At 41.5% G+C, this 70,706-nt stretch overlaps 5 protein-coding genes and 1 pseudogene across 9 annotated transcripts; 3 read left to right on the top strand and 3 right to left on the bottom strand.

The window, feature by feature from the left end:
• Positions 1-13,287: 13,287 nt before the first annotated feature.
• On the bottom strand, positions 13,288-15,573 carry LOC103722914 (RNA-binding protein involved in heterochromatin assembly dri1-like). Its single transcript, XM_008813645.5, has 4 exons — positions 15,472-15,573; positions 15,038-15,365; positions 13,986-14,056; positions 13,288-13,819 (listed from the first exon to the last, which is right to left on the bottom strand). Exons 2-4 carry the CDS (start codon positions 15,349-15,351, stop codon positions 13,806-13,808), a joined length of 399 nt encoding a protein of 132 aa, XP_008811867.1. The 5' UTR covers positions 15,352-15,365; positions 15,472-15,573; the 3' UTR covers positions 13,288-13,805.
• A 4,994-nt stretch (positions 15,574-20,567) lies between these two features.
• Positions 20,568-29,226, bottom strand: LOC103722902 (uncharacterized). Its single transcript, XM_008813626.5, has 10 exons — positions 28,962-29,226; positions 25,985-26,110; positions 25,804-25,891; positions 24,546-24,631; positions 24,263-24,460; positions 22,639-22,835; positions 21,264-21,422; positions 21,087-21,167; positions 20,952-21,006; positions 20,568-20,872 (listed from the first exon to the last, which is right to left on the bottom strand). Exons 1-10 carry the CDS (start codon positions 29,070-29,072, stop codon positions 20,666-20,668), a joined length of 1,308 nt encoding a protein of 435 aa, XP_008811848.1. The 5' UTR covers positions 29,073-29,226; the 3' UTR covers positions 20,568-20,665.
• Positions 29,227-35,232: 6,006 nt separating this feature from the next.
• On the top strand, positions 35,233-47,572 carry LOC120109084 (uncharacterized). Of its 4 annotated transcripts, XM_088712148.1 has the most exons (9): positions 35,235-36,734; positions 36,894-37,599; positions 37,679-37,780; positions 37,936-38,088; positions 39,432-39,595; positions 46,089-46,236; positions 46,455-46,577; positions 46,676-46,763; positions 47,155-47,572. In XM_088712148.1, the coding sequence occupies exons 1-9, from the start codon at positions 35,446-35,448 to the stop codon at positions 47,319-47,321; spliced, it is 2,940 nt and encodes a 979-aa protein (XP_088568274.1). In that variant the 5' UTR covers positions 35,235-35,445; the 3' UTR covers positions 47,322-47,572. The 4 variants fall into 4 exon arrangements, 3 of the variants coding, with proteins under 3 accessions (XP_088568286.1, XP_088568274.1, XP_038978747.1); XM_039122819.3 differs by having other exon boundaries at positions 35,236-37,599; XR_015973875.2 differs by lacking the exons at positions 46,455-46,577; positions 46,676-46,763; positions 47,155-47,572 and having other exon boundaries at positions 35,233-37,599; positions 39,432-42,637; positions 46,089-46,221.
• Positions 47,573-51,696: 4,124 nt separating this feature from the next.
• Positions 51,697-55,613, bottom strand: LOC149768861 (uncharacterized). The gene is made up of 2 exons (XM_089928734.1): positions 55,584-55,613; positions 51,697-53,950 (listed from the first exon to the last, which is right to left on the bottom strand). The coding sequence occupies exons 1-2, from the start codon at positions 55,611-55,613 to the stop codon at positions 51,893-51,895; spliced, it is 2,088 nt and encodes a 695-aa protein (XP_089784860.1). The 3' UTR covers positions 51,697-51,892.
• A 428-nt stretch (positions 55,614-56,041) lies between these two features.
• Positions 56,042-60,351, top strand: LOC103722912 (SNF1-related protein kinase catalytic subunit alpha KIN10-like; annotated as a pseudogene).
• Positions 60,352-61,919: 1,568 nt separating this feature from the next.
• Positions 61,920-64,880, top strand: LOC103698893 (uncharacterized). Of its 2 annotated transcripts, none has more exons than XM_008780942.4 (2): positions 61,920-62,091; positions 63,381-64,880. In XM_008780942.4, the coding sequence occupies exon 2, from the start codon at positions 63,511-63,513 to the stop codon at positions 64,522-64,524; it is 1,014 nt and encodes a 337-aa protein (XP_008779164.3). In that variant the 5' UTR covers positions 61,920-62,091; positions 63,381-63,510; the 3' UTR covers positions 64,525-64,880. The 2 variants fall into 2 exon arrangements, with proteins under 2 accessions (XP_008779164.3, XP_038978745.2); XM_039122817.2 differs by having other exon boundaries at positions 61,932-62,091; positions 63,451-64,880.
• Positions 64,881-70,706: the final 5,826 nt, after the last annotated feature.

Raw genomic sequence — 70,706 nt, 5'->3', positions numbered from 1 at the left:
AAGTCTTCCACCTCCACACATACCACCAGACATTTCCCTAGTCCTGAGCCAGACTCAGATTATCCTGACTTTCCCTCCACTTCTGCTTCTACCACCTCAGCCGGACCCTCCTCCTCAGCTCCTCAGCCCATGGAGGTCTGGATCGCTCCTGAGCAGCTCCGGGAGTTGCGCCAGGAGATAGTTAGAGACCTGCGGGATGATCTACTTCGGGAGCTCCGGGGTTCAGTGCCTGCTCCCTCTCCTGCACCATCTTCAGCGTTGGTCCCTTCCTTGACAGCCGTGACTGAGATGACGGCCCATGTGCGGGAAGAGATCAACAATGTACGGTTCCTGGTCCAAGCCCAGTTCCATAGCATGAGCAAAGTCTCGAGCACCACTCGGAAGATGCGCGATAACGTCCGACAGGATATGGGCACCACTACCCAGGGGGCCGAGCGCTTGGCGAATGTGCTCATCGACAAGCTGGACACACTTCAGAAGTCGGTGACCGAGCTCGATACGACACATAGCAGGGCCACCTCGGCCATTATCCGACAGCTCGAGCACGTCACCAATGCAGTCACACTACTTGCAGAGCGCATGCCCCGGGGACCCGCATCCTCCTCGAGGAAGCCTTAGATCATTTTGTGTTATTTTGACATGTACTTTTTTGCTTTACTTATTGTATTCTAAAATGCATTTACATACACATCAATACAATGAGTAGACATATTCTCTTCAATTGTGTGCAATTTGATCTCTAAGTGATTGTTTGTTCTGCTTACCTCCTTTTTGATATGATGACAAAAAGGGGGAGAAATATTTAGTAGATATGTAAATGGAATCAACATAAAAGAACTCAAAATGAGAATCAAAAATTAAAACATAATTTGTTCTTAGTGGATTTGGTACCTCGAGGCTCATTATCTCTCTGTTGGGGCTCCTAATGGAGTAATCTCCAGAATCTATTTAAGGGATATTCGGAGATTAGCTGAATCCTACTCAAGAACAAATTGACAGATTTTCCCTCTAAAAACCAAAAATTTCAGTTCAAAAACTTCAATGCATTAAAAGAAAATTCAGAGAATCAAAACAAAGTTGAATGCATATGTTGAGGGGGAGAATCTGAATTTTTAAGAAAGCTAAATCATTAAATATATATAAGCCAAACAATTGATTGCATGATATGAAGGCTTATATAATTCCAAATGAAAGGGGGAGCTTTAATTCCAAAATTTATTGTTTCACACCTTTCAAGCTTGGATAAATTAAATAACCAGACACTTGAATTCATTTATGGATTTTATTTCCTTGTTTATTGAGCAATTCACTTTATATATACTCAATGTTTTGTCATCATCAAAAAGGGGGAGATTGTGGAGTGATTGATCATAACCCTATTTGATTTTGATGAGCTCAAAGCATCTGAGTATATCTCTTGTTTACTAATGAATTCAATTGAGTGTTTCAGTGAAAATCTTGTCTAAAGTGTTTCTAGACTTGGTTCATAATATTTTGGATAAGTTAAGAAGTCAGTTTGAACCAAAGTCTGAGACTCGAGTCGACTCTGGAGTATTACGAGTCGACTCCAAGCGTATCAGAATCACTGGCACGGGCTCGAGTCGACTCCGGATCATTACGAGTCGACTCCGACTGAGAACAGACAGACGAGCAGAAAGCATCAACTCAAAACCTGTCAGCGAGTCGACTCCTGAAGTGCGCGAGTCGACTCCGATGTTTACCGAGTCGACTCCGGAGTAGTATGAGTCGACTCCAAGGAGTTACAGACAGAAAAGTCAGAGAGCGAATTTCGACCCTGAGATTCGAGTCGACTCCTGTGGAACGCGAGTCGACTCCGATGGTTGGTAGGTCGACTCCAAAGAAAGCGAGAGTCGACTCTCAGTGGTTCATAAGGCAAAAGTCAGAGAGCAGTTTTCGGACTCTGAGATTCGAGTCGACTCCTGCAATGCGCGAGTCGACTCCGAGACAGCGCGACCCCAAAAAGACAGAAGACCGAATTATTGTCTCTGAGAGCCGAGTCGACTCCCAGACAGCTCGAGTCGACCCCAAGGCAGCGCTACACCAAAAAGGCAGAAGGCCATGTTTCGGAAACTGAGAGCCGAGTCGACTCCAGAATAGTCCGAATCGACTCCAAGACTGGACGAGCCAAAAGACAGAAGATCGGGAGTTCGGGCTCTGAGCGCCGAGTCGACTCGAGTGGGCCAGGTTGAAAATTGGCTCCGTGGACTTCATGGGATGAGCCGACTCCGAAAATGCCAGGTCAGCTCCAGAAGTTGGCGAGTCGACTCCGGGTCAAGTCGAGTCGACTCCCAGTCGAAGAGGCCACTTTAATTCAAATCCGGAACAGTTGCCGAGTCGACTCCAGAAAAGCATGAGTCGACTCCCGCTACAGTCGAGTCGACTCCTGATCGCGCGAGTCGACTCCGACCCCCAACGGACATATTGTCAGGTTGTGCAGAGTGTGCAGAACGGGCAGAAAAAGGTGTCTAACGGCTAGTTTCCGTGGGGGATGGCTTAAATAGCCACAGAGGACTGTAGCAAGGTAGGGAAGCACCATTCCATTCAGAGAAATCAAGCATTCATTCTCTGCATACTTGTCTTCAACGAAAAGAAGGAAGAGCGCCATTAACTCCATCCAACTTCCTCTTCCCAGCATTTTAAAGAAGCCTCCTCCTGCATTCAAGTCGACCAGACATTCCAGAGGAGACTCAAAGTTCAAGAAGCCCTACTCTACTCCAACTCAAAAGTGTTTGAGGGCTCTTAACTCCTCTCTAGTTTATATTGTAGCAAATCTGCTTTTTAAGAAGCTCAGTTTTTCTGTTTGTTTCTTATTCTTTCCATATTGTCTTTGCTTGGTTCAATCGGGGGATTGAATCAAGGGTGTAGAGGTTGGTTGGTGAGCCGAGTGTAAAACCAACGTGTAAGGGTTCGATTGTGATCCCGGAAAAACAATCGGGGTGGTTCTAGTCGGTGAGCCAGGGAAAACCGACCGAGTTCGTTGTGAGCTCGTAAAACAACCAGTTTGGTTGTGAGCTTGTAAAACAACCGGCTGTAATCCGAGGGGTTATAGTGAATTCCCAAGTGAGACTTGGGGAGTGGACGTAGGAGCAAGGGTTAGCTCCGAACCACTATAAAAACCTTGTGTTTGTGATTGTGTGTCTCTTTCTTTTACTCTCATTTCATTCACAGCACATAGCAATTAATTAATCATCTTGGTAAAGCATTAATTAGTCATCCACAACATTTTAATTGCAAAATTATTTTAAAACCCAATTCACCCCCCCCCCCCCTCTTGGGTTGTCTATCTGGGCAACACCATGTAATCGAGCAATGTCCCGTATGTAGACCTCTGCCACCCGTCGAGCAGAAAATGGATGTGCGAGCGCCGAAAAGTGGGCATACTTGCTGAGGCGATCCACAACGACCATGATCACTGAGTACCCTCGAACTAATGGCAGCCCCTCAATGAAGTCCATCGACACATCCTCCCAAACCTGATCAGGAATCGATAAAGGCTGAAGTAGACCCGCAGGTCGCAGTGAATCCGCCTTCGCCCTTTGGCACACATCGCATTGCTGTACATAAGCTCTGACCGCTGCCTTCATGCCTACCCACGTACAGCTCTGGCTCAGCCTCTTGTAAGTCCTGAAAAATCCCTCGTGTCCAGCAAAAGGAGTATCATGGAAGTGCTGGATCAATACCTGCCGCATGGCTGAATCGGTGGGCACGCGGATCAACCCATGGTCCAGAATCAACCCATCTCGGTCCTCCATCTCGGGATGATTGCTCGGATCTGCTGCCAGCTCCCTCTGAATCTGTACTAGGTCCGGATCCCGGCATGTGGCGGTCCTCAAGTCTGAAATAAAAGGAAAAACCGGCGTAGTCAAAGCCGCCAACTCGCCAGACTCGGGATGGCGCGATAGTGCATCCGCCACTCGATTTTCTGCGCCCTTTTTGTACACCATCTCATAGTCGTAGCCGAGAAGCTTCGACACCCACCTCTGCTGGGCTGGAGTATGTATGCGCTGCTCAAGAAAAAATGGAAGGCTCTGCTGATCAGTCCGAACGATGAATCGGCGGCCAATAAGGTACGGCCTCCACTTTGTGACTGCATGGATGACCGCCATCATCTCCCTCTCATATGTGGACAGCGAGCGGGTCCTGGGGGACAACGCCTTGCTCATGAAAGCAATTGGCCATCCCTCCTGCATCAAAACAGCACCAATGCCGGCACCGGAAGCATCGCACTCGACTACAAACGGTTTGGCGAAATCGGGTAGCGCCAAAACTGGGGCCGTCGTCATGGCTTCCTTGAGCTTCTCGAATGCTTCCGTCGCTGCCTCGGTCCATCTAAACTCGCCCTTTCGCAGCAACAGGGTCAGTGGCGCGGTGATCTTTCCACAAACCGGCGGTAATAACCGGTTAGGCCCAAAAATCCTCGCAGCTCCTTTTGGTTCTTGGGTAGCGGCCACTCGGTCATGCAATGTATCTTTGCTTGGTCCGGCTCCACACCTGCAGCAGAGATGACATGGCCTAGGTACTCGACCTTCGGCTCGGCCCATAGGCACTTGGATCGCTTAACCTTCAATTGATTTCTGCGCAGAATTTTCAGCACTTCCTCTAAGTGCTCTAGGTGCTCCTGCCATGAACGACTGTAAACCAGTATGTCATCGAAGAATACAAGGACATACCGTCGTAGTAATGGTCTGAATATGTCATTCATGAGCCCCTGGAATGTCGCTGGTGCATTGGTGAGGCCGAACGGCATCACCCGGAACTCATAATGGCCATCGTGTGTCCGAAACGCCGTCTTGTGCACATCTTCGGGCCTGACACGGATCTGGTGGTATCCGGCACGAAGATCAAGTTTGCTGAAGTATTCCGCACCAGCAAGCTCATGCAACAGCTCCTCGATGACTGGAATCGGATACCGGTCCTTAACGGTGATCGCGTTAAGTGCCCGGTAGTCAACGCAGAATCGCCACGTCCCGTCCTTCTTATGTACCAGCAGCACCGGCGATGAATATGAGCTTCTACTGGGCTGAATGATGCCGCTCTCCAACATCTCTCGTACCATCTTTGAGATCTCCTCCTTCTGAACGTGCGGGTAGCGGTAAGGCCTCACATTCGCCGGTTCTGCTCCCGGTACAATTTCTATGTGATGATCGTGCTCCCTCTCGGGTGGAAGACCATGAGGCTCCTCAAATAAATCTGCGAACCCCTGTAAGAGAGCAGCCAAATCAGTAGGTATACCTGCCTCCGTCGTGGTCTCCATCGACAGAGGTAAGAGCTGCATCAAGTAGCTATGCGCGTCGGGTCTGGGCAAGCCGACTAGGGGCTGAAGTGCAACCCTTGGGCTAGGCCGAATGCCATCCAATCTAACTCGCCGTCCGCTCCGTCTGAAAGTCACCCACATCTCGGCGAAGTCGAATGTAACCGGGCCAAGACTCTGCAGCCACTACGTACCAAGGACCAAATCAGCTCCTCGTAATGCCAACGGATAGAGATCGAGCTTGAATTGGCTGCCCTGGATCATCAAAGTGATGCCTCGGCATATGCCCTCCGCCCTCAATGTGGCTCCGTCACCCAATGCCACGTCGAAGCCCAATGTCGGCTCTGCTATGAGACCGATCTGTTTGACGAGCCTCTCATCCAAAAAATTGTGGGTGCTGCCCGTATCTATGAGGATACGCACCACACGTCTTTTGATCATGCCGTCCACGCGTAGCGTTTTCGGTGTCGCCGATCCAGAGTAGGCATGCAATGAAATCTGAGGTGGCACGTCCTCTTCCTTGGCCTCTAAATCTTGGGGCTCATCCTCAGCAACCTCATCACCATCTTCAGCCACGGCCTCGTCCTCCAATCCGTCGATCAACATCACCGCTCCGACGGGCCGCGCACACCGGTGTCCCGGTGTAAATTTCTCGTCGCAGCGAAAACATAGGCCTTTTGCTCGACGTTCCTCCACTTGTGCTGGTGTCAAGGTCCTCCCGGGTGGACGCTCAACCCTCTTGACGTCACCTGACAAGCGAAGAGGGGTCCTCGGCCCTGTGTTGGCTGCTGCAACCATCGGCGCTCTCGGCTGGCCGATGGAGCCCCCTGCGGTTTGGCCGGCCCGGGGGTTGGTCCAGCTGCCCCGTGCCGCTGATCGAGTGGTCTTGATCTTCTCTTCCACCATTAGGGCCAAGGCAAAGGCATCCTCCAGAGATTGTGGCCGCAAAGTCCTCACCTCGGCTTGAATGTCGACACGAAGTCCTCCGAGGTATACGCTTTTCAGCGCGGAGTCGCTCCACCCCACCACTCGGTTGCTGATCCTCTCAAACTCCTCTTGAAAGGCTCTAACAGTAGTCTTTTGGGTGACCCTTGATACCATAGACTGGAAGTCATCGTACTCGGTAGGGCCGAAACGCCGACAAATTGCTGCAGAAAAATCCTCCCAACCGTTGAAAGGTCGAGCTCGGTCGGCGGTTTGAAACCATCGCAGGGCGGTCTCTTCTAGGTGAAAAGATGAGATCAATACCTTTTGGTCCTCCGCTGTGCCATGGTAGTGAAAGAACCGCTCAGCTCGATACACCCAATCGAGAGGATCGCCGTCTTTAAACTTGGGAAATTTCAGCCTAAGAGTCAGTCCGCGATTTCCTCCCTCTCGATCTCCATTACGGTCCCGATCTCGTTCATATCCTCGGCGTGGGTACTCTCCCACACACTGGTTCCTCATCTGAAAATTCTGGATGGGATCATCCTCCATATCCGACCCGTCGTCGATGCCAATCGGGCTCATCCCCCGAGCCCTAGCGCGTGCGCCAATCGGTATGAGCTCGGGTCGAGGTCTAGGTCGATCTTCTCCTTGGTCCAGCCGCATCTCCTCTGGTGGGTTGGGAAGGAGAGGCTCACGAGGAGGGGGTCCCCTCCGTCCTAGTCGTCCACGGGTAGGGGCCGGAGATTCCACTCGGGTCGGACGCGGAGCTCCCCCCGGTGGAGTTTCTTGCCGCTGATTTAGCAATAGTTGCAACATCATCTCGATATGGCGTTGCGTGGTATCCATCTTCTCCATCAATTGTTGTTGGCTCTGCTGCATAATTGTTTGATTTCCATGCAAGAACTCCAAGAGACGGTCGGTGGAATCAAGATCGGGTCTCAGGTCCGCCGAGGCCGCGGGTGATCACGAGCCTTCTTGATGTGGGTCGATGCCCTTTGAAGATGCCGCTTCTTGCTGCTTCGAGGTTGTAGAGTGGGTGTTCACCATCTTCCAAGGCCAAGGATTGAACTGCTCTGATACCAAATTGATGCGATCCGATAGAATTTGATCCGTATCTCAAGATTCTTGACTCTTCTTGATTTCTGAAACGGTGGTTCCGACCTGATTGCAGACATAATTTCCAAAGATCCGTCCGTCAGATCGATCTCAATTTTGGATATATTGTAGATTTCCGCGTTAGCAGTAGGTTGTGGGTCTAGAGATGATATCGGGATCTTGAGATATCAGCCTCCGACTGATGACTGCGTAGGGAAGGACGGGCTGAAAATCCGACGGGATGGAGTTGTTTGTAGAGGCTGGAAGGGATCAAGGAGGAGAGAAAGAAGAGGGAGAAGGTGGCTGGCCTCTCGGGACAGAGGTGGTGCAGCCGGATGAAGGAGGGGGCGGCGGCCTAGGGAGAGGGGGAAGGCGTCGCAAGAAGAGAAGAGAGAAGGGAAGAGAGCTAGGGCAAAAGCCTTTCAATTAATTTTTACATACTGAAATAGGTGCTCACCACATCTATTTATAGGTGGCTACCTGACCTCTTAACTTGACTTGATCTAATTGAATTCAAGAAACAACTAAACCCAAAGCGACTCTAATAAAGGCCAAGTCGGCTAACCCGAGCAAGGCTATGCTGAAATAAAATTAGCATCAAGGACTCAAAAGCAAAAATAACCAAATGATTAAGTCCGAGGCGGTCTAGTGGATCCAACCGCATCACTCGGGCACTTAGGGGTCGGCTCGTTCTTAGGGTTCCAGAAACTCAACTTTCTGGTTTTCTTCCTGGAGTTGACTCGGATTTTCGTGGAGTCGACTTGGCTATCTTGAGAGGTGACTCGAGATCTTCGGGAGACGTCTCGTTCTCAGAGACCGCAAAAACTGGTTCTCTGTCTTTTGAGCAGTTCTGCATCGGAGTCGACTCGGGCCTTGCTGGAGTCGACTCGGTTGACTTGGGGGTCGACTCGAAAATACTTGGAGTCGACTCGTTCACAGGATCTCCGAAACTGAGTCTCTGCCTTTCAGACAGCTTTCCTCTGGGAGTCAACTTGGACAAACTTGGAGTCGTCTCGCCAAGTGTCGGAGTCGACTCGCAACCTTCTGGAGTCGACTCGATAACAGGGTCTAAAATCCATCATTCTGTCTTTCTGTCTGTTATCCTTTGGAGTCAACTCGGAACCATTTGGAGTCGACTCGTCAAGCATCGGAGTCGACTCGAAGCCTTTTGGAGTCGACTCGCTAACAGGGTCTAAAATTCATCATTCTATCTTTCTGTTTTTACCAGTCGGAGTCAACTCGGAGAGTCCCGGAGTCGACTCGAGCTTTTGCCAGAAACTCGAAGTGTGTAGGAGTCGACTCGCAAGGTTCAGGAGTCGACTCGTGATGCAGACTTTAGTTCAAATAGAGTTCAATACTTAACCAAACTATTTTGAACCAAAGCTCAAGACACTTAGATAGAAATTTTTAAAGATTTACATGAAACACTAGATTGAATTCATTAGAATAACATACGACATACTCCAATGCTTTGAGCTCATCAAAATCAATTAGGAAATACTCAATTACTCCACAGAGCAGCTGTACATGCCCCCCATTGGCTAAGTCCCCATTCATTGTTCCTGTGCCAAACAATGGCCAAATTTTAAAAGTTCTAGCTCGGACTGAAGTAATGGGCCGGTCTACCGTCTGGATACCAGGGCGATTCAAAGTCTCTAAAGTGGGTCAACTTGGATTCGAGCAACAAGAAAAGCAAATCTTACACTAGGATCCTTGAGCCCATCTAGAGGGAGAAAAAAAAAGAGGAGAGGAGTTCAGTCAAGAGTCTGGGTTTGGTCTGTTAATGGCATGAGCCATCTAGGATCATCAATATATCTAGTCCACCAGTCAAATAGAGGAAGGGTTTTTCTCTCTTTTCTTTAAATTAATTACAAATAGGGAAAAAATGGGAAGAAATATAGAAGAAATAAGAAGAAGAAGAACGAAGAGGAGGAAGAGAGGGAAGAAGAGAAGGAAGAGGCCAGGGAAGAAGGTCCGGCGGCGATCGGGCCTGGGGGGTCGACGGCTGGACCGTAGGTGGCAGTCGGCGACAACTGTGGCGGCCGACGAAAAAGGGAAAACTGAGATCGTTCTCGGTTTGGTCTGAAACAGGAGAAGGAAAACCTCTCTGTTAGCTTCGATCGGAGGAATAGGGGAAGGGACTTACCGATGCGTCGATAGAGGTGGAGGATTTCGACTGCGGACTGCTCAACTAGTGGCGACTAGTGGTGACTGGTGGTGGCGGCGCTCGAAATAGGGAGGAGGTTCGGAATAGAGCACTCGGACAAAATAGAGGGAGAAAGGGAGCTTCAAGCAGCGGTGCTCGGTCAAGGTGGCACATCGGCCACCTGAGAAGAAGAAGAAGAAAATGGGAGGAGAGGGATCGGTGGCTCCTTCCGACAATAGGTTGAGGAAGAGGATCGGAGAAGGAGCTCGGGATCGACAGCTCGATCTCAAGTGGATTCGAAGGGAAACGAAAAGGGATCTGATCCCCGACCTTATTCGACCAGTCTCCGGATTGCGATGAACTCCCTAGCTCATTATGATCGGAGAGAAAGAAGACTCCAGTTAGAGTCTTCTTCCTGGTTTCCTCACGTGCAACGCACGTGAGGCCAGGTAGGGGGCTGGGTCGGTCAAGTGGACCGAGCCCAGACTAGGGTCGCGTGAGGCCAGGTAGGGGGCTGGGTCGGTCAAGTGGACCGAGCCCAGACTAGGGTCTTACAACGAGTTTCTTGGCTACGATCCTTTGCTCCTAGGCAGCGTGCATGAGTGAGGGATCTATACAAGATGAAATTTCAATACTTTCCCATTGAACTATAGGGTACATATAGGAGGAAGTAATGTTAACAGAACAACAAACTGGGAGTGATTCATGGACTGATCACACCCTTAGAGATATACACGAATCGCTCAGCCCATGCAGGAATATCGGAAGAGTAGTTGAAGAGAAGTGTTATTCGATGATCCTGATACGCCCCCGCAAGACATGTGTACCATCAGCTACACTGATCTTGGAACTGAGCAGGTGAAACCGCCGGCGAGGAAGAGCCTTGGTGAGCAGGTCCGCGAGCTAATCAAATGTGTTAATATAGAAGATGAAATCTCAATACTTTCCAATTGAATTATAGGTACATATAGGAGGAAGTAATGTTAATAGAACAACAAACTGATCACACCCTTAAGGCTCGTTTGATTCACGGAAAAAGAAGGGAGGAAAGTGTGGTCAACAGAAAAGTAATGAAATGCCTCCTGTTTAGTTGGAGTTTTCAAAAGAGAGAAATGGAAAAGTTGTATTTTTATGGAAATATGATTCCCACATTTCATAGAAAAATCTTTTCCATGAGCCAGGAATCACTCCATTTTTAATTTTTACCAAAAATTACCTTCAACATTAAAGAGGCATTAAAGACCTAATTTTTATTAAGGGTATAATAGAAATTATCCATAATATTTCTAGAAAAGTGGATGGTCAACCAAACATAAGCACTCTAGAAATCTATCACTTTCTCATAGTCAACTAAACATGCCAAAAGTACTTTTTTAGGCATCTTCTTCCTAAGAATCTGTTTTCTAGAAATCATATTCTTAGGAGGAAAAATGCTTTTCATGAACCAAACGAGTTCTTAGAGATATACATGAATCGCTCAGCCCATGCAGGAATATCGAAAGAGTAGTTGAAGAGAAGTGTTATTCGATGTTCCTGATAGGGTCATCGCTCGTCATCCTTGAGGAGATCGTAGGAGTTCATGGTGGCCATCTCCGTTGTGACATCTGGGAGAGGCATTCGGAGGGGCTGGAGGAAAGGAGGCGGCGGCGTGAAGGAGAAAGGGTTTGGTGAGGCCATCTCTTGATTCAAGAGGCCTTTTGGGAAAGGAGAAAGCTAAGGTTCGAGGGGGTTAGACTCCTTAGATGGTTAGGCTCCTGATCCTTTGCGAGCATGCCACCGCGGCTGAGGCTGGGAGGGAGGCTGAGAAAGAACTCGCAGTCGTCGGGGTTTCCTGGTGCTAGGGGTGGGAGCCATGCGAGAAATTGAACCATGCCACATTCATCCCCGCCGTCCATCATCGCTGCAGCTAATGGCTGTTCGCCAAAGTGAGATGACATAGAAGAAGAGCGGGTCCACCGCTAGTGCCACCGCCCGGGCCAGCAGCAGCCCGCAGCTCCACCGCTGCACGCCGCCGCTCCGCTGGTCCAACACGGCTCAGAACATCCATGCTGGCCACCATCCGGCCCACCTCTCACCGGCACCTGCTGCGAAGGCCCGAGCGGTGTCCCGCCACCTCTCCGTCCACGTTTTCCAGGCTGGGTGGGCCTGTCGAGGAGGACGTACGGCATGGTGGCAGAGGAGGGATAGACCGATGGAGGCACGGAGGTGCTTGCCACCGCCGGTGAGAGCATTGGAGAGGCGGGTGGAGGTGATGCGGGAGAGGTGGAGGTCAGAAAGGAGGGAGGTGACGACGTCGGGATGGCAAAGGGCTCCAGAAGGAGCGGGAGGGAGGCATCGTACCGATAAGAGGTAATTATAGGAGAAGAGGGAGCCATCGGTTCTGGGGGAAAGGATCCTGGTTAAGCGTCGAATGACAGATAATGAGCAGTGATTGGTCTGGTCTACGGCTAAGCTGGTAGATCGAATCTTGGATATATATAATTTCTCGTTGCAACGACGCTTACAGTAAAAGGTATATCAATAAATTTTAAAAAACTTATAACTTATTAAGGTGTACAACTATAGATTCTGGGACGTCTTGAGGATCCTAAGACAAAAACTTGCATGGAAGCTTTTGCATCGTAATGATCCGCCTGCTATATTTCTTTTTAGCATGGGGCCGGTGGAGTGGCGCAGATCAGGCAACCATATAAGTTTCATATATGGCGCCTGTCTTAGAAATGGACACGAATTGGATGATCTATACACAGCATTTCCTTGCTGGGGACCCAATGACCGATATCTAACTACCTACGATCGTATGGGTTCTCAGAGAGTATCTTCGTCGTTTCTGGATGCACTCCGAATTAAAAATTCCTTTACGTCCTCCCAGTCTGTGCGGCTTTTCATGAAGTTGCATGAGAAGCACGCTTCTAGCGGCATTTTTTAAGGTCATGCACGCATGCCATCACATGATCAAATAAAGCCAGCATTGTTTGGCCCTTGGTGATCAGCAGCCTCCTTGGAGTAGCCATCCGTGGTGGGAAACCATTCATGCCAAGAGGCCATCTTTCCAGCGGCACAAAATTAATATATATTCTCATTTCAAGTAGATTATTATACGCGGAAGCGATACGGTATGCTTCAGATATGTCGAAGCATGGTACCAGGTACTGTGCAATGCACACACCGTATAATGACTGTGGAATCTCCATCGATCCATACGGACTCTGCGAATGGCACCATGACACAAGTCCGAGGCAAACCCGATCGATGCATCGAAGCTTTAGATATAACCTATGGCCCTTGTTCGATGTGCATTGCCCGCTGCGTGTGCGTATTGGTGATAGCTAATATCGATCGTACCTAGACATGCAAATCCTGATGGTGCACCGGATTGATGGGGAGCAGCTGGTCCAGGAAACTAAAGCATGGACATGGGTCATGGTTCGTCGCACAAAGTGGTTCGTGGACGTAAGGAATAAGATGCCCTGCGAATGGCCATCCTCCCGCAGGTTCTTATCGCTAATTTCACATCAAAATGTTCTTATCGTTAGCTCAAATCATGCGAATAGTCATTGTTTATTAGTTATGGCTAGCTGCGCACTGGGATGCATTTGCATCAAAATCTTGGGCTTCGATCCGGGGATGCCAGTGAAAAGAGAGGCAGATTAGGGTGGCCTGGCTCTGGACTTGTCTCAGCACACTCTTTTTGAAGCATCGCCGCTTTCAGCACGGGTGATATGAATTGTTCTTGTCGGGTTTTGATGCTCAGCTAGAGGAGTCACCATTCCCTTTTGCAATTTCAACTTTAGATATAAAGAGAGTCACAAATGCCCATTGAATCTTATCTCTCGTATCTCTACATATTTTATTTTTTTGGGATAGGGCTTTGGTGATGTGATCTAAGCTCTACCAGTCATTTCTGGGTGCAAAAAGCACTTGGTCATTGTATTCCCAAGAACGCAGAGTTACTCCGATGGATGTGAGAGCATATGCCATCGAAGAAATAGGCTCATTCGACCACATGAAAGCAAGCAGAAGCTACATAAATCATGACCATGCCCATGTTCTCGTGATAGAAAAGGAAGATTCGATAAGCTCTTGCGAGGTTCAATTAATACTGTCTTAAAGAAAGCTAGAAGGCCTTCTGATGCATTGCTGCTAGAACAGGGTTGAGAGGCAGATATAACATGAGAAGGTAACAAAATGCCGACAAAAAGACACTTCCAAAATATGAGTTTCTGTCCGGGCTGCCATTGAAGAAGCCTAGCAGGACGATGAGATGGGCAAACTGGGGCAAGTTAGTGAAAACTTGGAGAAATATAAGTCCAAGACTTTATTTGACTGACTTCACCTCTTACATTTTTTTTTTCCTTTCCCTGATCAGCATCCTGCGCCTGAAACAGAAAGCCATATAATTAACATGATAAATAAACATAACATACCCATTAATCTAGAAAGATACATGTTACTATTTGAATAAAACAGAATTAAGATTTGTTTACAAGGCAAAAGCAGGACAAGAAATCGGAGATTGTGAATTTATTAAAGTAATGTACTTACCATAATCCCTTGGTGCATTGCACCAATAGCATTCCATCCTGCTTGCATAATTGTGCTTATTGCATCCGGGTCTGTTGATACATGGAATAGGAGTCACTATCAGTATTGATACAATAAAGCAAAGTGTGCTGCAGTGGTTACATGTCATGCGACCACGTGCGATCACATTGCGCGTTGTGCAGCTCTTGAATTATATCCTCCTACTCTAGGTAGTACAGATACATACATATGCATGCATGTATAGGTTATGTGTATGTTCTGTTTTGATTAATGGGTCATGGAGCACGAGCTAGCCATCCCTATACCCCTAAATTCCCCCAAGGGAGTTTAATTCCACATCTCTAGTATATTTACCATCGCTTCTCATGTATAGCCCCTATATAAAAGACCTTACCACTAGGATAGCTGGAAAATTCCATTTTATATATTAGAGAAAATATAAGAAAAATTTATATATATATATATATATACATACACACACATATATCCATAAATGCATCGAGTCGGCTTAAATTGGTTTTGTAAATATTCAAACCAGAATAGAATCAAATATTTTCAGTCCTAACTGGCACCAAAATAATTTTTTTAAAAGAAATATATAAACCAAACCAAAAAAACCGCTTCGAATCATGTTTATGAACTAGCCGATTTTTTACACGCCCTAACTTAATGTGGTCCCGGTGGCCTTTTAGGTTTGTTAACAGGTTTTCTCTCACCAGAGTTGCTCTTGGCCAGGAATTTGGCATCAGATTCTCTGAAGGTCGACGTCTGGCCAATACCTTGCTTTAAACTACCCTGAATCACACGATGATTCATCAAGAGGCTCCCTTATACTTGGGACAAGTCTGGCTAGATAAAGTGCTTTCAGTGCAAAGACATGTAGTAATCGAGGAACAGTAGTGGAGGCGCGACCATATAAATGAGGATCCTAGCTAGCTACTGTAGCTTAGCAGGAGAAGTATAAACAAGGGATTGATGAGAATGGATATATATATGTATGTATGTATGTATGTATGTATGTATGTATGTATGAATAGGGGTAGGGGGCAGACCTGGAGCACATCCAGTCCCCTGATTTCCATCCAGCGGGAGCAGCGTGTCCAAATCCCCAAGACTGAGCCACCGCCGCGCTGGAGTCATCCTTGGCCGCACCACACTTCAAGCAGTTGGCGCGGCTCGCATAGTTGTGGACACCGCATAAGCAGTACCAGTCGCCAGGCTTCACGTCCCATGCCCCACTGTTGCTTGTGTAGTCGGGCCGGTCGACGCCCAGCTTTGCCTCCCCACATCGCTGGCATGACTCCCGCCGGCAGAAGTTAACATACTGGCATGACCTGCAGTTCCAATCTCCTGGCTTCCTGCTCATCTTCTCTAGTCTTCCTGCCCACAGGAACAAAAAAGAAAAAAAAATATCCATTCGCCAGTTAGTCAACTCTACGTATTTTGAAGCAATGGGAACTCGAGAAGGTGGAGAAGAAGTCAGTACTTGGCGGCGGCAGAAGAAGAACAAGACTAGAAGTCAGAAAAAAAGAACAGCAAAAGAAGAAGAAGAGGAGATGGCTTGACGACTTGGATGGTTTTGCGGTGTGGGTTGGGGTGGGCTTATATAAGGTTGGGTGTTGGGCCCGGGGGAAGTTCGCTTTCTGGTTAGCTGGCCCGCCTTTGATATTGGAATCACGGGGAGAAACGAAGGGGGCAAGGAGGGAGAGGGGAGTGGGAGGAGGATGCTAAAGATGGAAACATCAGAGGATGTCAAGGGGTCTTCTCAGCTCATCTTTTTTAGGCATGCGTGGAGGATATTTGGAGTGGATGGGCAATATGATTGGAGGAATTTCAGATTTTAGTTCAGAACCTCGACTCTTTATGTGATTCCTCCCTGCTACATGCTCAAAAGTGGGTGGAAAAAAAAAAATTTCAAGGAAGGTATTATGTGGGGATGGATGTATATGCTTCGATATGCACACATGTTGGATGTGCTGGGAACTAGGCAGGGCTTGATTGAAACTTAAGAGAAAGTAGAACGGATTGTGGTTGGCATTTTGGTTCCAAATTTATCTAATGCCTTGAAACAGACTAGCGTAACAGCAACTTCTGCTACTTGTATTTTTCTCTCCGATAAGAAAGAAAAAAAGTGGAGCAATGCAAGATGGAATTGCTTGATGGCTTGTTTGGCAGAAAATGGACATTGAAATTGGTCATTATATATGTCTCGGAGCTTACTTTGCGAATTCCATGTATATGATAGCTGGCTCAACACGGTCTTCAACTTTCAGCAAGCACATGTTATATAGGTGCTCATCAAACTGCTACTGAAAACATCATACAGAAAAATATTGTTTTGTAGAGGATTCAGGTAGATGCAGCCAGGTAATTGATATTTGAGCTGTGTCATAATCTAGGGTCAGATTAAAGATTCTCCATCGAATCCAACAGGGAATGAAAGCTAATATAATTGAGTTGGGACGAACCCATGCCTTACTGAAATTGGCCGCCCATGAGATTCTTGGAGGACCAGAAACATGACATGGCTGACTCGACCGAGAAGCGCAAATCATGCGAACAGCTTTCAGCATGAGAGCATGATTCCGAGGAGCTTTAGATCCCACTAGGCGAGCGCGACAGGGAGGATACGCCTTCCCCGAGTGTGTCGTAGCTCAGATGCCGGTAGTTGGGCATGGCTCAGGTGCTGCCCTCTCGGACCATGGATTGGATAAGAAGGAACCGGAACACAACACCATCTCGCCAGACCAGATGAATATTCCAAACGCCCGTCCAACCTTGGACGCGAAATGAAGACCCCACTGTCTATTCCCCTCGTCTCCACCGTTGCTTAATCGTGCCTTACGTTCTTTTTATTTCTTTCTTCGCCCCCCCGGTATTTTTCCTAATTTGTTTCCGTTGCTGAACCGTTGCTATTTCACAGCTCCTTTTCTGCGCGAATATTCCTTTACAAGTATACCTTTACAAGGATACAATAATGGGCATTGATATATATATACATACATACACTGACAGGAAACATATAGAATCTGCTCACAATTAAAAACCCGACCATCACTATAGTTTTGGTAGCATTTATAGATAGTTATTTTTGTATGCAGCTTAGTTTTCTGAAAATTTTTGTAGATGCTTTACTTTTTTTTTTTTTTATGAGCATCAACATTTTTTATCCTGATTATCAGACACTTGATTTGGAGCCATTTAGTTTCTTTTTTTTTACATCTGTTCCTCTTCTCTCTTGATAATGTAACTCATCTCCGCCCCTCATCTCTGTTGTAAATATGATTAATCTTCAATATAATTCGGGTGGCTTTTTTTACCTCTTCTTTGCATCAAAAATAAAAAACATTATCTTAATTGCGTCCATATTTTCTACGCCGTGAATTAATCCTGCATTCAGGCTATCAGGCGCATGTGACGGTGTGAGTTCATGTATTGGAAAATTTCACCTCTCCTCGAAACCTTTCCTCCTTGCACCCGTTTGAAAAGATACATGCCGATACACTATAAAAGAAGAAAAGAAGAAGGAATAAGAACCCAAGCTTACGAGCTCAAAGCTAGATGAGCATCAAATGATGGGTCGTGCTCTAATTCTCCTTTTTCCTCTTTTCTCCACGGATGAGAGAGACTAAAGGGGATTTTGAGGAGGAACAAGCATCTTTTTTGCCAAAAAAAAAAGAAAAGAAAAAAGAATTCCTGATGAACAGGTGAATATTGTTCAATGGGAAAGAGAAAAAAAGAGAGTTGATATTGCTATTGTTATTGTTATTATCGTTGTTGTTGTTTCTAAGTAGTCTTATGAAGAACAGAGCCAAAAACTATTGCTTGTAACCACATAATAGCTTCATCACTGAATGTCTGAAAGAAGACTAGAAAGTTAAAAACTTTATGGTTACTGTTGTGGTTCAAATCTGGCCCGAGGGTGCCATGCCGGAGGAGTCGAGGGAGCTGTTAGTGAGTGGAAGAAGAGGACGAGCACCATCTTCCGTGCGGTGGCGGACCTGCACAAAGCCTCGTCGGTGAGGTTCCGGGTGGATGACCGCGGACCGAGAAGGAGGAGCTCCGGCAGGTGGTGCGGCGGTGGACGGCTCTCTCCGGAGAAACTGCAAGAAGCCGGTGGCCGGGAGTTCCGGCGCCGGCCCTCCGATGCTTAAGTCAAAGAGGGAGACTTCTTCTTCTCCTTCCTCCAAACATCTTTTACGTAACCTCTCTTCACCTCGAGGCGCCCGACCTCAAATCGCCCGAGGTCACATCTAACAACTAAAACTTTTTCTTCTTCTGAGAAATAACAAGTAGAACCTTTTCTCCCTGGTGCTCTCAAACCAATTTTTCTGCTTCCAACTCTCTTTTTATTTCTTTCTTTGGGAAATCCACTTCGAAAGAGCATCATAGATAAGTGCACGCTCCTGAATTAGAGAGGGTCCTGCACTGGACTTAGCAGAGCCACCCGAAACGTCGAATCAAATCAGTCGTGACGATGAGCGGAAACAGAGGAACTCTGCACGCCATTGCCTTTGTGCATAGATTGGAATGAAAAGAAGAAGGGAAAAAAAAGCTAAAGAATTTATAGGATAAGGCATGCATAGGAGAGATGATGACAATTCCTAAAGAAACAGAAAGAGATGCAGGAGGTAAAATTCCAGCGTCTTATCGGACCAATAGCCAAGCTCAAGAAGCAAGAACAAAGGAAACCTCGGCGACGGGAGACGACGACCGAGAGAGAGAAGGAAAGGGCAGAGGGCCTGCCGGCGATCAGGAGGAGAGAGAACAGAGGATCGGCGGCGCAATCAACTGGTCGCATTTGAGAGAGAGAGACAATGGTGGGCTCTTAAGGGAACATTATAATAATTTAAATTTCTAGGGGCTTATTTCCAATAATCTTTGTATACCACTTCACTTAGCGTATCCCGATCCAGTTGTTGGGGGCCACCGAGCAGCACTGCAAAGTCTGAATTAATCCTGGCTAGCAACATGCTGGAGCTTGGTTCAGCCTCGATATGTTTCGAAATGTTATGGAAACGTATGATCGGTCTTGTTATATTAATAAAATTTTTGAAGAGAACTAACTTCCTTAATAAACAAAAAATTCTTCAATCTAGTTTGCCTTCAATCTATATATTGATCTCTCAAAGTTTAATTTCGGTGATTGAATCGTTCTTTATTCTTCATGTTACATTAACCCAGTTTTTATCCGCTAGCACCATCGCTGCCACTCTAACTGACCTAGCCTACCTTCTGCTACTCGATGATTTCACAATGGACCTAAACTCCATGGTGGCAGCGAGGGTAGTAGAGGCGCTCCAAGCAGTGACGCGGTGGTGGCGATGGGATGAAGAAAGAGTGGATAGTGTTCCAAGATATGGGAAATGAGAGCTTCTCTCCCATGCAATATCGTTGATATTATAAATAATTCAAGTCGAATTCGGATAATTGGGTTCTAAACCTCGAGCTGGGTCGGATTCTGAGTGCCCAATCCATTGACAGGTGCACGAACATAAATACAGAAGATTCCATTAAAAAAAAAAATCATAGCATAGTTCTAGTTCAAAAAAGATGCTCGTAAATACCAGTGATTTACAAAGGAAAAAATAATTAGATCTTAAGTATGAACTCTATGAGCAGGTACTTGACTGACATGTTCGTTATCCTATTTCCTCCTCTCTATGTTTGGTTCTCGATCTTTTCTCTTCAATAATTACTCTGCACTTTCTTGACAAATATATATGAAGTTTTTTTTTTCTCCAAAAAACTAATGCATTCATATTTTTGAATACAAATATCCAAACAGCCCATAAAAATTGCTAACTCATTGTACACTGTGCGAGCAAATTTTCCCAGCTTCACTATGAGCAAATTTCCCACAATTTAATGATATCAAGGAGACAGAGAGTGGATTAGCAAGACAGCAAGATTCATCGTCATTATCTACATAACTACATACATCTAGGTTGGTGTTAAATAAGCAGATTACATGATGATTCACAAAGCGAACAGGACAAGGACTTACCGCGGGAGCAGCGCTTTGCCATGGCCAGCTTCCTATCTAGAGAGGAGCAAGAGACGGAAGCCGTTCTTGAAATCAATCTCTCTATTTTGGGAAAGGGGGAGGTTCAAGGCTGGAGACTCTGAGGGTAGGAAGGGAGATGGGTGCAGTGCCAAGGGAAAATAACATATGCTAGCCCTCGTGCTTCGAAAAATCGAAGCTTATATGTGGTTTCAGGTTTAACAAATCATATGGCATGTTCATTTTCAATATGATTTTATCGTTGCATATTTTTTACACCATGGCATGTCTGATTTTGTTGGGAGCTCCAAAATATTTACTTGCTTTGTCCGAGACTTAAAACTCAAGACAGATCACAGAGAGGTGCAACTTACTCCCTGAAAATTATTTCGTTGGGATCCCTCGCACCGAAAAACAGAGAAGAAATGTCATCAAACGGCATAATAAAGACAGTATCCCTCAATACTGATTTGCATGATCAAAACACACTTGATCCACAGGGAAAAGGGGAGACTTGCACAAGTAAATTGACGCTGCTGGACGAGATGAAGCAAGATTCAATTTACAAGAGTCACGAGTAGAACAAAAGACATTCATTCTGATCATATCTCAATAATCTAAATAGAGTGACATAATTATATTATGAAATAAGGACCAGAATTACTTATGGTACAAATCAAAATGCCTTTCGCCGGCTGCCAATACCACTAGGACTCCTTACACTACCAGAATCTGATGAAGCATGCATCTCCCTTTGCCCCTTTGATAGGTTGCCACGAACACCGTGAGATGGCAAACGCCGAGGAGAACCTGAGTTCATCTCACTGTCCCTGCAAACAGCTTCGGCCTCCAATAACTTGGCTTCCTCCATTAGCAAGGCTAACTGGTTTAACAAGATGATAATCATCAGCCCTCTTCAATTTCTTACAAAAAGTTATGAAAGAAAAGGTCGACTCGATTACCCGAATCTCATTTTCCTTCAAGCGGTCCTGAAGTGCATTTACTGCAGGGCTTAAACTGCAAAAATTGCAGAAAAAGCACAAGTTCAAAAGAAAACCTTTGTTTAAACTGCAGGGCTTAAACAGGCTCCTACTCACCAGTATTCCATCAACTTGCACAGAGAAGCCTGGTACGTGGCCGTGTGATGAACAAAAGTAAGGGGATGCATTTTCCCACCACTGGTTACAAAGTGCAGAAAAATCAATAAAGGATACCTAAGTCTCAAGAAGAGGTATCACAGACAAAACAATTGCACATCAAGCACAATACATTACCGCATATTTTGGGAGATGGCTTGGCTATATGCAGATCTCTCCTCCTCAAACAGTACATGCTGCATATCAGTGAATGAAGTTAAGGGAGAGTCGAGCTTTAGCAGATACCTTGCTGGCAATACTTGCAGTGGCACTTCCTTCCTGATATACTGTGCACCACTGCAAGCCACGGCAAAATTCAGAAGATGAATTAGAGGATCTAACAGAAAACATTACATATCTTTATTTTCTCTGTAGTTATTGAATTTCTTCCGTTGAACCAAAAGTTTTAGCTTGTAAGCGATGAAATAGTTTGGAATATGGTGATGATGCCATAGATTACTACGTCCAGAAACAAGGGGGAAAGAAAAACTCTCATGAGGATGGAAAGATGTAACATTTGCGAAAGAGTGTTCTTCAACAAAAAAGGTTGACTGCATGTAGACATAGGAATGTGTGTTCGGACAAGCAAATCATGGTTATATTCTATCAGATATACGTCCACTTATTGCTTAAAATTGTAAGTGGATTTAAGATTAACTCAAGCAAGCAGATAATTTTATGACCAAAGCATCAAGGTCACTCGTAAAGTTTTAGTGTAGTAACTAAGGCCTTTTTTGCTATCACTACAGTTTTTCTTTTTCAATTTTAAAAATTAAAACATGACAACCATCTGTTTGCTAGAGCATGTTTCTATTTCTTTTTTTGTTTCTAAATACTCTAGTCTGGTTTTTGAAATAAGTGAAAGCTATTAAAAGTAGCTGTCATTCTTTGAACAGAGAAACAGGTTCAGTTTTACCCCTCTCGCCGCAACTGCCACCACCGCTCTCCTACCACTACTGCCACTGACACCATCACTCCCCTGCCACCACCGCTTATAGAATATATGTTTATGTTTTTTAAATATAACATACTACACCAGATATGTTTATGTTTTAAAAATTTAGAGAAAAGGAAAACAAAGTTTCGATTTTGAGGTTTTAAGAAATAGAAAGCTGGCAGGGATGCCAAACACAACCTAAATTATATGCACGGGCATTGAAAATGATATCATAGCTTATGGTTATTAAAATAATATGATTCAGAACATGGAATCAGCAATTACAGAATAAAGTATAGAGATTTATAAAAGATGCATCCACAAGAAACACCCTGCACCCTATCAGATAAGCAAATAGTACAGAAAAACTGTTGGTTCATGAGAGCAAGGGGACTATGCTTATGTTTGAAAATTAATTTGTATAAATTTTAAAAATTTATAACAGATAAGTAAGATGAGTGTTCACACTTAAGAGGCATGTATCCTGTGACTGATTTTGCATACAAGTGAGCAGGCACAATCAATCCGCCACCAGATATTTCAATGTTACAGTGACAATACAGTATTCATTGATACCTCATGTCCAAATTAGAGCGATGCAATGCCTCCTGCATGCTAGGTGTCATATCCGGAGAATCTACATCAGCTGCCATGTTATGTGCGCTGTTGGCATTGTAAGCAACAAGAGAGTTTCCTCTTGCTCTCTGCTTCCCTAAATAACTGACATCAGCATGAGAAAAGAACTCCTCCAAATCTGAAGATCTTCCCCCAACCTAAACAACATATGACATATCTTATTTTGGATCATACCAGGAACGCTTGTACAATGTAAAACGGAATGCCCTGGTTGTCAATACTTGTGTATACTCAAGCCAAAATAGAGTCGGTACTCAAAAGTCAATACCTGTATTGAAAAGCTATGAAGTATTTTTCTTCAAGTATTGTGAATGATACAATGCTAAACAAAATCAGTTTTTTGAGAAACATAGTGGGGATGCCACCACACAAGTCCGAAAAAACCCAGGAACACTCCCATGAGATGAGAGATGCCAACTGCCTGAGCTAAGACTGGTCAGCATGGTAAAGAAATTCATCAGAACAATAAAGAAGCATGTGAGACTGCAGTGCATAGATCATAACGTAGCCCAAGTCACGAGATCTCAAGGATATACTCTGTGTTGCAGAAAATAATGAGCCTTGTGCTGGAAATTTGACTTTTCATTGATGAACTAAGCAAGCATGATTTACCCCTAGAAGGAAGGCTTTAGTGTTATTTTACACCAACACTTCATTACTAACTATTAAGCACAGCAATAACCCAGGAGAATTTCGATCATAAACAAGTATTAGTCCCAGGACGTTTTCTAGCAGCAACGTCCTCATAGAGAGTTCCCATGTAGGTAGTCAAGGCATTTAGGCAGTCTTAGGAAGTCTTCCACCATCATTAGTTTATAACCTACAGAATGCCCAGGCAGCTAAGCAGCACAGAGAGCTCTAAAACTACCATAATTCATCAAACTTGCATCATTAATTGGCAGCTTAACACTTACAGATAGATACATCAATTATCCATATTGCAAATGATGGAGAAAGGTCTATCATTTAACTCCCAAATAAATTCTTCATAAATGATTCAAGGAGTCTACAAACGACTATAGGTTAACTATGATAAGATATATACCAAAGTTGTAATAGCTATTATAAATTTTACAGACATATATACATACCGTAGAACAGTTACAAGTGCAAATCTTGTTAAGCTATAACTAGATATACTGGGTATACTAAACTTAAAATAACTCTAGGCAAAAATATATAAAGCATATATCTAGAGAGACATGCACAAAATGCACTACCTGGCTGGTCTACTGATCAACTAGTTGACCATCTAGAAAATCCAGTGGACATCTAGATATTTACACCAGCCCAGGAGCATGCAGCCAAGACAGTGCACCCCACCTAAGCATGTAGGCACCTAAGCATTTACCCTAGTAAAACTGTTACTGTAATGGCTTGTAAAGTTCAAATCACTCATCGGCTCAAGTATATATAGTTAAATAGACAACTCAACTAAGGTAAAATGTAGCCGTCTACTCTATCAGAGGTTCATTCATTCACTATCTCATTGGTGCAGGACAGAAGAGTCGTCTAGAAACGAACCAAAATAATTAAAAAAAAAAAAAGCAACAGCCAACCAAACCTTGGTAGCTTTGGATGCTCTAGAGTCCCCAGTGTCCTGTTCAAAGCTTTCAGTCAAAGCAGACCCTGATGTTGATGCCATATTCTCCGAGGAACTCCAAGATGATTCAAGCTCTATAATTGAACTATTAGTGACAGGGGACACATGCCTCTGTTTCCCATCCAAGGATTGGAAAGCAATGACTTGAATTCTTCCAATCTGAGGAAATTCAAAGCAGTTATTGAGCCACAGAGGAATCCTGCTGCAATTATACAATAAAAAAGAATAAAATTTGAAGACAGGCCTTCTGAGCATCCTCACTAAAGCAAGAAAAGATCAGCCCAATAAAACCAGGATCCAGCAACTGATACATTGCCTGGGTACGAACATCTGCAAGTTTTAGATTTCATAGATACGATCAAGGAATATCCTTTCTTGCAAATAAGTTCAATTCATTCAAAGAAGAAGACTGCATGTCTGATGCATAAATAAAAGCAGATGTAACTCACCAAAAACATTCATTGAAATGCCATTGTCAAATATAAAGATGCATTACACCAAAAATCATAATAAGTACTAAATGCAGGATGGGCATATGCAATTGGCAGATAATTATTTTAATAATTGGAACCAAGTAAACAACCAATAAGTAGGCTAGCAAACACTCTAAAGACTACAGATCCTACTGAAAAGTATCAAATATTATGACATAGGTGAGATCATAAATTCTGAAAGTAACAACCTGTGCTGTTCAAAGACTTTTATTCCCTAGTTTTTTCTTAGGTGTAAGACAATGGAAGTGGCAGGACATCATCGGCAAAACCTGAAGCTGCCATGTGCCTTCATTTTCTGCAACACTACTCCCAATGAGTAGGGTAGCAAATAGACTAAAGACTATAGATTGTACTAAAAAGTATCAAGAAGCATGACGTAGGTGAGATCATAAGATCTGAAAGTAACATACTGTGTTGTTCAAAGATTTTATGCCCTCGTGTTCTCTAATGAGTAAGACAACAGAAGCAGCTGAACATCAACAGCAAAATCATTTTTGAATACCCCAAACAAAATCAAGGATAACATCATAGTACGACCACCAATCTTCAGCAATCAGCTAAATTATGATATAAATATCTTGATACCCTATTTCAACCATTCTTCATTACCCCCTAAGAAAATACATTGTATGTTATCCTCTTTCAACAAAAACTCTACCTTTCTACAAAATCCTTTAATTACAAAATTTGAGTACTGTTACCACATTTTAGTCTAAAGAAAAATTTCATTCATGCACCAATATCCCCTCCTCCAGTCCACACATACCTTAAACTACTACTTTGTAAGGTTTATCATGACAACTGATAGCCAATGCCAAATGAAAAAACAATCAAATGAAAAGATTGCAAATAACTATAATAAGTCAAGCACAACAAATACCACTTGCAATACAACATATAAAAGATAGCAAGCAGGAGGTAATGTAGTTTGACTATAAATTAGAAACATCCTTGAAAGTAGCTCTGTGGAGCCATAACATATAGTAGTCATTATTATTGTCAGCTTACCTACATGAGATGGAAGAACTGTAATATGAGGGTGTGAATGGTACCACCCGATTACCCTTGTTGTCCTTCCGGTTGTCAGTGTCATTCTGTGCTAAAGGGTCAAGTTTAACTTCCAAAACTAATATAATTTGCAAAGGTTAAGATATAAGAGAAAAAGTTCTAAAAATGCGATGATGGATATCTCAGCTTGAGCCGAAGCTGCAGCCAGCAACTCAGGATTAGTCTCCACTCGATCTTTTCTACGATCAGACCGCATTTGTGGGGATGCTCCCCAGATCAGAGCAGCTGCATTTCCACCATTCATGTACTACAAAATTTGCAATGCCAAACATGAAAAACCCAACTAAATAATGGTAAGGAACTTCCATAGTAATGATTTATAGTTTAAAAGATAAATAGGTTACAGAATTAGAAACAGAAGTAAACTAAACAAATCTCAAAATTCCTGAAGAATAATAATAGAACTGGCAGTAATCTCATACAAGTAACACATGCACATTAAGTTCAAGAACCAAAACTAGATACAATACAATGCATCTGTAGCAATTTAACTTTTTATGGGATCTATCACAATCTATCAGATGTTACAAAATTCAATGATCTAACAAATGAACATAAGTAATATTAACATTCCCACCCTCCCACCAACTCACCCCCCATGGAAAAAAAGATCAGGCATCTCTTCAACTGGATATATAGTGATCACAAATCAAAAGCCTTATTTCCCCGAATATTTGGGATTGGCTCGACAAATTCTTCTGTCATTGTTTAGCTGGCTAGGGAAGTCCTAACTCCAAGCTTATTCAACACTTCCTCATGACTTCCATCGAAGCTGATCATCTGCTTTCTTACTGTCTTCAAGACCACTAACATATCAACAAGCCCTTCAACCATATTGCGTGCACACATAGGAAATACCGTGCAGAACCAAAGAAACTGAATATGCCTTCCATCGGACCATCACTATATCCCATATCATGCAGCTTCTAGCTCTAACAATTAATCATGTTTATTTTATTGTTTATTTCTCTTTACTCGTTTCCTCCTGATATTGTTCTCTCCATAGTTTGTTGTGCCAGTACCGGGCACCGTACCGGTTGTCCAACGGCACGAGTCAGTACGGGCCCGCGCCGTACCGTGTCAGGCTTGTACTGACACAGAAGGAGGCCGGTGCCCGGGCAGGAGGCGAAGGCCGCCGCTAAGTCTCCTCTTTCGTTCAAAACAGGGTGCGGCCTCTAAAAAATTTCGCAATTTTTAAGTAAAGTCAGAGGCAAGAGATTTGCCAACTATACTTAAAAATCATAAATTTTTTTAAAGGCCGGACCCTGTGATCCGGCCGCGGCCTCCACCTCCTGCCCGAGTGCCAGCCTTCGCCGCCCTCCGCTGACCTCCCTCCCTCTTCCGCTCGCTCTCTTTTCTTCTCTTTCCTTCTCCTTCTCTCCCTCCGGCAACGGAGTCTCGGTTTCATTGCCAGAACTGTCCGGGTCCGCCACTGTTACGGCTCGGGACGTCCCAAACTGGGCGATTCGGGACGGTTCTGCCTATCCTGGTTCTCTCCTATCTCCCCTTACTCATCTTTATCCCTTCTTGTTAGTGAAGATCAACATTTCCTCAAAATATTTTTGTAGAAAAAAGAAAGAAGATAGAGAAGAAGAACTGAAGCAGAAAAGGAATGTAAGAAACCTGCAACCTTATTCCAGTGCAAGCAATATATAACCAATCCCTTTAGTAGCCTAAGGTAAAATACATGAGCTAGAAAGGAACAAAAATACTGGGGGGAAAATGAAGCCAACTTTCGAATACAATAAGATCTAGTTCTCATATTTGCAAATACATGACTCCAACCCTCTGATATTAGTAAGTAGTAACACAGTCAAGGAAAATTGTATTATAAGGTGATTCTCACAATATGATACCCAAATAGCAGCCTTTACAGTGTGGATTAAGAACGGATATACAGTAGGCACTATCGCCTACCTAGTGATTCTCAAGTATTCGATCAATGGGAAAGTAAGTCGCCCTCATGGAGCTTCATGCAGTACACCTAATTGTATCATATACCTATGGTGAAGTGGAAGAAGCTCTGAGTACAGTTTTCTCTATATGAAATTCCCAAATCCCAACTAAACTCTCAGCTCAAGAAATATAGTTCTTTTTTTTTATTATCAACAAGAAAGAAAGAAAAATGGAGTAGAACAAGGTGAAGTTCTTAATAAAAGAACTTTGTGTTAAAAAAAAAAAAAGAATGCAAAGCTTAAAATATTGTGGGCCATCAGAATTGTCGCCATGAAATATAAAAGCCCAGAACAATATCTCAAACTTTCCAATAACCAAGGAAAGAATCAAAAATTGGACTTTTAAAAGTAACAGAAATCAAACAACTCTATTGCTACAACCACACTCTAAACGGCAAAGAAAAACCAGATCAATTCTGACTCATACCGCAAGAAAACTTTAATAACTTCATCAATTACCAAAAGCATGCTATGATCAGCGACTCAAACCCCAGAACTCTATCCTAATACTAAGTACCTAATCAGCGAGAGGGGGGGCAACAAAAATCAGGCAATGGACGGCAATAGAAGCCCAAGAAACAGAAAAAACACCGCAAGATTTGATCTTTTTATGGTCTATGTAGCAAGGAAAGTAGAAAGAAGTAGCCGAGAAAGACAGAGGAAGGTGACTTAGACATATGATCTTGGAGGAGAAGGCCCATGATCTTCAGGCAGTACGATTCCTCTTCCACGAGCCGGAGGAGAGGGGGGAAAAATTAACGGAACAATGAGAAATTCTAAAGAGAAACTTTTCTTTTCGCTGAAAAATTCCCCAAATGCGATTTTTACAAGGAAGTGACTAATCACGCAAGAGAAACCGGAGGTATGGAAACGCGCAACGCAAGAAAAACCTAATAACCGATGCTGCGAAAAGCATCATAAGATACTTCGAGGAACAAATCGAATCCAATCGATCGGCTCCTCCTCCAAACCCATCACCGCATCGATCTGACTTAGCAAGCCCAAAAACACAAAACCCCAACCAAATCGAGCGATGTTTTTACGGAAAAAGAACCCGGAAAAAGAAGCTCAAGACGCGTGCAAGGTGCGATCTTGATGCGATCAATGGGGAGGACGAACAAGGAAAAGGGGAGAGGAGGTTACCTGGATGTCGCCGAGGAGGAGGCCCATGATCTCCTCCGTCTCCGTGGTGAGTGCGTGGGTGAGGCAGGTCAGCCACACCTCCTCCGACATCTTGACGCATGCCAGCGACATCTCCTCCTCTTCCTCCTCCTCCTCCTCCTCCTCCTACGGAGAGAGAAAGAAATCGCAGAGAAGAGGAATTTTTTTCTAGAAGGTGGGGGGGCGGTTGTGGGGAAGAGATGGGAGCCTGATGGTTTTGTGCCGTGTATTAGGTTACTGTTACGTCCACCATTCTATTCTGTATTAGTATTGATATCATTATTATTATTTTTTATTAACATTATTATCATCACTTATGTATTATAATAATAATAACAACAACAATAAACGAATTCGATGGGTGGCGGCAGATTCCAGCAAGAGGGGTACCAGGTTTTGGGAGGCGAAATCGAGGGATCGTGAAGGTTGCACTGGCATCGATTTTGTGATTAGAAACTATGAGTCTTTGATTGGTAGTGGTAGGAGGGCGGCGCACCTCTTAAACTTTAGTTTGTAGAGCAGAACTCAGGGCTGCATGAAAAGTGCACCCAAGAAAAAAAAAAATTCTCTAACTAATGAGAAAGAGAAAAGAATTTAGATTTGATGAAAGATTTTGAATTTAAAAATAATATTTATATTATTTGCAATTACGTTACAACAATGTTGAATGGCTAACAGGAAAAAGGACCATATTGGGTCCCTCATATAACTTAAGAAGCTGGTGAAAATTTTTAACTAGAGAAGACTCGAAAGGATGAAACAATAATTTTTTCTGTTATTATTGGATCTTGTTGGCAAGAAAACACTTCCCTTTTTCGCAAATTAGTTGCAATAACTTATATCTACCTCTCAATTACTTCATATTGCATGACAGAATTTTTTGTTCACACGTTAAGTAAATGAGTTGGAAAGTAATAAGTTATGTTAAAAAATACTTATTTCATCCTCCTGAAAAAAGTGTTTTAATTCGTATGATCCAGAGTGTTTGTTTGAAAAAAAAGATGAAGTAAGTAAATTGCCAAACATTTACTCCATATTTTTAAATTCAGAATGTAGCAATTTTACCAAGAACCAGTTATGTATAACAGTAACATGATTCTCTATACATGCTATTGGTCTAGCTGTTTGTTATGATTTTTTTTATGGAGTGTCGGATGGTGTGGAGTTGATACAGAAACTGTCATTGTCTTTCTCTTTTCCTTTTTTTTTTTTTTCTTAACCCAAGTACTTTGCATCATTTATGCAAACTAGCCTTCAAATTTGGGCGCATCGAGAATTTCCACCAAGCCTGGCATGGCTAGACGTAGTGAAACAAAGATCCAAAATCCATTTTAGGAGAAAAAAACGAAAACAACATTTACTTCAAAGCTAGAAAATTGTAAATACAAACTTTTTGATAGGATCGTGAAATGATTTGAGAGGAGAGAAGAATAAACTCAGAGAAAACAAGTAAGATGATGCTCTTGTCTCCAACGAACCAACCAAGGGTGAAGTAATTGATAAATGTATATGTATTATTCAATATGGTTTTTCATATGGAGTATTACTATTTTCGTTAGAACGATAGAAATAACCAGACTCGTATGGCTGTGTGGAAACATGTGGTCCGCGAACGTTCTGTGACCACTTTCTCTAGTAAAACAAAATAACCAAGGCTGGAAATGATCCAAGGCAGAGAACCACCCGTGTTTTCTTTGGGCCCGCGGGGGGGTGGGGGGACAGGACAAAGAGACGAGGAAGACTCGCTGGCATGGAATTAACCTTCTTTTCATTTCCTCTCACTTGGTCCTTTTTTTTGTGATTCGTGCTCGGTAAGATGATTTCCATTCTTTTTTATGGTGCTCGGGAGGAGTTTCGCTTCGCGTTACGAATAAAGGAGAAAGAAAAGTCAAAAATGATTCGGCCGCAATGATTGGATAGATCGGATAATGGACATGCCAGATCAGACGAGATCGTCTCCTCCGTAGCATATTATTATGGGGCTTTTTTTTTTTTTTTTTGGAATGGCACTGACTTCATTCCGCAGACTAGCCCATATTTTATATTTTGATTTTTCGTAGCGTACTCATACCTGAATGTCGTGAGACACCGGTGCGCAAAAAAAAAAAAAAAAAAAAAAAAAAAACCTAGCTCCCGTTCACCGTGGGCACGAGCTCCAAGGCCGGGGACAAAGGAGAAAGTGGGGGCTGGAGCGAACGGAGAGAATGGGGGAGCCAGCGCAAACGGAACATGGGTTCGAAATTGGGACCCCTTCGCTTTGGCCGTTTACACGTGTTGGATCCTGGTTTGTCGGTCTACAGCTGATATGGTGGACCTGGTCCAACCAATGTTTCGATCTCTCTCACTCCTCTGGCGGGCTCCAGTTCTCCCAATCGACGGATGCCAGCCCTCCGATCAGTGGCTTCAACGATCATCCCGAGCTCTAGTCAGCTGCTTCCGCAGCCCTCCGGAGCTTCGTCAGCTCCGGCGACCCTCGAAAACTTTACTCCCTGACCTCAAACCATCGTGCATTCCACGCAGCCATCCCTCAACAAACCACCACACCTTTCCTACCCTCCCGAAGGCCCCCTCCATCCTTCTCGCCTTCCGAAAAGGCCGGCAGACTCATGCCCTTGCCCTCAAATATTGTTGTGGCATCGACATTCTTTTGTGCAGTTCTCTATGCGTGAAATGTTCGATGGAATGCCTGAGAAACGAGTGCCTCTAGGACAAGTTAGCCCCATGAAGCGTTGACCTGCTCTACAATTTCCCTGCTCGCTGGCTCCTGGGTTGCGAGGTCAGGTCACCATGGTGGATGTTTGCTCCCCATGCATCGACCAACATGGGTGCGGTCGAGCTCAGTAAGTGGGTCATGCCTCCATGGAGAAGCATGACATTGATTGCTAGATCCGCATCAAGACCACCCTCGTCTACTCAAGGTGTCCTCCCTCATTTCTTATTACCTTAATGATATTTTCCAGGAGAAAACACGCTGCATCATAATAGACTCGGGAAGTTAATTCACAATAAGAGCTTGGTATTTGAAGATTCCTGACCGAGCATTTTTATGATTCACCACAAGCATCACATATTTCTTGGAGAAATTTTCAGGCCTCAAAATGTAGGAGTGATCAGTCCAGAACTTGGGTTGCATCCAGAGTGATGGGCTAGATTGGCCATTGGAGTTCGGTTTAGCTATTAAAGTTAGGCCCAAAATGTTGTTGAATTGGGTTGGTTTGGGATTTGGGCACTCCGTTTATAAAACGCTCAAATTGATTCTGGCTCTGTTTAAATGGGCCAAAAAAGCCCAAGACAAAGTCTGTTGGGTTCAGTCTTGGGTGTGATGTTGACCTGTAATAAAGCATTAGCTTGGGTTCGTGAACTGTAGCCGCCACGGGCTGGAAAAAAGAGATATAGGTTCTGGGCAGGGTATGAGCCCGGGTTAGGTACGGGGCCAGCCCAAACCTGTTTGCGGGCCATGAAAGCCCGCCCATTCTCATCACAAAATTACCAATCACTAGCCATGTCTCATTAATTTTGCAATATTATCGCATCGGTGTATTTTTCTTCCAGACTAGTTGATATGGAGGATGTGATCCGCGAGGGCCCCTACTAGATAAGCATGCCATTGACTTTAGCCCTTGAAGTGCCATTGCCAAATCTTCTGCATTGCCGCATGAGCCCCGCCGAACATGGAGTAGGAGGCAAAAGAATGGTTGAACAAAGGCTTTATTCAAGAAAGTCTCAACTCGTGTGGAGTCCCAACCTTGCTCATCCCCAAGGACGGATCTTGGAAAGTTCACATCGATGAAGTCATTAGCTATTCTTTACCACTAGTTCATCCATAACTTCAGCACCATGATTGCTTTAATGGCTATCTGCATAAAGGAAGGAAAATTTAACTAGAATTTGTCTGCTGATGGAACCTTTGAAGACATCAAGCAACAAAAAGTCTGAAGCATTGATTCTGCACTTGCTTGACTTTGGAAGAGTGTTCAAGTTCTCATAGGATGTTTCTCAGGATATGATAGAAGGAATCATTAGTCTAATGACATACTTCAGCGAAATAGCGAAATAACTCGGTGATACCATAAGGGATATTCCACATACAATATTGAGTTCTATGTCATGATCCAGACTTTGAGGCACTAGCTCATCCATAGGGAGTTCATGCTCCACTTCGATCATGAAGCTTTGTGTTATTTGAACTTCTAAAGAAAGTTTATGATGTCGGGGAGACGTTAAACTTAAATTAAAAACTCAAAGGAGAAAGAATATGTTTATGCCATTGATTGTGATGAGATAGAAATCCTAATGTGGCATGTGCAATGTAACGTGTAGTTGGAATAAAAGTAGGGTTGGGTTCCTCTCTTCCAAGGTCAAAACACCTTCTTAACTAGCCACTCCAAAGGATACAACTCGCACTATGTTCATCAGCAAATCTTAAGAATTCATCAAGAGAGAGGAGAGAGAGAAAATAGAGAGAAGGCAAGAGAAGAATAATTTTCTCAATAAATTTTTCACCACTCAAGGATCTTAAGTTTGCTTACAAGAGGAGCCCCAATGGGGATATTTATAAGTAATACAATGAGACTCTATTCTTCAACTTTCTAATATGGAATTCTAAGTCCTATTCTAACTCCAAGGATCCTAATTATTAACTTTCCTAATAATATCAAAAGTTCTTAAAAAAAAGTTCATAAAAATTAAAATTCTCTATAATCAACTAATATCAAAATTTTCTAACAAAATAAAACTCATGTCGAGTTTCGAAACATATACGTAAGGGACTCGTGATCTGGGCGGTCGGAACTTCCGACTCGTGTAACATTACATGTGTCCTAGGCACTCTGGCATCAGCTAAAGTCCAAGCTCTATAATCCTTATTTTCTCAAAATTTAGAAGGCATTGGAGAAGGTTGGAACTACCCTAGCATTGCAAGAAGTTTTTTTTTTTTCTTTCTCTAAGAGTAATTGTGGAGATTTTTACGCGCAACGAAATAAATTAGGAGCTATAAGTAAATGGTCTGGCCAACAATTTGGTCGGGATAACATTATCACTCTAGTAAAGTAGTGTTTCCATTGACCGAGTATGAAAAAAGATACTGGCAAGACTATCAAAATGCATCACACCACCGTATCAAAACCTTCAATTGTTATCTTTACCATTCACTTCTTGTTTGGTCAAATGCTTAATCTTTCTTGTTTTTGCCTAAAGATCTTGTATATAATGCTTCTTTATTTTTATAATAACATAAGTGGAGTTTTCTCCTGCTTTTTTTTAAAAAAAGGAATTATGTCAAGTTTTATATTTTAATAGCACTGCTACATGACTCATTAATCGTGATTTTATATTTTTGTTATTTTACTGTTTGGGGATATACTATTTTGGAATGTATTATCAAATATTTATTGGTAATGTGGCAATAATTCAACATTAATAGAAAATTTTACAAACACTCAGCAAACATGCACGAATCCTGGCTGTCCCCCTCGCAAAAAGAACCTAACCAATTAAGACTCTTGGATTTAGCCGATACGCATCGGACATGCTCCTCGTACACCTTTAATTAGCCAATGGCCATCGGCCTCCAAATATTCAAAGAGAAGAAAGAGAGAGAGAAAAAAAACTAATGCTATTCTTCTTCTAAAGCTCTCTCAATCATCATCACCTGGGACCGCATTTGCTCCCTTGTCCAGTTCCCACCGTAGATTATTCCTTAACGCGACTGATAGATTCGTGTCTATTGATGGATCGGCCTACAAAGCGACGGGGCGAGGATTTTCTCCTCGTCAGGGCCCCACAGATCCGGAGATAGAGGATCCGATCTTCCCCACTACCGAAAAGTGCCCTCCGTCCACCAAACGCCCCTCTATAATGCCACAATTTCCGAATTACCCCTGCTTTGGGGGCTCGTCCAGCCGGAAAAGCTCCTTTGGATCTGAACCTAATTTGAGAATCAATAGAACGTTAATCATTACAATAAACACTGTTAATCGCAAGCTGGTAATGTTAAATTTTTATGAATGCTATGTTTTTGTTTGACATGACAAAGACCAAATGATGGCCGTTAATTACAAACTTAATTTAGCTGCTGCAATATTGTGACCACAAAGCACAGTTATGAATTAATCGGAATCTTTAAACGTCTGGGCCGGCTGAACTGATTAGAACCTGTATTTTAAATCGACTTTCCAATCTGGGGTAGGTTGCTCCCCCACGCTAAATAATTTCCGGAGTTTTCCATCTCGCCGGGTTAGGGCGCTGTTGAAATTAAAGCCAAAATCGAAGGGCGAACCTAAATTACCTCTTCTACCCAACCCTATAAATAAGCCAGAGCCTGCTTCACGAGATTCCGTCGCTCTTCGCTCCCTCATCCTTTCTTCCTCTCTCTCTCTCTCTCTCTCTCTCTCTCGCCCTCGCCCTCGCCCTCGCCCTCGTTCGCTCGCTTTGTGAAACCCTAACCCTAACCCTCCCATCTCTCGCCATGAAAGAACCTGCTCCTCCTCGCTCCAAGAAGCCGCCGTCCCCTCAGAAGCTAAGGCTTCGCTGTAGCTTCGGCGGAGCCTTCGTCCCTCGTCACCCCTCCGGCGAGCTCCGCTACGTCGGCGGAGAGTCCCGGATCATCTCCGTCGACCGCCGCGGCATCGGCCTATCTAAGCTCGTTTCCAGGCTCTCCGAGCTCTGTCCCGACTGCTCCTTCTCACTCAAGTACCACCTCCCGGAATCTCCCTCGTCTCAGCCGGAGCTGATCTCGATCAGTAACGACGAAGACGTGCGGATCATGGTTCGCAACCACGATCGGCTCGCCGCCCACGGGAAGGCATATCGCCTCCGTGTGTTCCTCTGCGACGTGACGCCCTCCCTTGCCGGGTACGTTTGGCCGAGAAACCCTACCTCTGGTACTCGTACTGGTTCTTGTTCTCAACTAGGAGTTCCCGTCGGGGAGAGAAAGACTTTTGATGGAGGGGATGCCTTAGGAGATCTGACTGCAAGGACTTTCGGAAAAACATGCGGGGATTCCTGTGAATCTCTGGGTAGCAAGGTGTTTCGGACTCAAATTACGACCACCCACGAGAATGGGATCCAATATTTTGGTGTTTCGACGGCCCGTTCTCCGGGGTTCGGGAATCCTGAAAGTCTTAATCGGGTTTCCCTAAATGGATTCAAGGAAGATTCTGTCTGCGGGGTTGGATTCGACCAATCAGGTGGAGCTGCCTCCAGTCTTGGCCAAGTCGACAGTCATGATGTCCAATCTTCCGGTCCTTATACCTCTGCACCATACACGAGAAAAACTGAGAATTATACTGCTAGGAACACGAACAGAGAGAATGTTTTCCCATGGAAGGCTGATCATGCTACTGTCAAGACTTGCTTTGCACCTGTTTCCTTGGGCAATCAATCATATAGGGGGGTGTTTCAGTCCCAACTTTACAGCGGAAGTGATGGACATTCTGACTTATCTCATTGCATGACTAAAAATCATCAGTGTGGTGGTCAGCACAATAGATTCCATGGCACTGGTCCATGTAATATGTGTGGTTGTTGGATCGGATTGAATGATGTTGCAGCCCAGCAATTCTGTGATGGGAAGTTTTGCTTGCCAAGATTGAGTTTTTCAAAGTTTGTGGTGCCAAGAGCTCATCAAACCCAACTGACAAAGCCAATAAACTTTGGGAGCAATAGAGGTGTATTGAGAGAACAAAGATTGCGGCCAATGCCAGGACAGGGTGATCTTCCAGATGTGGGATTCGAACCGCAGAAACTTCAAGGGAGGTCAGTAAACTATAACTGTTTAGACCAGCCAGATGATGTTGGCATTAGCCCCTCTCTCCATTCAGACACCATGAGCATTAGGGATAATCTTTTAAGCAAATCTAGGATAGCAAAGCCAAATACTCATTCTCATGCACCTTATCGAAACAATCCTTTCAGTGATGCGAACCATTGCCCAGTTCAGTGTGATGAGAGCGCATACTGTGACGTTGTCCATGCAAACAGCTCTTACGATTTGGATAACAACTCAGGCTTTTTGGAACCAGACAAGAGAAATAATGCTAATGCAGCACTTTCAATTTTGTCCTTTTCATATGGCCTGCTAAGAAAGGATGTAGAAGAAGTTGATGTGAAGTTGAGAAAAATCAACATGATGCCACAGTCTGATATTGTTGCTAAATTGGATGACATCTTTGAACCTGTAGAGTCATCAATCTATGATACTTCTGTCATCAATCTTTCTGACATTAAAGCCCCATTGGATCTTCCCATGCATGCTTTATCATTATCTTCTGCTACCGAAGCTCATCCGTCAGCACCGGCTTCATCTGATAATAGCAACAATCTGCTAGAATCTGATGACTTTGCTCCCAGTGTTATTGCATCACCGCCAAAGGATGAAACAGGGCTCCAACTAAATAACGTGCATCTGATAGAGGAGAATCCTTTCATCTCGGGGCGACTTGTTGGAAATATAGCTGGAGAAACAAGTAAAGAGAATGCATTTGGGCCAAGATTACTTTGGGAGTCGTCACAGCCATTGAGCTCATTGGTGGCACTGGTATCTCATGGCACAGAGAAAGAACTTGCCTATATTAAGCAGGACCACGAGACCATGCTGTCCCCTACTTATGTGGAAGAGAAGGTATTCTTCAATCTATCTCAATAATTTATTATGCATATAATTTCATTGGCTTAATTAACTGAATAATTTATTCTGGCAGTCTGATGTGTCCGGATCCACAAGCATATGCTCCAAGGAAGCAAACGAAACTATCAGTAAAGTTTCAGCAGTTTATCCTCATTTGGCTATGCAAGAGCTGCAGGTAAACAACGCCTCATCTTCAGTTTTCAAAACTCAATGATCTTTTTCTGCCTTTCTCCAAAGTCAAAGCAATAAACTCTGAGTTTTAATTTGGATACTATTAGTTTTCATCAAGCCTTTCTTTCTTTGTTTTCTTTTCCTTTTTTCAATTGGCAGATGATAAAAAATTCTGATCTGGAAGAAATACGAGAGCTGGGAGTGGGTACATATGGAACTGTTTTCTATGGTAAATGGAAGGGTTCTGATGTTGCAATCAAGCGTCTAAAGCGAAGCTGCTTTGCCGGTGGTGAATTGGGAGAAGAGCGCATGGTGATTATTCTATCTCAGCTAAGATTTGCCGTACCGGTCGGTACTGTATCATACTAGTATTGAATCGGTACACAGTCTGGTACTGTACCGATACTCGGTATGTCTTGCCATCTCGTACCGCATCGATACTCGGTATGCCTTGCCGTCTCATACCGTACTGTGTACCGATATTGTAATAGGATGATACTAATACAGGGTTCAGTACCGAGATGGCAAACCTTGATCTCAACCTTCTTCTTTAACAACAAAAAAGAGAAAAAGGACCTCAGAACTGCCAAATATATCTTGTTCTGTATAAATAGATTATTACCAAAAAAATAGCGATCCTTATTGCAAATGTTTAATACCAGCACTTGTCTTGGTAATCCTACTTAGCCAAACCTGTTGAATGTCCATCTTGAACATCACTTGGAAGTGTATGGACCAGTGCTTGGACATTCTATTTGAGTTCTAAGTTTACAATGTAGCTTTTAGAGTTGATGACTCAAGTTGTTTGGCAGCCTTACTCAAACTATGGAGATCATATCCAGAAAATTCTATGAAAAATGAATAACTAAACTATATAAATTGTTTTAAGAAGTTTGGTTAAGAGCATTGGAAAAAAAGCTGATTTTTCAACTGAACCAATTTTGACCTTTAATTTCTACAGATGATACTGCTTGCTTGTCAAAAGAAGATATTATGACCGGAAAAAGTAAATTACATAATTAGGCAACTATTTTATGATTGATGTATGCATGTATCATGCATGCGTGCATGTAGGTTGCACACACATTATGTGCCTCTTATTCGTCATGTATGTTTTACACAACTTGGTGTAGGTAAGTTCTCATGAAAATCAGAATTTCTATTGGTTTCACCTATGCTCTTTTGGCCCTTCTTTATTGGTATCCCCTTCTTTATTGGTACCATCTATTAGAATCAGGGCATATCACCATAATGGATTGAGCTGATTCATTTGCCAGTTTGGTAAATTTCTTCTCAACACATTCACAGATAAAAGTGAGTTTCCCTGTGGCAATATTGATCATTCTAGTATATACCTCATTTGCCATTATGTCTGAGTCTGGTCACTCAAGTTAGCCAAGCTATGTTTCTAAACACAGATGCAGAACCACCTCAATCATGGCATGAATTTAGTCACGGAACCACCTCAATCATGGCATGAATTTAGTCACGGAACCACTTCAATCATGATATGAATTTAGTCAGGAGTGTTTGTGAGCCTGTTGCCCTTACTGACTAGTGACTGGTGTACTTGGCTTTATTGATTATTTAATTTCTTATATTTATGGGCATGTATGTGCTTGGACATTGCAGTTGAACTTTTACATGAATGACAGGTCACAGACTTCTGCAAAGAGGCTTGTTTGCTGGGTCAACTTCACCACCCAAATGTGGTTGCATTTTATGGTGTGGTTACAGATGGCCCGGTGACAAATTTGGCTACAGTCACAGAATACATGGTGAATGGCTCCCTAAAACAAGTTCTGAAAAGAAAAGATAGGTACACTTTCATTGTTTCCTGTTCTGTATTGATTAGACTATACATGCATATACATATACATATACCTACATACATAGAAACATAATACATGGTGAATGGCTCCCTAAAACAAGTTCTGAAAAGAAAAGATAGGTACACTTTCATTGTTTCCTGTTCTGTATTGATTAGACTATACATGCATATACATATACATATACCTACATACATAGAAACATACATAAATATATATATTGACAGAATACTGACGGTCACTGTTTGCTTTACTTGTCTGCTTTTCTTACCTACAGCTGTCTATTGCAGAAAGTAATAATTGAAAGATTCAAGCAAATACATGGTACTAACCATTCCTTGTTACAAGTTATTATTATTTCAAAAACAAATTATTCTTCAATTTCTAATAATATTGGAATAAATTGAATGATGCAAACCAGAATTTATTAAAATTACTTTAGAAAGAGCTGAATCATGATAATTCTTTTAATTTTGTAAAAAGACAACATTAATTTCGTTTTAAAACACAATGGAGGTGTGACATCTGTTATCATTTTTGTGTAGCAGTCTTTACTATATTATTAAAACATTTCTAATACAACGAATATTCCCTATTGATTATGTCTATCAACTTTTGTGTCAAAATACCCATATTTCAATATTAAAATGCATTCAACTAAAAAAATAAAAATATCTTCCATATTTTAAAAATAATGTTCTAGGGAGCACGTGCACGTCGTGCAGTATGTGGGTGGTCAAGGGATCGTATGGTGCACATACATTATGCAGGCCACGTATACAAGTGCATGTGCTGTTATTTTTTTTTAATATTTATAAATGAATAAAATATGCTATATACTCTATATTTTTTATTATTTTTTATATGTAATATCAATATTAGTAACAATAAAATTTAGCAATTAGTGCTTGCTATTTACTACCTGATTTTTAGTAGAAATAATTATAGGATATAATATATTAACATTGTGAATAATAGAGGCCCCCAACCAGCTTGAAACCCCCTTCCAACTAAGCTTTATTCGCATGGGCGTCAATAAGAGTGGCTACATACATGGCTACACAATACTAAAAGGGCTAGTTATGCAGTTGCATAATGATAAGTAGGTTGCATATGCAGCAGGACAATGCTACTTCTATTGCATGTGTCCACAAAGTGCTAAGCAAATTCTCTTTGGCCCATATGCAGCTCGGTTGCATATGGTAGTCGTGTATTGGTTGTATGCTGTGGTCAGGGGACTGCATATGCATATTTAGCTACATATATTGTCTTATGTACTGCATTATGAAACAATGTCTAAAAAATTAACGGAAGAGATATAAAAAAATTAATTTTCTTTTACATCCTAAGCCATCTAGCACACAATGAAATTTTCTATCTTTTAAGATAAAGAGCTTTAACTCTTATTTCTTGAGAATAAATTCTACCAGATCTTCTCAATTACAATTTTGGTTGGATTCTCTCTTTTTTGGAAAGAAAATGGATTCTCTCTATTATTTTTGGGGAAAAAAGTTGAATAGTCTCGTTGTTTTTCTTGATTTCGGCCCCTCTCTCCTTTCCAAGTTTCAACCTCACTTCATTTTCAAAAATAAAATAGGCTAAATTGTTCTAATTTATCTTTCCCTTTATCACATCAAATCTGTCAAAGTTGGCGGTGGATCTCCTTTCTCTCCTCTCTGTCTTTCCAATCACACACTCAAGATGATCTTTTGTATCACCTCAAAATCCAACCATGTGCTTTCTGTGCTATTTTTATTTTTTAATGCTTTATTTAATTTAGGAGAAAAATCTAAAGACCTACCATAGAAAATTTTATGTCAACACTTTTCATTTTGTATTTTTTCCTCTTATTTGTTTCTTGTTTTTCTTTAGCAATCAGTTCTATGAAATTAGTTTATTTTTTGTTTTAAAGTTTGTTTTTTTAGCATCATTTTATAATCAATTTTATGTATTCAATTCTATTCAGTTTAAAGTTGTCCATAATTTTAAAGTTTGTTTTAAAGTTTGTATTCAATTTTATAATCAGTTCTATGAAATTTCATTTATTTACTTTTATTTTGTTTAATATAATATTTTTATTTATACTCATGTATCTTTTTTCTAATAACATGCATTGCATGTGCTTGGTTACTAGTAAATTGTAAAAATATGTCTAGATGGCTAAAGGAAGTAAAACTCGGTATCTATATGCCATTAAGTTTCGTCGACTTCATGTAGAACTAGTTTCTTGCTGTTCATGGATTAGCACCATGGGAGGTATCATAACTTAAATGAGTTGTATTAGTTGCAGTTATGTAGAACTTCAGTCATTTTATGGTCTAATTACGCTGAAGAGTTTAGTTTTAAACTGAGAGGCATATGAATTAATAAGAATGTATCAGACTGTCTATAGTGATTTATATTTGTCCATCCACCAGGACTCAGATTATGGTCAAGTTGACCTGATTAATGAGAAATGGTCATATCCACCATATATGTGTACCTTGCACATGGGAATGCAGAACAGAGTGCTCTAAGCTATATACCAAGTAAACCTAGCCAAATTTGGATTTAACCAGCAAGTTTTGTGGTATGACTTATGCATTATGCAGGCACCCAGTAGAGCTCCACCTTTTTTATCTCATGGTGGTAACCAGCTTTTTCCTTAGCATGCTATATTTCATGTACAAGAGACAATGACAGAATGGAACAACATTTACAACAACTGTCAAATTCATGGGATCTCTCTTTCTCCTCCCTCCCTCCTCTTCTCTCTCTCTCTCTCTCTCTCTCTGCTCTTCCTAACTCTCATTCACCAAATATTTCTGTATATTGTATAACTGCATCTTATGCTAACTGACATTTTTCAGTGCCCTGCATTTCAGTAAATATACATTCATCTAAAAGCATACCGAGCACGTGTATTTACCATGTTTTTGGAAGATGCTGAGCCATATTTTTTAATCTCCATTTCAATATCTAAGTATTTTAGACCCAGACACGTGTTTGGCTGTCTCACAGCAGTTACATGGTGTTCAAGCAGGCTACTTATGGTAAGCTGACATCTTTTCAGTAAATTGATAGCACAGAATGATATGATGTGCAATGATAAATTTTGATGTTAGAAGGTCTGAAAAGCTTATATCAAAAGATAATTTCAATTCCAAATTTATCTAGACATATATATGAAATATGTAAACAGAAACTACAGGATGTCATACATATTAGGTGTGTGCTTAAACATGTCTGAGACAAAGTTTTTTTTTTAAAGAGGAAAATTGGGCCAAATCCCATCAGTTCACTAAGAAAATGACCCCAACATACAACCGGTGTTTTTTTGCCACCGAAAAAGAAACAACTTTCCAAAATACAACTTCTTACTCATAACAAGTTGGACAGTAGGCATAATTTTCAAAAGCTTCTTCTCACTGCACACTCTCGACCAACTTGTTGGCAGAAACCTGATCTTTGCAATGACATCTGCTATACTTTCCTCTTTTTAATTATTGCTCTCTTCTAATCATTAGCACTGAGTAATTAACAACTAGGACATCCTGCCCTTTCCTTCAACTCTTGATTTTACTCTTTCTCCTAGTTGTCCATATAGACATAAGATCTTCAGGAAGAACATCCATTCCAAGCACCTTGCCAAAGTGGTCCTGGACCGAAGAAGCCAAATCACGGTGGAAAAGCAGATGATTTGTGGTTTGAATCTGTTTTTTGCGCATAACACACAAAAATAGCCCATTGAATCATTTTTCCAAAAGATTCTCCCCTAAGAGAACTCTATTCTGAATCATCAATCAGGAGGACAGTGCTTCGGATGGAAGATGACAGTCCCATAATTTTTCAGAATAAGTTGCCACCAGACCACCATGGCTCAAAATTTTATTTGCTTCTTTGACAGAAAACTGACGCTATTCCATTTCAATGAAATCATGTCCCTGTTCAAAGTCAATCTGACCTGTTGTAAAATTGTTGAAGTTATATTGCCTCCTCTCGCAATGTTCCAACCAGTTCACCTCTGAATTTAAGTCTTCATCCACGCTGTCCATAACATTGTTTCTTGAGAAGGATATCCTATGATAAAACTTCTTACCTACAACTTGGCTGATAGCTTTAGCACTACCATGTTGCAGTGAAGTCCTGTTGAAACTCAACACTGTCCCACCCTCCCAAAGTTGACATCATATTTTGTCTATCATACCTTTTGCATTACCATGTGGTGATCAACTCGATGACTGAAAATCGACACTATCAATCGAATCATGGTTCAGCTGCTCTTGAAGATTAGGATGTCCCTACTCCGGAAAAGAAATTCCCTGGCAGATAAACTAGCAACTGATTATATCTTCTTTTTGGAGCCTTGTGGTAAAGCTTGTCTTTCTAACTAGGTGTCTAACAATGCCTTCTCTAACTACAAGATTTTAAGTTCCCCAGCGCACAGTAATTTGTTGGTGGAGATCAATTTATTCCCTCAAAGTGAGACCTTGATTTGTGGCTAGAAAATAATATTTATTCGCTCTTTTAAATACTTAAAAGTGGGCGAATCGGCAAGTAATGTGGGCACCTAGTCATATGTTGGATTTGTAAGAGGGCACTGCATTGACAAGAAGCAAAGATTGCTTGGAGTTGCAGCGCATTAGCATGTTTGATGAGGGCTCAGGTCTAACTTTGGGGATTTGGTATTAAATCTTTTTGGTGAATAGAGTGCTTCCTCCAGCTAAAGGAGGTGCGTGAACTCAACAGTTGCTTGATGTTGAACCTTTGAACTATGAAGGCATTGCTCTTGGCAAGTTGTGTCCCCTTTGAAGGAGGATAATGGTTCTTTTATTTCTTGATGATGGTTATGAACAGGTAGTCTGCCCTTTGTAGGGGCATTGGTTAAGTTTGATATCTCCCTTGAGTTCTTGATTTTAAGGAAGCAGCATGATGAACATGGATAAAAGAGAGAAAAAGTTTCCATCCACCATAGCCATGAAAAGCCCAGAATTGTCATTAACATTGATCTTGCTCCTAATTGTCATTTAATTGCTTAATCAGTATACAAAAGTATTGTCTTTCGGCAAATGGTAGAGTATTTCGCTTTCTTTCTTGAGATGGACTTTTGATGAAGACTTTTATATAATTTAGCCCATGATAAAGTGCTATAAGGCTTCATTTGGCATTACTTTTGAAGGGCCAAAAAGTACTTCTTATAGGGTTAGGAACTCTTTTGGGTAATTTTTAGATATTTGGTAAAAATTTTGAAACAGCTTTCTGGCTCCTTCCAAAAGCTAAGAAGTAAGAAGTCTCCTAAGGAAAGTTCCAATTTGTAGCTTTTGGGTAAAAGTTATACCTAAGATGTGTCGGAAACTATTTTTTATGAGACGCTCGAGTTCAGCCTTGGCAATGAGAATTTTTTAAAATTAATTTAGAAATATTTGATAAGTTAACAATACTTTAAAAATTATAGTTTTTGATGGTATAGTATTATTATACCATCATATCACATCACATAATTATCATTACTATTATTTTATTATAATTAATAATATTATTATAACACAATAATCTTATAATATAATACTATAATAAATTAATAATATACTAAAATAATAATATCATTTTATTATATTATATGTTGTTATTATTATTATTATAGTATAATAACATGATAAAATATTGCTATATTGTATAATATAATTAAAAATATATTATTTCTTATATTATTTAGGTTAAATATCAAAATCAATAATTTATAAATTAAGAATATTGTATAATAAAAATTTTGATAGTAGAAACAATTACACAATTGAAAGCATTATATAATGCCTTCTATTATTATTTGTTGATACTAAAAGCATTCTTAGTCTGGTTACCAAACAGATGTTAAAGTTCTATAGCACCTCAGAAATGTAGTTACCATGTGGTAAACAACTTTTTATTAAAAGCTCTACCAGTGAAAGCTCTGCAATCTAAACTAGGCCTAAGTCAATGATAAAATTGCAATGTTTGCTTTTCTGAAAGGGGGACTAGGGAGGTCCACACTAATTGCTTGCAGAGTGCCAGCCATTGGGGGAGTTGACCTTTGTTGATAACACTATGAGGCATGAAAAGATATGGTGGGAGTGGTAGGGAAGGTCGCTTGGTCTGCTCCAAATTTGTCTGACTATTCAAGGGGTGATAAGATGGTGCATTATTTTGCTAGAAGTTTCATAACTATGTGCTAAAAGTTGTTTGGTCTAGTCTAAACTTTTAGATAATTACCAAATCAATAAGTCCAATTTTTTTTAATTGTGTGCTAGAAGTTCGTCTGCATATTTATTTGCTTATGACATTATGCTTTTGGTTTTCATGCTTTGGGATTGTAGTAGGACCCGCTCACTATCTAGTATGTATTCTATCTAACCATTCAACAATGAGGGTCTGTATTCCTCTACAATGTATATTGAAATATTTGATGTACTATGTTGCCTTTGTATTTGGATAGCTTCCACCTTCCATAATTTTGCTGTTTTACAGAACTGTTGATCGTCGGAAGAGGCTTATTATAGCGATGGATGCTGCATTTGGCATGGAGTACATTCATGAGAAAAATATTGTTCATTTTGATTTGAAGTCTCATAACTTATTGGTAAATATGAGGGATCCCCAGAGACCAGTTTGCAAGGTAATCAAACATGATAATATATATATTCTCTATTCTATGCTAGTTTGGCGTATTCATGTGCACATTTATACAAAAATGTAATTTGGTACTTGTGCATTTATGAATATATAAAGATTATAGAACAGTGCACTAAGTGAATCAGCTTTGTGACTATTTATTAGCTATATTATTTGTTGGGCTTGCATATCGTCGTTCTAATATAATGCATATAATATCAGATAGGAGACTTAGGCTTGTCAAAGGTGAAACGGCAAAAGTTAGTTTCTGGTGGGGTTCGAGGAAGTATTCCTTGGATGGCCCCTGAGCTTTTGACTTGTGAAGACAGCATGGTGACAGAGAAGGTACTCCTAGTTTTGGTGGTAACTGTTAGACTGTTAGCATGACATTCCTTTGGCACAAAATGGTAGGAGATTTATTCTCATTTTTGCCTTTCCTGCAGGTGGATGTATATTCATTTGGGATCGTCATGTGGGAACTTTTAACTGGGGAAGAACCATATGAGAACATGCATTTTGAGGATATAATAGGTAATCATCCTTTTTTATCCCATCTTTTCAGAATTATTTCTCTATTTTCACATTGCAGAAGAAAATTTGAAAGATAAATATATCTATAGACATAAAATAAAACAGGCAGTTCTCCGTGGGTTGTCTATGGCTAGCAAATTTTGTTTTCATCATCGATGCTGGTGCATGTTTGCTATAAATATTTTGGGTCAGTTTCTTGAACTTGGTTGTCAGATTTATTCGATGTTGCTATGCATATTCAATAATTTGAGAAAAATGCTTGAGATGCCGTACTTATCATAACTGGCAGTATATGGAAGACATAAAGAATGAAAATTTGCTTATATCATGTCAACAATAGTAAATGTTCTTCCCCATTTGCTGATCTGATATTCACTGGTGATGCTTCCAGCTGGTATAATTAAGGGTGACCTGCGGCCTGAGATACCGACCTGGTGCGACCCTTTATGGAGGTCATTGATGGAGAGATGCTGGTCAACTGATCCTGCTTCGAGGCCATCCTTCTCCGAGATTGCTAAGGAACTGCGTGCCATAGCAGCATCAATCAATATCAAGTAACAGGCAGTTGCCGGATTCAGGCATATGTGAAATGAGAAGAAGTATGTACAGTTCGAGTGGTGCGGGGTAGGATCCCTCATTGTAAGCACCCTTCGAAATGCCGGGACGTAGCTGTGTCTGCCATCCTGTGCTAGAAGTTGAAGTGGTTGGCTTCTGTACAAAACAAACAGGCAGATTTTTTATCTCAATATTTGGGAGATAGTGATATGGGTTAATGCGACGCAAATGTCAGCCCTTGCTTCCTGATAAAACTGATGCTGCTCATCTTGTGTGGACTTTTTCTTTTTTCGCCTCCTCCCCCTCTTTTTCATGTTGAGAGATGAAGATACCTCAGGGTTTGTTTGAATTGTCAGATCAGCTTCTAATTCAACCGAACTTTAAGAATTAAGAGTGCGTGCCCGAAGCCGTGGGCAGTTGTTGAATACAAAGCGAGAGGAGCACTGAGACTCTGCCGCTGGCCGAGATGTTAGATATCAAGAATTGTCCGTTTTGCTGCTGTCTTGCGCAGAGCTAAACAATGGTGCATGATTTTGGTTCGGACATCATGACACGAATGACATCGAAGGGCAGCCCGTAGAGAATGGAGTGCGAAAAAACGTCCGTCGTGCCTAAAGCTTGGAGCTCCCTAAACCGGACACGAATTTGGCCAAAATCACTCAAAATGCCCTACAAGTGATGTTTGTTCAGGTCTCCAGCATCCCTGCAACCCAAGACCCGCGGTCCGGCAGCCAGCCGGGCAAGTCCGAACTAAATTGTATAGGTTGCATTGTCTGGTCTATCGCCTTATTCATGAACTAAAATGTATGAAGAATGTTCTTGGAAATTATTTACAAAAAGGTTGAGAACTTTAATCTCGTTAGTTTTACATATTATACAGAGACTAGTAGCAGTTATATATCTCTTGCATCTTTCACCAGGGAATCTTATTTTCATCAGTAAATTACAACAAGAGTAAAAGAGTCCGTAATCGATTTAAGAGGTTTTCCGGGATTTTGTTATTTACTGCCTTTTTTTTAAATAAAAGATACAGATTGTTTTGTGACTTGGGCATCGACATGCATTAGTTAACCTTTTTGGGCAACTTTTAATGCGTTTAGAAAAGACTTACTGGCATATTGGATAAGATATCGCATGGATATGCTCAAACTGTCTTCTTTGTGTACCCTGCTTGATGCGTGGTTTGTGTTAGCTTAGCTGTACATTAGCATTACTTAGCTGTACATTAGCTTAGCTAGTGACGTGACTGTACATTACCTGACATAGTAGCCGTTGGAACTGTACATTTTGTATACGATAGCCACCTTCTCCTTATAAAAGGTGGGCTATGGCTGTTTCCCAAATGCAATAACAAAGGATCTTTCTTTTCTCTTTCTCTTCCGCTCCTTCCCCCTTCCTTTTTTTACATGGTATCATAGCCATAAAGATCATTTTCTTCGGTTTCTTCTTTCCTCCCCTCTAGTAGGCCACCGCTGATCACTTCTTCTTCATGAGCAAGTGAAGCATATTGAGATAGATTGTCACTTCATTCGGCATCATATCAAGCAAGGTACTCTTCAGTTGATATATGTTGCTTCTACGGATCAGCTTGCTGATATTTTTACGAAGGCACATTCACCGGAGCGTCATTGTGACTTGATTCACAAACTGAAGATGGCTTCCTCACTCTCATCTTGAGTTTGAGGAAGAATGTTAGCTTAGCTATACATTAGCATAGCTTAGCTATATATTAGCTTAGCTAGTGATGTGACTGTACATTACGTAGCCGTTGGAACTGTACATTAGCCGTTGTATATGATAGCCACCTTCTCCTTATAAAAGGTGGGCTATGGCTGTTTCCCAAATGCAATAACAAAGGATCTTTCTCTTCTCCTTCTCTTCCGCTCCTTCCCCCCTCCTTTTACAGTTTGTACGTCACATTATGTGAACAATGACCAGCTTCATGTGTGAGAATCTGTATCTAATGTGCTCCTAACTAATTTAAATATGCTTCTTGCAAAGGCCGGTATTGTTTGCTCAATCTAGTTTAACGTGCTGCATTCTTGACCCAGTGGGATTGCTTGCTCCTCCTTTTGCTAATAATAAAGGCCAAGCTCTTTATGCTGCTGGAAACTGATGAGCTGAACTCTGAAACTGGACAATCTATTGAGATAGTTAAGGTTTCCAAGAAGCCTGTTACTTACTTAACTCTTTCTTAATGACATGTTAGTTTGGGATCCCGATATTTGTTACCATTTACGTTTTTCTTTGAAGATGGAGACTCTCCAGTCATTACAACTGATGGTCAGGAATCAGCTTCAAGATCCTGGTCGAATAAATGCGAGGTAGGGTCTGATTACAAGTAGTCGTGCTTTGCAAATATTGCCTTTGTGGCAAGGTCAGGCCATAAGTGAGCCTGTGCATGTTCACCTCATAATTGTCTTGCCAGTAACAAATTGGTGTGTGAGTGGATAGTGTAGCAGCTTAAAAATAGGTTTTGAATGGATGGAGTGCTTTTAGAAAGCTACACATGAGCTTCTTGTTTAGAACTGTTTCGTTAGCTGTGTCCTTGTTTGGGGTTGGTAGCAGGGTTTTCGAAAGCTAGAGGGGCTCTTAAGGTGACAGAACCCACATAAGGCTTGAGGCACAAACTGCCAAAAGGACACTCGCTTGAAGAAAGCAAGGCACCAGTTTAGGACAATGCATTAGAAAGACAACTATTTTTTCTCAAGATGCATAAATAGACTCCTGAAAAACTGAAGGATGGGTCTCCAAGCTGATTCTGGAATTTTAAATGTTCCTTAGACTTCAGGCGGTCATTGTTAGTCGACTAGAATTGTTATGTCTTTCTTGGTACCTGGAACTCTGAAGCCTCCAACTTCTAGTTCTAAGACCAATGCAGCAATGCTTTACTACTACATTGATTTATTTCGGCTCCATTCAATCCCCATATTTACTTGGAGAAGAAAATCCACGGTGTTGAGGTAATTTAATCCAGGAAATTATTATCATGGCGTAAATTGTTACATTGTGCTGTAAGATGTCGCACCTCGGTCGGCAATTGAACTGTGTAGCTCTGCGTTGCCTGGATTTGTGGGGCAAATTAGTGAATTACAAATTATTTTTTGATTTCCGCTCGTTTACTTTTGCACTCTTGAGCTTGGGATTTGTCTTACAATCCAGACCAGCGATATCTTTCAAGCTGACGATCTTGAAAGATAACAAACCAACTTCTTGGGATTTGTGACCAGCGATATCTTTCAAGCTGACGATCGCGAAGGATAACAAACCAACTTGACGCTCTAAGTTTGTGTACTTTTTTTTTTGTGTGCTTGTCTGCAAAATTATCTATTTTGTACTTTTTAATTATGAATTTATTTGTCTCCCACATTGTAAATATATGTGTATGTATGTATTATTAGAGTTTTAACTTAGAAAAAAAGATTAATTTTAAAAAATAAATATATCAGTTTTATTTCTTAAATTTTAGATGGTCTAAAAATTTTAAAATTCTTGCCTTTTTCTTTTCAGAACGGTCGCATTTCCAAAAACTCCGACTCAGTTTACATTACTATTTTTTTTGCTTCACGGGACAAAACAGTTTTTCTCTCTTTTTCTTTTCTTTTCTTTCAAATCTTTTTTAAGTTTTTTTTTCATCTCGGCAAACTGAAGAAGTTGGAATCGATCGGGTCAAGCTTTCTCAACAATCGTGCTCGTTAAAGAAGAATCGGATTGAGCCGAATTACTGTATCTTGAGAACGACATGCCTAGATTATTCCTCTATAATATTTTTTAAAATAAAAATATAGTAGTTTTTAGGTAAAATATTTTCAACATATATTGTAGCCTAAATGAATCTTGACATGGCAATTTTGTGGACTGAGCGAGATTAATCAAGGTCGGTAACCAACATAGTAAGATGGAAATATTTGGAAGGACATGAGATCTTCCAAAACTGATTTATCTTTGCAGGAATATAAAAGACTATAGATTTTGGCAAATACCATGATTTTTGAGCATCTTGTTCTGTGTATAAGCGCCTTTAAATCCGTTTTCTGGATTGATGTTGTTTGGTAAAAAAACTTAATTTTTATGGAAAAGGAAATTCATTTGAGATGGTAAAAAAAAAGGAGATTGGAAATAAAGAGGATATGACTAATATTGATTTACACGGTATGACAATTATATATCTACTCCTTGTAATTTTTGATGATAAATATCAACTATTATTTTTATACGCTAATTTTTGTTGAAAAGGAAACTCATTTAAGATGATTGATGCAGCATAGTTTACTTAGTTTGTGATCGAAACCTTTGCATTTAAGATGATTCATACCTGACGATGCAATATAGTTTGTGATTGAATTCACCAAAACTATCTGATCTCTTTTGTATTGGATCTGGATGAACAGTCAAAATCTTTGATGTGGAACCTAGCCGAAATTAGTTTATTCAGTTGGGACTACTAACATATCATATGCAGGGGCGGCCCAATGCATTTGGGGGCCTAAGGCGAACTTTCTAAGAGAGGCCTTTTTTTTAAATAATAATAATAATAATAATAAATTTTAATAAGTGCAAAATACTTTAAAAATTTATTTAAAAATAATCCGTCTAGCTTTTTGAGATGCAAAATTGCTAATCAAACTTTTGTACTCAAGATTCATTAAAGTACTATTTTCAATCGATAATATAGCTAATCCATTTAATCTTTCTTGTGACATAGTTGACCGCAAATAAGATTTTATCAACTTTAATTTTGAAAAACTTCTTTCAGCAGAAGCAACTGTTACAGGTATTGTTAACAATATTCTGTAAGCAATGCATGCATTTGGAAAAGAATCTGTTTTTTTAATAAAACTTAAAGTATCAATAGGGGTACAAGTTTCTATTTGTAAAATTTCTTTTAAAACGTTTAACTCTGAAAATAGATCAAGACCATCAATATCAGAATATTCACCATGCTTTAAATAGTTTTCAAGATTAAGACAACACCTTTTCAAATTCTCTTCATTCAAAGATTTTAACTTTCTAAAATTAAACAAAAAACCAAAAAAATCTTCATATATGGTGAATTGTTCAAACCTACTTTGAATTGAAGAAATAGCTTGATCTACTACATATAAAAAGTAATCAATTCTAAAAGATTCTTCAGCTGATCTTATTGTCTCATCATCAGTATTTTCATCAAATTGTTTTTTTCTACGGATCACACGTTTTTCACGAAATGTAGGTTCTATTTCCATTTCATTTGCAATTTCTTTAGATGAATTCAAAGCATTCATAAATTCATTTTCTCTATAACTTTTTAAATAAGAAAGAAGACCTTTTAATTGATCTATAGCAACATCAATATGCATGTCTTCAGATTGTAAATTCTTACTAACTGAGTTAACAGCAAACAATATATCGTACCAAATATTCATGCCTAATAAGAATTCAAAATTTTCAATCTCATATGTAGCTAAACATATGGCTTCACTCTTTATTTTAGGATCTTCACTAGTTTCCGCTAATTGAATTAAGGCATCTCTTATTTTAGGAGCTTGATGTTTAATTGCTTTGACACTTTCAATACGACTTTCCCAACGTGTTTGTGATAAAGGTTTAAGAGTTAATGTAGATACATTATCTTGTAAAATTTTCCATCGTTTTGTAGAAGAAGAAAATAAGGTATAAATTCGTTGTATTACTCCAAAAAAAGATATAGCCTTAGGACATGAGTTAGCAGTATCACATAATACTAAATTCAAGTTATGACATCCACATGGTGTGTAAAATGCTCTAGGATTTATATCTAATAATCTTTTTTGTACACCTTGATGTTTTCCTTTCATATTAGATCCATTGTCATACCCTTGTCCTCTTATATCATTAACCTCAAGTTTATGTTTTTCTATTATATTCATAAGTTCATTAAAAAGGCCCTTTCCAGAGGTATCATCTACTTCTAAAAATTCTAAAAAATATTCTTCTACTTTTACTGGACTTGTTGAAGTATCTACACATCTTAAAACTAGGGTCATTTGTTCCTGATGGCTTGCATCAGGAGTGCAATCAAGTATTACAGAAAAGTATTTTGCTTCTTTAATCTTTTTAATTATTATAGCTTTAATTTCAGACGCTAATATTTGAATCAATTCATTTTGAATATTATGACCTAAATAATGATTGTGAATTTCACCATATTGAATGCGTCGAACATGTTCTTGCATTACTGGATCAAATTCTGCAATCGTTTCAATAAAACTTAGAAAATTTCCGTTATTGCTTTGATAGATCTTTTCATTCTTTCCTCGAAATGCTAAATTATTTTTTGCAAGATTTTTTACAACAGCAATAATTCTCAATAAAACTTTTTTCCAATGATCCTTCTCTTGGTTTATTTGTTCTTGGAGACTTTTATCAATTGTCTTATTTTTTATCAATCTCACTTCTATATCAATCCACCTATTCATGCTAATGATATGCTCATTAGTTGTTTCATGACTTTTAAGCTTGATACCTAGATTTTTCCAATCCCTACTTCCTTCATTGACTAATTGACTCGTGCTAGACTTTGAATCAAATAATTTACAACAAAAATAATATACCCTATCCAAATCCTTTGAATACACTAACCATCTTCTATCATATTTTTCGCCATTAGGTAACTTACGAATGTAATGTATAGTAGAAAAGTGTCTATTATTTTCATCCCTAGGAAAATAAAGATCATAATCTCTAATTGGACCTCTTTCTACTAATAGATCTCTCAACTTTGTATCAATATTTTTCCATTGACCAGGATCATATATATTTATAGAAATAGAACTAGTTTCATTAAACTCTACACTATCCTTATTTATCCTATCTTCATCTAATTTCTTATTGTGTTCTTCACTAGATATTGTTTGGTTGTCAATCTCATTTTGTTTCGTTCTTTTTATATCATCTTCTAACTCTATTTCGTTTTGAGTTGAACTTGATGTAGTGTTTTGTTTATTTGTGACAATAAATCTATCTAAAGCACCTTTTTGAGATTGAATGAGTTTTTCGATTTTTCTTTTCTTTTTGAGTTTTTCATACCCACATTCAAATTTTCTATTAGACATTTGAATCCAAAAATAATATTATCAAACCAAACAATTAAGACAATCACTACAAACAAATCAAAATAGAATAGAGTTGAAAATGATAAAACCCGAAATGCCAATAGAAGCGGTGCCGGACTCGACGACGAACTCAAGTCCCAACAAGCGGTGCCGAACTCAATTTTAATGGAGACCCTAGACATGAAAAACTATTATCAATTTTTAAGAATAGACATAAAATTTATTTTAAAGAATCCGACAATAAAAATTTTGATAGCATTGAAATATAAATAGTAAAGTGGAAATGGGTGCCGGCACAGTTCCGGCAGCCGGCACATTCTGCCCAAAAAATAAATCCCCCGTTCCCCAGACCCAGACACCCAGGGGCGGAGCCGCGGAAACAAAGGGGAAAACAAATAAGAAACAGGGGCGGAGCCGCGGAAACAGGGGCGGAGCTGGAGAAGCCAGAAGGAGTACTCACCTGACACCTAGTCGAGGACGGACTGCGGAGCCGCGGAGGGCCGAGAACGAGAAGGAGACCTGGAGAAGAGACGCCGGCGTCAAGTCTCAAGAACCGAGTTATCGAGATTCGAGGAACGGGAAGCCGGGAAGGAAGAGGAAGAACTATTGAATGACTTGAGTCAAGATTCAAGAACCGAAGAAGAGCTGAGCTGCTGTCTGCTGAAGGAAGAACTCAAGGATGAAGAAGAAGACGCCGTCCACTTTGGTTATTTGGGATTATGGTGTCGGACCGATCGGCTGACATTTAAGAAGTAAGAAGACGGTGGCGTGCCAGGCGGATGGTTGGATGGAGAAGACGGGCTAGTTGGCTACGCTAAGGCTTGGGCAGCTGGAGAAGACGCGCTACGGACGGGGGATGGGCGGATCCGCGGATGGCTAAGATGTCTTGTCCCGTTGCCGTTGGCCTGGATGCCGGTTGCGGACCGTTGGTCGCTCATCGCTGCCTGTTGGTCGCTGCCCGCTGGTCGCTGGAGCCTGGAGGAGGAGCTCTCCTAGAGGCGGAGGCCGGAGGCCTTTCTTTGGTCTGAGGCCCTAGGCGACCGCCTCGATCGCCTAGGGCTCGGGCCGGCACTGATCATATGAGTTATATATGGTAATGACGGCTCGTTACAATCAAAAAGAAAATAGAAATTTTTTATGCTTTATCTTATTCACGTCCACCTTTTGCCTCTCTTCCCTCGACACCCTTCACCTTTCTCTCCTCCGCCTTGCACGACTCCATGCGAAGCCGAGCCCCTTTCTCACCTTCGAACGGTCGACGACCTTCGAACGATCGACGTAGGCTGCTGAAGAGCCTTCCTCTTTCTCTCCTCCTCTTCTTCCTTCCGGCCGGCCTGCTGTTTTCCTTTTCTGCTTTTCCCGAAGTTTCTGTGCTAGGATTTGGATTAGAGGTTTAACCTGTTCCTCTCCTCTACCACTGGTCTACTGCTTGCATGTCATCTCGATCGCTGTGTTCCTCCTTTGCTAGGGACTACCTCTTCTGGAAAGGGTAACGAAACCCCCTCCACCCCGCCGGCTCCGACCCTTGGGCCGCATTTAATTCTATCTGCGCGTTTGTCCCCCCCCCCCCCCCCCCCCCCCGATCAGTTTTGATATGTAAAGAGAGATTAAATTATGTGTTGATTGCTCCATGTCGCAGTCACGGTAGCGATGGACGGGGCTCCCACCGGCAGCGCTGGAGCGATCCTGGGCAATTACAGACTCGGAAGGACTCTCGGCGTCGGCTCCTTCGCGAAGGTGAAACAGGCCAAGCACCTGCTCACGGGGCACCAAGTCGCTATCAAGATCCTCAATCGCAGTCAGATGAAAAGCGCGCAAATGGAAGAAAAGGGTAATCTTCTTCTTTTCTTTTTCTTTACAAAACAACAACAGCAACAAGAACAACAAAAAAAAAAGAAAACAAAAAGAAAAATTGTTATATCTTGCTTGTCGATTGCTGTGCTAGCATCTTGTTCAGATTTGTGTTGAAACCGCCTCGATTTGATAGCTGATAATTACAATATCATCTCTCTGCATGTATTGTAGTGAGGCGAGAGATCAAGATACTGAGAATGCTCAGGCATCCCCATATCATCCGCCTCTACGAGGTCATTGAGACACATGCAGACATATATCTTGTAATGGAATACGTTAGCTCTGGGAGTTGTTTGATTACATTGTAGAGCGAGGCAGGCTGCAAGAGGACGAGGCTCGTCGTTTTTTTCAGCAGGTACATTAATTACTTAGTACACTGTTTTCTTTTTCTTCTTCTTTTCTGGGACAAGCTTCCTTGCAGTTATAATTATAGCACGATGTCGTCACTTCTGAATGATAGATGTTTGCAGCTCTTTATTTAGATTTTGTTTCCAGCACAACTGCAGGATGTCATTCTTGAGGAAACAACTGATGAACTGATCGTTCTTGTTTTGGGGCAATTTAATTCATAACAAGTTTTGTCTTTAAGTTATCCCATATCTTCTTTTGTTCTATTAATTTTATTTTTTTGACGACTGTGGCTATGGTAAGCGTACTTGAAATGGAAATGAGAAATAGTTCTTGCAAGTAACCAGAAAAATTGTCACTGCATCTACTTTTTATCGGTTCTTCTAGTTTCTGCTGAGTTAGGATAAATCCTTATATCTTGGTCGAAACAGATCATATCTGGTGTGGAATACTGCCACAGAAACATGATAGCTCATCGTGATCTGAAGCCAGAGAACTTGCTGTTGGATTCCAAATGCAGTATTAAAATAGCAGATTTTGGCTTAAGTAATGTCATGTGTGATGGCCATCTTTTGAAGACTTGTTGTGGAAGCACCAACTATGCTGCCCCCGAGGTATAGAAATACTGCCATCATTACTGATATCACTCGCACTTCTGCAGTGTTAATTGAGTGCATTAGAGATGCTATTTTTATGGATTTCTTCAATATCAGTGTAGTATTTCCTTTGTGTAGGTTATTTCAAGTAAACATTATGCTGGCCCTGAGGTTGATGTTTGGAGTTGCGGTGTCATTCTTTATACTCTTCTTTGTGCTAGGCTTCCTTTCGATGATGAAAATATCCCCAGTCTGCATAAGAAAGATAAAAGTAAGGACAATGCCAAACACCTTATCTTGAAAATATACTACTCATCTAAATGAATACCTTTCCATGAAACTCGAACTTTTTCCAGGCTGGGACGTACACTCGTCCTGGCTGTTTGTCTGCTTCAGCAAGGGATTTGATTTCTAGGATTCTCGTAGTTGATCCCATGAAGCGAATCACTATTCCTGAGATTCGTCAACATCCATGGTTCACACCTCATCTTCCTCGCTATCTGACAGTGCCTCTACCTGATACAATTCAGCAAGCAAAAAAGGTATGTTATTGTGGTTTGTCCTTAGTCTTATAAAGAGTAATACAAGAAATTCTCTTGCTCTGTTGGATTTAAAACTTCTACCTCTTCCTTCATATGCTTCATCTCTTTGCCTGAATTGAAGGTGTTTTGTTCTATTACTGGATAGACAATGTGTGCAAATGAAGAGAAAGGCGCCCAATTTTTCAGTTGTCATGCTGCGAATGCTGATTTGTGGGTCTAATACATGAGCTAGAACTTCTCCATTATCTTATGGAGCAAGTTTGCTTCAGCTATTGCTGTTTTGTTTGTAGCAATAAAGATTACTTTTGTTTAAGCAGAGATAGTACACAGACAAAGTAACTAGATGGTCAGGAAAATAATTTGAAGTCCATGGTTTTATCTGACTCTTGGTCATGGCTTTCATAATCAATATTGTCCAGCTATAGTGAACAAATTTGTGGATCGCATGTCCTATCCTCTTCTCCTGAATTTTAAGATTTGTAGCATTGTTTTTGTGACATGGGTTCTGCATGCTTAATTGTATATTATCATTTGTTGCTTTTGAAGAGCCCTCTGGTGAGTTCCACAATTATTTTTCGAAAAAAGACTGCAGAGCAAATATTAACCTGAACTCCTAATTTATACTTGCAAACTTTTTCTTCATGTAATATTTCTGTTAATTCGCAGCCACTTTTGTAGATTGATGCGGATATTTTTCAAGAAGTTGTTAAAATGGGTTTCGACAAGGACCATTTGGTCGAATCTCTGCATAATAGAGAGCAGAATGAGGTGTTTTTTTGTGTTCTGAAGCTTTTAAGAAGTTACTACTACCATATGAAATTATATAACTGATATTATAAAGGATTCTACATGCAGCCGTTTCATATTACTTGCTTCTGGATAATCGGTTCTGTTCTACCGGTGGCTATCTTGGAGCTGAGTTTCAAGAAACTATGGCATGTTCTAAATATTTGCAACCGACTCTATTGAACTGTTTCTTTTAGATTGCTTATTTGGTCCCCTATAGATTCAATGTTAATTCATAAATGTGCGTTTCTGTAGGAATATGGTTCCTCGTATATGAATTATTGCAAAACTCCAACTCCAGCCCTTACAAATTATTCATCTAGATATATGGATCCACAGGGCGTTGGTTCTAGGGTACATTCATCTGATTCCAAAGCATGGGCTCTTGGACTGCAGGTCAGTTGTTCTCCTTGTTATGTTATCTTTGCCTTTGTTTTCAGTTATATATATGTATTATATTATATATCTGTATTTTGCTGCAGTCGTCAGCCCATCCTTGTGCAATAATGATGGAGGTCTGTAAAGCTCTCCAACAACTTAACATTTGTTGGAAGAACATTGGACACTATAATATTAAATGTCGATGGGCTCCTGGCTATCCTGCTCCGCATACTAATCATAGCATTGGCAATGAAGCTGCCATCGCAGAAATTGATAATATTGCTTGGATATCATCTTATCTAGTCAAATTTGAAATTCAGGTATGTCTTCTCTTGTTGTATCAAGAGGACTTGTTTGCTTTTAATGAGTCATCATTATTCACTTTGCTTAAGTTTGTTTTGATCTGTAGTGCAACCACCATTTTAAAGTGATAATGCCCTAAATTCTCCTTACTTCACCTTTATTTCATCAATCTCTCTGAAAGCATATTGTGGTGGTTATATACCATAGATATTTTGCTGATATTACCTCATTTAATTTGCAGCTGTACAAAACCAAGGAAGAGAAGTATCTGCTTGACTTACAGAGAGTCCAAGGTTCGCATTTCCTTTTTCTTTATCTATGTGCTGCCTTCCTTGAACAGCTTATGTTTGTACCATGATAGTTCTCCATTAGGGTTTTTTTTGTTTTTTCCTCTGCTCACTTTGATACCCTTGAAGTTTGTGAATATGTAAATAGGCACTCTCTGTGGCTTCCCTGTGGCTGCCATGTCTTTGGAATTGCTTTGGTGCTTTGGTGCTGATTTTTTTCACTTTGGTCAACCATAGCATCCTGGTGGATACTTCTGAATCCCATTTGAAACGATAATCTTGTTAAGATTGCCTCTGCCCATAATGCATTAAATAGTAGTGCCTCATATTATTGAAACCTCCTATATTTTCTGATTGTTGTGGATTTAGGGAGGGCTGGTGGCACATTAAGAAGTCCACAGTCAAAAATTCAGTAGTACCTATTGACTATTGTCTTTATTTCCTTCAGATGATGACCTGCTATCAAATTTTGGCTGTGGTGATCTGATGCTATAGATTTATAGCTTTCAACATATGAAATTATGGCTGAGTCAATGTTGGAATGAAGTGTTGGGTGGCAGCTATTTTATTGGATTCATTTTTTACAAACTTGTAACTTGGTCTGGACAAATGAGCATGCAGTGGATCACTATGGTGATCTAAAATGTCTCCTCATTTATCTGATTTCTTTTGATCCTATTATTTGTTTGACTGATCGGAATAAGCCAACTGGAGTAAAAGAGCCGCGGACTATTGGCAATCTTGATCATAAATTTAGCTAAATTATATAGATGCACTATAGCAATGCATTTCATAGATGTGATAGCTTGCGTGCATTTGCTTTGTATTTTTGGAGACCGAGGAAGAAAGTGTAGCTATCTTTTTCAGCTTGATCGTTACTTGTTACATTCGCATGTATCTTTTGGTGACTTTGATGTCGGCAATTTGTTGATACTGGTTCTCTAATCATCCGAAGGTTTCATTGTGGAGTTACCTTTCCCCACTTTTCGGGATATATACCACTTGATGTGGTTGTCTGCTTTCCTTTTTTTTTTTTTTTTTTTGCTAGAGAAAAAGGGGGAGGGGGAGGAAGGGACAAGCCCACCCCGCGTAGCAGCCCCCACTGGGCCCCCGCCCCGTCAGAAAAATGTTCGATGAATTGTCTGCTCTCTATTATAAACACAATTCTTGTAGTTTTTGCTTGACTTGAGCCTGATTGTGTTGTTTTATTCAAGGATTACTTGCCCTTTGCACTATCTTTCGTGATTTTACTAAATTAGAGGGTCTTTGCCTATCTCTCTTCTCTAAATTAGAGGAAGTGCTAATTAAGCCGGCTAGGTTCAGGTGCATTATACGGCTTCCAAAATATTTCAACCTTTTTCTTTCTACTGTCCAGCTATTGCACAATTCAGTGGTTGACATTGAATAATTTTTTTTATATAAAAGATACAATTTGGACCCAAACTAACCGGCCAAGTCAGTCTCCTCCGCATAGAATTAAGAAGAGGGCACCAAATTGACGTCGCATTGGCCTTAAACAAGAGAGACAGTTCTAATTACACCGAATATATATATATATATATATATATATATATATATATATATATATATATATATATATATATATATATATATATATATATAAATATATATATAAAGCAAAAAATTAGAAAATTTTGAACCGTCCTGTTTTTTCTTTTTTTATTTGGTAATCTTGCCAGATCGGACAACATTCCGGAAAGAGAGGAAAGATAAAAAGAGTTTGAAAAGGGGAGGGAGAGGGCACGTAGGTCATGGTCACGGTGGATTCTAACCAATAGGATGATGCCGCTTGTCTCTTGACATAAAAATAATTTTAATAAGTTTTTGGTAAAGGCAGGATATGATATCATGTTATTTGAATTTTTTTAATGAAAAAGTTACAGATCACGTGATGGATCACGGATCAAATCACCGGTGGGTGATACCGATCCTCGATTACCATATGAACATGGCATGGGATAATTTTTTTTTTAATTTAATCTGTCGAAATATTAAGTTCAATTTCGAGATCAAGGCATTTGGGTGCCATAGTGTGATGTCTCGTCAACGAGGCCCAAAAGGTGAAGCCAGACCGCCCATCACCGACGGTGAGGCTTCTCCGCCGCTTTACATCCGCAGGCCGGGACCCAGCCAGACTTCTCCATCGGATTCGGCGCACGTCGGATTGACCACTCGATTGTCGCTCGCGGGGGTCTCCTCCTAAATAGGCGGCCAGGATTTATTTATTTATATTTTTCTGGTATAGATTTATTTATTTATATTCGTAAGCATAAAATTAAATAAAATAAAATCTCCGCAGATCGAAAAATTATATCCTACACGGCGTGCGCCACGTGGCCGTGCACGCCGTCATACGCCACGTCACCACAGACCTCTTCTCTATATATAGTGTGGCCCGCTCCCCCTCGTCGCTCCTTTTTCCGTGTCTGCTCTCAGGATTAGGGTTTTCTTCGCAATCCGTCTTCCGCTGACTCGAAGATCAAGGAAGGCTTCTCTTGAAAACTACTCTACCACTCGTCCGGATCATCGTCGCGGAATCGCTTCTTCCCCCTCCCGTAGCTGCCATATCGGATCCCCTTTCGGTAATTTCTCTTTCGTTAGATCGGACCCAATCTTCCGCTTCTTTTTACCGCAACTTCCAGCTTTTGATGTGCTTTTCTTGCAAATGGTCGATCCGTTTTCGCTAATCTCGGTTACGGTGTTCTTGGAGGGGGGGCATCTTGTTCTTCCCTTCGGAATGGTGCCTGGACCGCAACTTCCCTCCGGGGTTTTGCCGGTGTTGAGAGGCTGATCGTATTGTATTGGCTGATCATCGTAGATGTTGGTGTTTGATTCTGGATGGATCGCCCATCTGTGATGAGTTCATTGTTGGTTGGAAGGAGGGATTGACTTGTTTGAGTTTGTTTCTGAGGGATTATTTTTGATGTAATGATTTCTTGATGTGGATGTTGTAACATGTTTGTAATAGATGAAAGTTGCTACCGTGCGCTTTTCTTGTTGATGATTCTGCTTCGCAGTAGTTGCGATCAGATTTTTTTTTAAGAGAGAGAGAGAGAGAGAGAGACGATATTCCTTTGGAAGTAGATTACCTTCATGTTCGATCAAAGGTGGGAGCATGTTTAAATTTTAATTCCATGTGGAGATGTGGGGAAGCTGAGTGGGATGGTTCTGTTCTAGGTGGCTCTGATGCGACTCAGAAAATAAATATTTGATCGGAGATTGCCCAAATTGTATCAAACAAGAGGAGCAAACTAGTCCTATTTGTCAAAATTTTCATTCTTCTTCTCTTCTACTGCTTTTTCTACCAATGCTTAGAGCTGATGAACTATGACCTCTGCAATTCCTCTGTCAAGAGTTTCTCATATTGGACATACTTTTTAGGGCATCCATTATTTGACTTTAGCATCCATTATTTGACTGATGATGTGGGCGAGGAAATTTCCATTAATTTAATTATGTTGCTTTTCTTAGTTATTGTAATTGCTGTCCTCATGCTGTTTTTATGCTTATTTCATCTTGTTGAGGTGCTACATTAGCTTTCTGTTCATGTTAATTTCATGTTATGTTATTTTAGGGTCTTGGAATTTAATTCATTTCCAAGTGGCAGGAGAGGTTTTTGTGATTGGCATTTATGTTTACAGTCGAACTTTGAACTGATTTTTATGCTGTGAGATTCTTTTGCTTAACGTATTTGCTCCTAGTACTTCTGAATGTTTTCTTTGGTATCTTGTTGGTCTTTAGTGTTGTTGATTGATCAACAGATCGGTCTTTAAAATTTTATTTAGCCACAAAACCTATTAACTGAAGCTGTTGGAATAGATTGAGATGTAGCTCTTCTTGCACTAATTTGCTGTCTTTGTTTTCACTACAGAGTCGAGAATTCCATCTGTCCCAGCACAGCATCAAACCTGATCATTTTGCATCCTTCTTTTTATTTATAGAACGTCAGATTGTTGCTTCGACAAACATTTCTTTGTTCGGTTCATATTCAGTCAAGTAATATGCCGAAGGAAAGGAGGACCCGGTCTGCATCCTTTGAACGAAGATCTCGTGCATCACCTTACCCATGCAGCTCATCCAGTGTTTGGAAGCATTCTTCTTCTTCCTCCTCCTCTCGTAGCACTCCTGAATCTGGTATTGCAGCAGCCAAGGACATCAAAGAGTGGGAGGAGATTCGTTGCCCTGTGTGCATGGAGCACCCTCACAATGCTGTTCTCCTGCTATGTTCCTCCCAAGGGAAGGGTTGCCGCCCATTCATGTGCGACACCAGCTCCCGCCATTCTAATTGCCTGGACCAATACTGCAAGGCATTTTCTGAATCCCAGCCATCTCAGAATGTTGAGGGCCAGCAGCCAACAAAGCTCTCATGTCCTCTCTGTCGTGGGCTTGTTACTGGTTGGACGGTGGTGGAGCCTGCACGCAGGTTTCTCAATGCTAAGATTCGTAGCTGCTCTATGGAGTCCTGTGGGTTTACTGGGGTTTATGGTGAGCTGAGGAAGCATGCTAGGAAAGAGCACCCCTCTGTGCGGCCATCAGAGGTGGACCCCGAACGACAACGAGATTGGCAGAGGTTGGAGCAGCAGCATGATCTTAGGGACTTGATCAGCATGTTTTGGTCGCCCATCAGTGGAGAAGAAGATGGCATTGGCATCAGCGAGGATGTTGGAGAATTGAATATAATCCCGTTTCCCTCAATCACAGTTTTTTTGATTGTACAGGCGACTCGAGCAGAAGGTATGGCTGCCTCGCGATCATCTTGGCTTCACTCGAGAAGCTCCTTCTGGGGTTCTGCACAGGCGACTCGAGCAGGAGGTATGGGTGCCTCGCGGTTATCTTTGCGTTACTCGAGAAGCCCCTTCTGGGGTTCTGCACGGAGGCGAAGAGGAAGGGGAATGATCCTGTGGGGAGAGACCTTCCGCGAACAAGATTCTTCTAGCAGAGCAACCAGTGATGTTATTGATAGTGATGGCAGTGGTATCGACAGCGGAGCTGAGGAGGTCTCTGTTGCTCCTTAACAAACAAGGCCAAGGGAGACCTCAGCTGCAGCCGAGGATGTTGGAGGATGGTGATGATGATGATGAGTTATTGTGATTGTAGGGCTGCCCCCCTCAGTCAGTTTGCAGTGTTGGTTTTTGGAGTGTTGAGCTGGTTGGGGTTTGTAAATCACTTGTTTGTAGCACAAGGTCAGGAAAGGTGAGAAACAGAAAGTGAAGTCGGAAGAACATTTTTTCACATTGAATACGGGATTCTGGTTTGATTAGTATCTTTTTAATGCCCTTCGCTTTTATTCGTTGATAAGTGATATCTGTGAATACGGGATCCTGGTTTGATTAGTATCTTTTTAATGCCCTTCGCATTTATTCGTTGATAAGTGATATCTGTGAGTCGGCTTTGTTTATGGTGTCCCTGCTATACGTTTTGGGTTGGAGGCGCTTTGAGCGTTGGGGGAGCCTGAAGTGGGCGGGCGTTTGCTGCTTGGTGGCCGGTGACCAACAAGTTCTGAGGATTTGTGAACTTAGCCCATTGTATGCTCGATTCTAGTTGTGCTTGCTCTTTTTTGTTTTTTTTCCTTTAATGAGTTAATTATACAATGCGCGTACGAATATATCTAAGAAAATCAGAAAATATAAGCTCGCGGAGTGCTCGAGGCAACTCTCTCTTTTCTAATCATAGGATACTCTTTAAATAGTTAGCCACATAAGCAGTCATCTAATCAGCAGCTCCGTTAGCCTCTTTAAATACATGCCTAGCCTGAAAGGCCCCACCATCCCTTATCATCATTCAGATGTTCTGGAGCAAAGGGTGGGTCAAGCTCATATCCCTCGGGCCCCTTTGGATCCAACTGATCACCGTGACCCAGTCGTCCTCCAGGATGACTGAACTGGCCTGTGGTACTTACCTCGCATGTCGAAGATCCACTCAGGCAGTCCTTAATCTGCTCCGAAGATCGAAATGTTGAATAATTGGCAGCTATCCGCTGCCACCATCTTGGAATACAGATCTCGTATGACAAAATCCGTACCTCCCCTCGTGCCTCCGTCCAAAATGGACTCGTCGAAGTTGACCTTGAGAAAACTCGGGGGTGAGGGCTCTCAGGTGAAGAATACCATCTCAAGGCTGCCTGGGCAGAAAGAGAACTCCAGGTATCCCGAGCTATCAAAGGTCCACTAGAAGAGGAAGTGTGACTGATCTCTGCCGCCTGCACTTGGGCGTATTCTGCCACAAACCTCGATGACAACCTGTGCCCATCAAAAGTATGAGCATTTTTTGCCAGCTAAATCTGATAAGCTGTGCAAGTTGCTCTAACGGCCTCCTGGTGTGTCTGTGGACTACCCGACCGCTGGCGAATCACCTGTAGGAACTGCGCCCTTTAACTCCAAGCCTCTCGCGGAGTCTCTGATATGTCAACTTTGCCCATGTGCACTGAAATAGCATGTGGTCCACCGTCTCATCAACTCCACACCTCCTACACTCGGGGGGGACCCTCAAACCACATCTGCTCAGCACCGCTCTGATCAGAAGGCGTTCCCAAATCACCTTCCATAAGAAGAGTGCAGCCCTAGGGTGAAGTTTGAACTTACATAACCAAGTGCAGTCCGGCCCTAGCTCGTGCTCCCGCTGGATAACTCGGGAGAAATTTCCTAACCTAACACTAGTCCTGCACGAGGTGCCCCAAACCTGGATATCTGGTCCCGCACAACCCGGAATTGGGAGGGATCGGACCCTCTTGGCAAGATGCGCCCCAAACAACTATTGTAGCCTGGCCTCGTCCCACTCTGCCCCTCCTGGTACTAGGGCTGTAAATGGGTTGGGTTGACCTGTGACCCGACCCATTGGGGGAGCCTGAAGTGGGCGGGCGTTTGCGGCTTGGTGGCCGGTGACCAACAAGATCTGGGGATTTGTGAACTTGGCCCATTATATGCTCGATTCCAGTTGTGCTTGTTTCTTTCTTTCTTTCTTCTTTTTTTTTTTCCTTTAACGGGTTAATCATACAATGCACGTACAAATATATCTAATAAAATCAGAAAATACAAGCTCACAATTTGCTTGAGGCAACTCTCCCTCTTCTGACCATAGGGTACTCTTTGAATGGTTAACCACATAAGCAGTCACCTAATAGTGCGCCCCGACCCTTAATCTTGGGGCGCCCTAACGAGCAAACCTCAAAATCGGAAAAGCTAGGCTGACCTCAGCACCCGCCAAAACGACCTCGTTGAACGCACGATGCGACTTATCGAGCTTGGCTTCATCCACGACCGCATCCATGTACATGCCCACGCCCGCCTACGTGGCCGTACATTACAACGTCACCGCACCATGCTTTGTTTGCTGGCCAATGACAGTCAAGGACAACGCCATGCTGCTCCAGCTATACCCCGTCACACCTATCGACGCCTTATCATTCACAGGAACGGCCTACGCCGTGCGCCTCAAACAAGCTCTAACTGTGCGCCATTTGTCTGAAACATATTTCCTCCTATGCCAAGGACGAGCCATACCTCCGCCACCTGGACACCTCTCCGAGGGCTATATATAGCCCCATCAGGTAACACTACAGGAACTTTTGGACCAACTAAGATCCACCCTAACTTAAGCGTCGGAGGGCCCTCACCGGAACCACCGATGTGGCTTTGTGCAGGTACACCGTCGCGCGGGAGGTGAATCTCCTTCTTCCGCTTCAGCCGGCAGCTTCCTCGACTCCTCCGGCATGGTCACCCTCGGGCCAAATTTGAACCACAACACTACCCACTATTATCCTTGCCACAACTTTGTCTAAGGTTGTGCATTAGCTGATGGGCCTGAAGTGACGAGGCTCCGCTGCATTCTGACGCTTCGGTATCAGCATGATGAAGATGACCTTTCAGTCCTCGAGTATTACTGCTCAGGCAAAAAAGTACTGAACAGCCTCCACCACTGCCTTCCGAATGATCTTGCAGCATTTTTACCGTGAGGCTCAGGAGCTAGGATAAACATTCCCAGCTGGAATTGTTATTTTAGAACCATCGCTGGTATTGTTTTAGTTATGGCTTGTATCTTTGCCGGACGGCTGTGGGGTGGTTACCTGGGTATGCTTCCGTTTATGCTCGACATCGTGCAGGAGCAGGTAAAACTGGGGCGTTTCCCGTCACGCTTACCCGGCTTGAAAAATTAAGAAATGCTCTTATACTTTTCCAGTTCATTGTCCTTTTCGCTTTGGGAAGGTGTGGTTGTCCTATCCACGGTCGTGGGAGGTGGTGAGAGAGGCTTGGCAGACGCCAGTTAGGAGGGATGGGGTTACTCGAAAACTTGACCTAACCAGACGCCGGCTGCAAAGGTGGAATAAGGAGGAGGTGGGGCATATCTTCAAGAGAGTGGAGGAGACGGAGGCATCCATCACTAGGTTACAGACACTTGAGGATAGTGGGGGCGGTCTTTCAAAGGAGGATCAGGGAGAGCTTAGGGGACTATTGGCTAGACACCACTCCCTTCTTAGGCAGTAGGAGGTGTTTCGGAGGCAGAAGTCCAGGGTCCAGTGGATTAGGGAGGAGGATCGGTGAAAGGAACCCTTGCGGGCTGCATGCATTTATTTTCAAAAATTACAGCGGAAGCATTTAAAAATTAAACTATTTAATTTTTATGCATGCTAGAGATCAGATCTCTACAAGAAAAATAAGAACAATGATTTAAATGTTTAAGTAATGCATGAAACAATGATTGTATATCCAACATACAATTCTGAAATTTCAACAACCCTGAAATTTCAACAACCATTTTTAAGATCTAATCTTAGCTTTAATGAGATCAAATCTCATACCTGATTCCTTGGAGGTCTTGGATGACTCCTTGATCACGCTTTGCAGCTGCACACGTGTCCGGCCTCTATAGATTGTCCATGCGAAGCCCTAGGTAGATTGTTTTCCATGGGAGTGCTAGCTCGCACACGAACACTGCAGTGGCTGAAACTTTCTCCTTCTAAACACTCAACCTTTGATTGTTCTTCAAGAAGATGGAGGATGGACATGAGAAAGAAGGAGAAGAAGGGATGGAGGCCCTCAGGCAATTTTTTTAGAATTTTTTGAAACCTCTAAATATTGTATATCTTGAACCCTAGGCATGAGGGTCTTTTATAGCCAAAAAATCCCCCCATGCCTCACACCTAATTTAGCCAATTAATTTGCTGATAAAATCCACCAAAAATTCTAGTGACTTGGAAGCTAAGAGGAGATAAACATATCCAAATTTTGTGCATTTTTGATCCCTAAAAGATAGTAATTCATGCATCCAAAGTTCAGCTGCAGACCATCCTATTTCATGCGCCATACAATCCCTATAAATTACAAAATTCATATAAATCTTTTTAGGAAGATTTGAGGCTCCATTTTTATAGAAAATATTTCCCCACGCCTCCTCTCTTAGGATAGATATGGAAAATCATGGGGATAAATCAATGTGTCATTCTTCTCCAAGAAGGATAAGGATGGGTTACTAAAATTTAGGGATTCTTCTCCTTATCCAATTCTGATTATTTGGACTCATAATCCTCATCAAATAAGGATGCAACCCAAATTGGGTCAAGTCCCATCAATTGGGTCAAGCTCAATTTACTTGGGTTGAACCCAATCCAATTAGGTCAAACCCTGATGCAGCCCAAATTGAATCCTATTCAATTTGGCTCAACCTAAGCCCAATTACTCAATCAAATTAAGTTCATTAGCAATCTAATTGCTAATTAATCCTCCAATAATTCAATAATTATTTTAATGCAACTTTTGCTTAGGATAATTTATTAATCAAATTGACCAAATTATTTCTGAATGATTCTTAATCATCAATCAGCCATTTGATCAATCTAGAAACTTCTACGCGCATGACTCCATAGGTTCGAATTTAAGCCGGTAGCACAAGAACAACTTTTTGTACTAATCAAAATGACCACTAGCAATGGTACCCGACGTCCGGATAGGCCGAATAATTGCAAAGCAACATTCAAGAACCCTTGGACTATAGTTATCGTATAATTCATTCCTATGACTCCAAATGCTCAGGACGACTTCAAAGTTCACTATCAACTCTGTAATAAGTACATCCTCTATGTGATCAACTTTAAAAATCCTGCGATTCCTCACAAGGATTACCCTGGTCAAGATTTTGCTAAATTGAACACAAAGCATTATCTCCTATTTTCAGGAGAGGTCAATTCCATCTTGACTCACGCACTGATTTTGCAAGTACTTGACTGCACCCAGTAACCTTCCGTCCCAGAATTAGAAATTCTGCTACTTCGGTACCAAAGTACAATGAGTTTCCAGTTTGTTTTTAATTTATTTTTCTACTTCATTATGATATAATTTGAACATTTCAAATGATTCAGATTTATGTCTCATTAAATAGACATAACTATACCTAGAAAGGTCGTCTGTAAACATAATAAAATATGAATACCCACCTCTAGCATTTGTGCTCATTGGCCCACATACATCAGAATGTACAAGGGTCAATAAGTCACTGGCTTGTTCACCTTGTCCGATAAAAGGTGATTTGGTTATCTTATCAAGAAGACATGACTCGCAAGTTGTCAATGATTCACAATCATTAACATTGAGGATTCCCTTTTTACTTAACATGTTCATCCTGTTCTTGTTAATATGACCTAGCCTATGATGCCAAAGGTAGACATCCGTGACATTATCTATTCTAGGATGCTTACTTGACTTGTACATTACATTAACAGGCTGTGACAATATATAAATTCTATTGCTCAAATGTCCATGCATTACAGTAATACTATTCATAATGATATCACAATAATCTCTTTTTATTGAAATCTCATAACCATTCATGGCCAAAAGGCCTACAGAATTTATGTTCAATAAAAAATTTGGACAAAAGTGACAGTCACTTAAGATAATTTCTTGAGAATTGAATACAAGTTTCAGACTTCCTAAAGTTAGAACTGGAACTGATCTTCCATCTCCAACATTCAGGAATCTTTCGCTTTCTCCGAATCTCTCACTGACTTGCAGTCCCTGCAACGAATTGCAATATTAAAGGGACTACCGGTATCCAATACCCAAGTCGAATTATCATATATTGAGAAATTATAAGGTGTTATCATATAAGTACCTTAATCAGCAACTGATTGCATTTTTCTCTTTTACCTGTTTGGGTCAAGGGAGGCAATGTACTGAGGACAGTTTCTCTTCCAATATCCTTACTT

This window comes from Phoenix dactylifera, chromosome 1, assembly GCF_051530095.1.
Source record: "Phoenix dactylifera cultivar Ajwa chromosome 1, Ajwa_hap1_PhDact_Kaust_v1.1, whole genome shotgun sequence".
NCBI lineage: Eukaryota > Viridiplantae > Streptophyta > Magnoliopsida > Arecales > Arecaceae > Phoenix > Phoenix dactylifera.
Note: the sequence above shows the minus strand (reverse complement) of the source record. Positions and strands in the feature narration are given on the sequence as shown.

Coding starts and splice junctions, on each gene's coding strand:
- LOC149768861 (XM_089928734.1), bottom strand. CDS start 55,613: ATGGAGTCGTGCAAGGCGGAGGAGAGAAAG. Junction 53,951..55,583: donor GCAAGGCGGAGGAGAGAAAG/GTGAAGGGTGTC, acceptor TACATTCGTAAG/TTACCTAATGGCGAAAAATA.
- LOC120109084 (XM_039122819.3), top strand. CDS start 35,446: ATGAAAGAACCTGCTCCTCCTCGCTCCAAGAAGCCGCCGTCCCCTCAG. Junction 46,237..46,454: donor CCCAGAGACCAGTTTGCAAG/GTAATCAAACAT, acceptor ATATAATATCAG/ATAGGAGACTTAGGCTTGTC. Junction 46,578..46,675: donor ACAGCATGGTGACAGAGAAG/GTACTCCTAGTT, acceptor CCTTTCCTGCAG/GTGGATGTATATTCATTTGG.
- LOC103722914 (XM_008813645.5), bottom strand. CDS start 15,351: ATGAGCAGGAAGCCAGGAGATTGGAACTGCAGGTCATGCCAGTATGTT. Junction 14,057..15,037: donor GGGGACTGGATGTGCTCCAG/GTCTGCCCCCTA, acceptor ATGTATCAACAG/ACCCGGATGCAATAAGCACA.
- LOC103722902 (XM_008813626.5), bottom strand. CDS start 29,072: ATGTCGCTGGCATGCGTCAAGATGTCGGAGGAGGTGTGGCTGACCTGC. Junction 24,632..25,803: donor AGTTCTTCCATCTCATGTAG/GTAAGCTGACAA, acceptor TAAAACTTGCAG/ATGTTCGTACCCAGGCAATG. Junction 21,168..21,263: donor GCCATCTCCCAAAATATGCG/GTAATGTATTGT, acceptor CTTTGTAACCAG/TGGTGGGAAAATGCATCCCC.
- LOC103698893 (XM_008780942.4), top strand. CDS start 63,511: ATGCCGAAGGAAAGGAGGACCCGGTCTGCATCCTTTGAACGAAGATCT.